At 48.2% G+C, this 70976-nt stretch overlaps 2 protein-coding genes across 2 annotated transcripts; both read left to right on the forward strand.

Moving 5' to 3' along the window:
- The first annotated feature begins 7735 nt into the window (after window positions 1–7735).
- Window positions 7736–40264, forward strand: polr2a (RNA polymerase II subunit A). Its single transcript, XM_087982899.1, has 29 exons — window positions 7736–8034; window positions 13974–14106; window positions 16124–16260; window positions 16625–16798; window positions 17939–18220; window positions 18835–18996; window positions 20426–20646; window positions 20915–21047; window positions 21439–21563; window positions 22105–22315; window positions 22801–23010; window positions 24018–24186; window positions 26206–26300; window positions 26404–26607; window positions 26926–27148; window positions 27747–27930; window positions 28470–28641; window positions 29390–29495; window positions 30459–30664; window positions 31767–31991; window positions 32436–32682; window positions 32864–32964; window positions 33366–33473; window positions 34597–34779; window positions 35517–35720; window positions 36459–36645; window positions 37206–37319; window positions 37436–37585; window positions 38327–40264. Exons 1-29 carry the CDS (start codon window positions 7948–7950, stop codon window positions 39439–39441), a joined length of 5868 nt encoding a protein of 1955 aa, XP_087839025.1. The 5' UTR covers window positions 7736–7947; the 3' UTR covers window positions 39442–40264.
- A 4192-nt stretch (window positions 40265–44456) lies between these two features.
- Window positions 44457–45774, forward strand: LOC122548220 (zona pellucida sperm-binding protein 3-like). Its single transcript, XM_087982836.1, has 4 exons — window positions 44457–44738; window positions 45303–45415; window positions 45513–45616; window positions 45683–45774. The coding sequence occupies exons 1-4, from the start codon at window positions 44469–44471 to the stop codon at window positions 45772–45774; spliced, it is 579 nt and encodes a 192-aa protein (XP_087838962.1). The 5' UTR covers window positions 44457–44468.
- Window positions 45775–70976: the final 25202 nt, after the last annotated feature.

Genomic DNA, 70976 nt, shown 5'->3' on the forward strand with positions numbered 1-70976 from the left:
GTGATGGCTGGTTACAGTGCTACATGTCAGCGTCACAGTGCCTTTCCTTCAGTCATTGGCTGGTTGCACCCAAGTGTTGATTTTTAATGCCACCACGTCAAGCAGGCAAGTTTCCTTTGAGCAGAGTTTGGGCATCCTCTGCCTACCTTACAACACAGAAAATCCTTGAAGTATATTTACCTTCCATTCTGCAAGTACACCCAAGCCAGCAGTGCCCTTTACTGGGTGAGTTTGTCCATACTTGGGGGCATTTGCTATCGAGGGACTGCAGCCTTGGATTTTTTGACCTTCCACAAAATGCCCGAACGCAAACAGTCACCTTCCTTTCTCATGATCTCCAACGCATCCAGGATTCAGCCACAAGAGGCACTTAGAACAAAGGCCTAATCAGACACAGCTCAGTCCCATGAGCAAGCTTGATCTTATTACATGCGTGATTTGGAGAGTCAGGAAAAGGTGGTAGCTTTTCCCTGTGGACCTATCCTGTAGACTTCAAACATCTGTGGCTGAGATTTCAGAAACAACTTCTGAAAACCGCTGATTTCATCATCAGCCAGCAACAACAGAAATCAAAAATACTGCCAATAGGCTGTCATCTCAAAAACCATTTTCTTCTACATTAAATAAGCTTGCAATTTCTAGCATCTTCTCTTTCGTGATTGCAGTACCTGTAATAGTTATTTTGATATTATTTCTAAAAACACAAGGTGATCTGGCTTTTTGCTAACCGAGATGGTCATTCAGCCCAAACCTGCTCTGGCATGTGTTGACATTAATTCTGATTCCGTATTCTATCTCCACATTGGCTGACTAAAATCCCAGATTTAAAATTACCAACTGAAGTGGCAAACCAATGTGTGTGGAGGAAGTGAGGACCGCAGATGCTGGAAATCAGAGTCCAGAGTGTGGTGCTGGAAAAGCACAGGTCAGGCAGCATCCCAGGAGCAGGAGATTCCTGATGAAGGGCTCTTGCCCGGAACGGCAGTGCCCCAGCTCCTTAGATGCTGCGCCTTTCTGGCACCGCACGCTCAAAACCTATACGTGCGGGAGGATACAACGCGTCAAGCACCGGTAGGACCGGACAACCCTCCGGAAGGGCCCAGGAACAATCGGAATACAGCCACACACACACAGCCACACACACACACACCCGTTCCCCCCCCCATTCCTAATCTCTATTACCATCAGAACTATTGTCTCTATCATACAAACCAAAGCAACAGAAATAAACCATTTATGAGAGGCAGTGGCATATTGCTAATGTCACTAGATACTCATCCTGGCCTGATGTTCTGTGGTCATGCAGATTGAATCTCACCACAGCAGACTGTAAAATTTGAAATCATAGAGCTATACAGTATGGAAACAGACCCTTCAGTCCATGCCAACCATAATCTCAAAATAAACTTGTCTCACTTGCCTGTCTCTCCAAATCTCTCTTATTCATGTAACTTATTCAAATGTCTTTTAAACACTAATTATACCAGCATCCATCACTTCCTCTGGAAGTTTATTCCACACATGAACTACCCTCTGTGTAAAAAAGGTTGCTCACGTCCTTTTTAAAATCTTGGGGCAGCACAGTGGCTCAGTGCTGCCTCACAGCGCGAAGGACCCGGGTTCGATTCCAGCCTCGGGTAACGGTCTGTGTGAAGTTTGCACATTCTCACTGTGTCTGCATGGGTTTCCTCCGGGTGCTCAGGTTTCCTCCCACAGTTCAAAGATGTGCAGGTTAGGTGAATTGGCCATTCCAAATTGCCCGTAATGTTAGGTGCATTAGTCAGAGGGAAATGAGTCTGGGTAAATTACACTTTGGAGGATCAGCGTGGACTTGTTGGGCCGAAGGGGCTGTTCCCACTCTGTAGGGAATCTCATCTAGTCCTCTCACCTTAAAAACATGCCTCCTGGTCTTGAATCCCCCACCATAGGGAAAAGACACCTGTCATTCAGCTTATCTTTACGCCTCATGACTTTAAAAAGGGGACCTCCATAAGGTCACCCATCAACCTCCTACACTTCAGTGAAAAAGGTGCCGATCTATCCAGCCTCTCCTGATAACAGAAACCTTCCATTCCCAGCAAAATCTTGGTAAATCTTTTCTGACCCTCTCCAGCTTGATATTATCCTTCCTACGACAGGCAACTAGAACTGGGCAGTCAATAAACAATCAGTCTAACACAGACGCGAAAACCACCTTCTACTGTTGTAAGAACCTATCTGATTCACTCCTTGGGGAAAGAAATTTACCATAACCTGGCCTATATGACTCCAGACCCACACCCAATGTGATTGATTCTTAACTGCCCTCTGGGCAATAAGGGACGGAAAAGAATTTCCGGCCTAGCCCATCTGATCTGATTGTGGTTTCAACTCAAATTCCCATCAACCCCCAAGGGCATGCAATTTCCTTGTTGATCAATAAGCTAACTAGCTCCACCTTAAAAATATTCAATTATTCCAGTTTCATTACTGTCGGGAAAAGAGAATTACAAAGAGTCATGAACCCCAGAGGAAATAAATTCTCCTTACCTCCATCTCAAGTGGAATCCCTCTTATTTGTAAACCCTGTTCTTGGTTCTGTCACTTTCACAACATCCTTTCAGCATCCGTATTCCCTCGGGATCTTCCATGTTTCATTAAGGTAGCCTCCCATTCTTCTAAACTCTCATGGATGCACTCGTAAGATCATCTGCTCTCCCAGCTATCTATTAAGTGATCCTTCTCCGGACGGCTTTCACACCATTGATATCCTTATTTAAACAAAGGAAACCAAAACCGTACACAGTGCCTCACTGATGCATTGTACAATGAAAGAAAGCCTGGAACAAAAACAGAAATTGCTGGAAAAGCTCAGCACGTCTGCGTTTCGGGTTAAGTGACCCTTCTTCAGAAGTTCTGTTTCTGATTTACCACATTCTCAGTTCTTACGGTTTTTAATAAAAGAAGGCCATTTGCACTTACATCCTTGCAACAAATGCCATCACTCCATTGGTTTTCCTAACCACTTTAACCTATGTACTAACCTTATGACACTGGCTCCAGGAGACCTAGATCCCTCTGTCCAGAGATCTTACTCTATCTCCGTTTGATTAATATGCTGTTGCTCTATTCATCCTGACAAAGTGGATACATTTTCCAAACATCATTTTCCATGTGACAATGTCTTTCATAAGCCTTTTCAGACACTATGTCCTCTTGAAAACTCACTTTACCTAATGTTGTGCCAGCAGCAAATTTAGGAAAAATACACTAGACGCCTTCATCCAAATTATTAATACCAATTGTGGAATGTCAAGGCCCCAGCACTGATTCCTGTAGCACTCTACTTGTAACAACCTACCAAGCCAAAACAGACCTATTTGTAACTAATCAATTTCCCTACAGCTAACCAATCATCCACCAATACTAACGTGTTACTCCCTACACCGTGAGCTGTTAGTTTACACAGTAACCTTTGATGTAGCACCTTATCAAATTTGGAGATGCCGGTGTTGGAGTGGGGTGTACAAAGTTAAAAATCACACAACACCAGGTTATAGTCCAACAGGTTTAATTGGAAGCACTAGCTTTCGGAGCGCCGCTCCTTCATCAGGTAGTTGTGGAGTACATAATTGTAAGACACAGAATTTATAGCAAATAAGTTCTGTGCCTTACAATTATGTACTCCACAACTACCTGATGAAGGAGTGGCGCTCCGAAAGCTAGTGCTTCCAATTAAACCTGTTGGACTGTAACCTGGTGTTGTGTGATTTTTAACTTTATACACCTTATCAAATGCCTCCAGGAAAACTAAGTAGAGCACTTGCTGGCTGCTTCCTCAAAAGACTCAAATAAGTTATTCAATTATGAACTCCCTTTCACCAAGACCATGTCTCTGTCTGAGTTCAATGCCTCATTGATAGCACATGAAAACACCTATCCTGCTGACCAAACATTGCAAATTTGGATAAACATATCAGAAGACATGCTTCCAATTCTCTAGTACCTTTCATGACTGCAGAACAACCCATAGCATTATACAGCCACTGATGTAGCTTTTCAAGTGTTGTCATTATCATAACACAAGATATCCAGCACCCAATGTTTGCATAGTAAACACCCACAAACATGATAATAGAATGACTACAGCCTGGAAACAGGCCATTTGGCCCAACAAGTCCATACCAAGCCCGCAAAGAGTATTCGACCCAGACCCATTCCCCTACTGCGTTACTCGACATTTCCCCTAATTGCCCGTGCTAAATTGCCCATAGCGTTAGGTGCATTAGTCAGAGAAAATGGGTCTGGATGGGTTTCTCTTCAGAGGGTCGGTGTGGACTTGTTGGGCCGAAGGGCCTGTTTCCACACTGTAGGGAATCTAACTAATCTAATGTCCCTAACCTATACATCCAAGAACACTGGGTAATTTAGCATGGCCAATCCTCCTAACCAGCACATCTTTGGACTGTGCGATGAAACTGGAGCACCCAGAGGAAACTCACGCAGACACGGGGAGAATGTGCAAACTCCACACAGACAGTTGCCTGAGGCTGGAATCGAACCCAGGTCCCTAGCGCTGTGAGGCAGCAGTGCTAACCATTGAGCCACCATGCTGCCACCACCCCCCCCATGACATGACATGACATCTATTTTTTTGAGATATTAGTTGGGAGATAAGTACTGACCTCAGGGAGAACCCCCACATTCTTCTTTAATGGAATCTTTAATCATCACGAAACTACCTTAGTTTGAGATCTCACCTGAAAGAGGCATTTCTGGCACTGCGGAAATCCCTCAGCACTGAACAGCCAAGTCAAGGATGTTGCCAGGGCTGGAGGATCTGAGCTATAGGGAGAGGCTGAACAGGCTGGGGCTGTTTTCCCTGGAGCGTCGGAGGCTGAGGGGTGACCTTATAGAGGTTTACAAAATTATAAGGGGCATGGATAGGATAAATAGACAAAGTCTTTTCCCTGGGGTCGGGGAGTCCAGAACTAGAGGGCATACGTTTAGGGTGAGAGGGGAAAGATATAAAAGAGACCTAAGGGGCAACATTTTCACGCAGAGGGTAGTACATACATGGAATGAGCTGCCAGAGGAAGTGGTGGAGGCTGGTACAATTGCAACATTTAAGAGGCATTTGGATGGGTATATGAATAGGAAGGGTTTGAAGGGATATGGGCCAGGTGCTGGCAGGTGGGACTAGATTGGGTTGGGATATCTGGTCGGCATGGACGGGTTGGACCGAAGGGTCTGTTTCCATGCTGTACATCTCTATGACTCTGAGTGTGTGGCGCTAGAAAAGCACAGCTGGTCAGGCAGCTCCGAGGAGCAGGAGAATCAACGTTTTGTGCAAAAGCTCTTCAACCAAGGATTTTTTCCCCAGACTAGGGGAGCCCAAAACTAGAGGACTTAGGTTTAAGGTGAAAGATTTAAAAAGGACCTACGGTACAACATTTTCACGCAGAAGATGGTGCATGGAAGAAGGGCCTGTGCCCGAAACGTCGAATCTCCTGTTCCCTGGATGCTGCCTGACCTGCTGTGCTGTTCCAGCAATAAAGTTTCAACTTTGATCTCCAGCATCTGCAGACCTCACTTTCTCCGCGTACATGGAATGAACTGCCAAAGGAAACGGCAGAGGTTGGTACATTTAATAGCATCCGATGGGCACATGAATATGAAGGATTTAGAGGGATACTGGCAAATGGGACTAGATTAATTCAGGATAACTGCTCAGTGAGTTGGACAGAAGGGTCTGTTTCAATGTTGTACTTCTCTATAATTCTAGTCACAATGATGTGGATGTGCTGGTGTTGGACTGGGGTGGACAAAGTTAAAAATCACACAACAGCACTGCGAAAGCCCATACCCCCAAATAAACCTGCTGGACTATAACCTGTTGTTGTGTGATTTTTAACTCTCATAATAATGGCATCTTTAACATGAACAAGAAGGCGGGCAAGACCTTGGTTTGAGATCTCACCTGAAAGTGGCATCTCTGGCACTCCCTCACCACTGAAGTGTTACCCAGGGCTAAACTTCAGGCCAACGGCTCCCCAAACATCCTGGAATGGCGATACAAGAGGGATTCTAACAACACAGCCATCCTAATTCAGTCTCCCTGAAATATTTCAACAAAAATAGACATTGCTGGAAAACTTCTGCAGGTCTGGCAGCATCTGCGGAGACAAATCAGAGTTAATGCTGCGGATCGAATGAACCTTCCTCAGAAATATTGGCCATGCCCTACATCTCTGGTACTACACTCTGTTCAAAAAGATGTCAAAAAAAAAGAAACATATAGAGCAGCACAGGAAAGATTACTGTAACAGGAAGCGACTGAAAGTGCCAACTCGTAGTGGTCTTAAACTGTTCAACCATAGAGAGAGAAAAAGAACATATTCACTGCCTTAGTTTTGTAAAAAACATGGGAACTTACCCTGTAGGACAAGTTACACCAGAGTGTTAAGTGCGGGCATGGCAAATTCTCAAAACTCGCTAAGCAAATTATTTTTATTTTTAGAAGTAACCTTGGTAGGTTTGAAGCCTCAGGAAAATTTGGTCCCCCACCCTCAAGAAATACTTTAAAAAGATGGGCAATGATCCTTCTTTTTCAGATAAACGTGGGTCAAAAAGATTTGAAGCAAAGAGATTGTTAAGAAGTGTTTTTGTTTTGACAAAAACCCCCAAGATACAGTAGTTTGAACACGAAAGGGAAAAAAGTATTACGACATACTTGGCCTGGAGAGATTTGTCTAATTTTTTGGGTTAATTAGATGGCGATGGGGGTGGTTTTTGTTGAAAGATTTCAGGAAATGAGTGACGAAATGGATCTTATTCTTTTAAAAAATTAAGTTTGTGAAATTAAAAGGGCGGGGGAGGGTGTTGGTGGAAAGACCAAGTTCATTGTTGTTCAGGAGCTGTCTCTGAAATCACTCGCCTCCATTTTCTCGCTAAACGCACAGATCAGGAACATTTCCACAAAATGTCTCTCCTTTTGTTAAAAGGAATCCGAAACTAACTCCAGACAAGACAGAAAAACAAACAAAACGCAGCCGCTTGCGAGGTGGCGATAAATCCGTTGCCCACACCAAACCCCCTCCCCCCCGATAACCCCTCCAAGAGTCCGGCCTCGGGTCCAGGCTTCCAGCGGGGTTTCCTAGCGGCGCCTCGGCGCCTCAGCGACGCTCCGCCCCGGGGCGCCTCTTACGACAGGCCGAGGCTTCGTTGAGGTACCGGATTTTTTTTCCGACGACGACAGCGATTTGGGGAGGGAAGGTACTGCGTAGAAAACAAAAGTCGACTTTGGGTGGGGAGGCGGGATTGGGGTAGCGGAAAGGTAGGGTCGGCCGTTCTGGGAATCGGGTAAACCGAGTGAGATAGAGGCGACGGCAAACGCGGCCTAGGCCTCAGGCTCCATAAACGCATCCAAGCAGCTCGAGCCACCAAGCGCTCGCTTTCTCTCTCTTTCGCACACTACCCGGGTCCGCCAAAAAAAACCACTTCGGCCGCGATCGGGTATTTCCGTCAGGCCTCCCCCACCCCCAGCGTGAAAAGGGGGCGGGTTCCCGATGATTAATAGGATACGAGCGGCTAGACCAATCGCCGCTGTACCGGCCGCCTCATTTCCATACGCCGGCGTTCGAGCCCGTGCAGTGCCGGCGATGGCGACCCCGTAGCCGACTGAAATCTATATAAAGCGGCGCACAAGCGCTAGAGCTTTCAGATGCGCTTTGAGCGCACCCGGAGCAGGAGGGAAAAAAGGGAGGGGGACAAACCTCAGGTGGGGGCGGGCTAGTTACTTCGAAGGCTGGCCCACGGTTGGGAGGGCTTACCGGTGCGGTTGTGACCGCTTCGTCTGTGAAAGTAGGGGTTTTTAAACAGTTTTCGCTTTTAAAGAAAAATTACGCTTTTATATCCCTCTCTCTCCACCCCTGACGAGACGCCGCTTGACTGCTGGGAGTTTGAACCATGCAAGGACCTCCTTCCGGAGATAGCGCATGCCCACTGCGCACCATCAAAAGGGTCCAGTTTGGTATCCTCAGTCCAGATGAGATGGTATGTGCTGGGTTTGATTTCTACTTTGCCAAAGGTGAAGAGAGGGTTTTTTTTTTGTTTGCTATTGCCTTTTTCTTTTAAAACTCAAATTGCACCCAATTGTATTAATTTTTCGGTTTTAATTTGTGTTCTGCTACCCTTTATTAAGCTAGGTGGGAAGTCTTGTCTGTTACTTATCATATTTCCTTTCAGTATGTATGTCAGACCAAGGATTTGCTTGCATTTTACATATCTATATTTAAGACTTGTAACAGTGTGTTATAATTTGTGTAAATTCTTCAAATGAGTTACTCTTGGGGTAACTGATGTATAAAGTGTATTTTTACACTGAATGCTTTCTCTCTGCCCCCAGCCCTGTTCCTTTTAAAACTTTTCTTTACACCACTCAGATTTACATGTGGCATGGTTTTGGACTGTTGCCAGTTCAGTGTTGACTTTATCTGGAGAAAGTGGAGCCTTGTACGCTTCACCCATCCAGTTGTATAATCCCCCTTTCATAACTGATTTAAAGGGATGTTGTCTTGGACCAGTGCATGTTCTTTCATTGAGTCGGCAAATTATTGCCTTGACCATGGAGTTCAGTTGTTGCACTGCAGAAGATTTTTTGTTTTAAATTTAAAAATATTAAGTTGCATTTTTGGGCCACTTTTTAAAAAACAAAACACTTTCCCAGTTTTGTGATCAACTTGCAAGCTCTTAAACTGATTCTACTAGGACATGATATGAAATTTTTAACCCTTTATTTCTTCAGATGCATCTGACCTGAATATTTTAGCACTTTCCATTTCACTTGAGTTTGTGATATGAAAGTGTTCACTGAGCTTTTCCATTTTAGTATCAATTAAAATGGTGCAAAGTACTGATTTCCCCAACTTGTACGGTGGCACAGTGGTTAGCACTGTTGCCTCACAGCACTAGAGACCTGGGTTCAATTCCCGCCTCAGGCGACTGTGTGGAGTTTGCACATTCTCCTCATGTCTGCGTGGGTTTCCTCCGGGTGCTCCAGTTTCCTCCCACAGTCCAAAGATGTGCAGGTCAGGGTGAATTGGCCATGCTAAATTGTCCATAGTGTAAGGTAAGGGGTAAATGTAGGGGTCTGGGTGGGTTGTGCTTCGGCGGGTCAGTGTGGACTTGTTGGGCCGAAGGGCCTGTTTCCACACTGTAAAGTAATCTAATCTAATACCCTGCAAAGCCATTGAGGCACAGATTCTTGAAGTCAAGTAGGCTGCCTTTGCTGTCAGATTGTAATGTGCTCACACATTTGAGGTTTGCTATTTGAACTGGGGCTAATTGATCTGGCTGCAGATGATTCCATTTGGGCTACTGTTCTCAACCTCTCTGTTCCTCATTCTGTAATGCATCAGACTTAAACTGTAAACCATGAGGAGAAAGTGAGGGCTGCAGATGCTGGAGATCAGAGCTGAAAATGTGTTGCTGGAAAAGTGCAGCAGGTCAGGCAGCATCCAGGGAACAGGAGAATGCCTGGATGCTGCCTGACCTGCTGTGCTTTTCCAGCAACACATTTTCAGCTTTAAACTGTAAACCAGCCCAAGTTGATGTTGCCATCTCAATGTGAAAAACTGGATGTAGATGGTACCCCCATCCTGATTTAACCAGGATTGTAAAGATGCTTCTTGGTAAAGTTGTAGACAGGGACTAGATTATTTTTAGACTTGCTGCAAACCTTTGTGCCTTTACCTGCATGGGGTAGCACAGTGGCTTGGTGCTGAGCACTTCTGCCTCCCAGTGCCAGGGAGCCAAATTTGATGCCGGCCTTGGGCAACTGTGTGGAGTTTTTATTCCCCCTTTGCCTGTGTGGGTTGCCTGTTGCTTTGGTTTCCTGCCACAAACCAAAGGGGTGCAGGTTAGGTGAATTGACTGTGCTAAATTGTCCCATAGTGTCCAGGCATGTGTAGGTTAAGTAAAACTAAGAAAATGCTGGAAAATCTCAGCAGGTCTGGCAGCATCTGTAAGGAGAGAAAAAAGAGCTGACGTTTTGAGTCTAACTGACCCTTTGTCAGAGCATTGATAAAGGGTCAGTTAGACTTGAAACGTCAGCTCTTTTTTCTCCTTACAGATGCTGCCAGACCTGCTGAGATTATCCAGCATTTTCTTTTTGGTTTCAGATTCCAGCATCTGCAGTAATTTGCTTTTATCATGTGTAGGTTAGGTGCCTAAATCAGGGTAAATATAGGATAATATGGTAGGGGAATGGATCTGGGTGGGTTACTCAGAGGGTTGGTGTGGACTTGTTAGGGCTGAAGGGCCTGTTTGCACACTGTAGGGATTCTTGCATTGTATTTGTTCTTTCAAGGATTATGGAAACCTGACTGGTAGGTGCCAACATGATCTAATTGAGTATTGGAGCAAACTTGAGCCTGAATTGTATAAAGTGCTCTTCCAGTTGGATAATCTCTAACATTTTCTTTGAAGTTGCTTGGAATGTTGAAAGTGTTGAGTAAAGTGCTTTGTTTCTCCATCCTGACCTTTCATCCCCTTTAATGGCCACAAATGGGGTCCTATTGCAACATCCAATCTTCTACAGGGTGATCTAATCTTCCACCTTGGACCTTCCACTGCTGCCCGTGAGTCCGAAATGGTGTTTCGACAGCAATCAGAAGACTGGAAATGTTTGTGCTGCTTTTAAGCAGGGATGCTATGGAATGTTATCCTCAGCTATATATTGACCGTATATGATGAAAGACTGGTTCATGCATTAACATACATAAATGCCCCTTCAGAAATGCTCTTAATTACTCCTGGCATCATGGACCTCCATCTATCTGTGCTATCCCTGAGGCTTTACTGACACCAGGAAAGCCTGCAATTATCATAGAATTGTACTGCTCAGTTCCATTGGTGAGGCACAAGCCAGGCCCAAGCTCTGAAATCCAGGCAACTACTCTGGATTAATGTATATTTTCTGCTGGAGGTATTTTGGAATGTTGGTTGAGACTGATGTTGGGTGTGAAGTGCTGTAAATGTACAAAGATTTGCTCTCCATGGGGTATATTTAATGATTTTTGTATTCTTGAGTCTGATAAATAAAGTGGAAATTAATAATTGAACTGTCGCAATTGTTTTATATTCTGCCCCATTCTTACCTGCCCTCAGCATTACTAGTTTCAAAACCATGCCCTTCTATGGTTATCACTGGATAGAATCAATTAAGGTAGACAACACTGCTTCCCTCACTGCAGCTAGCTTTCCATGCTCAGTGCAATAGTCCAGGCTAACTTGCATACTGTACTTCACAATCCAGCCTTCTGAATGTGCTGATTGGCTCCCCATCAATATATTTCCATAATGTACTTTACTACAGCAATAGTTCCAAGAGTGAAAGTTCAGTATCGCAAGAGCACATTGTAAACCCCTCAAGCCCAAATTAGCCAGAAAGTTCCAGAGCTCAGACAGCTAAGGATGAAATTGGAGGCTGGATTTCCTGCAAACCCTGGCTCCAAGCTAGGTTTGCAGTCTGGTTATTTAGTAGTAAATGCTTTTTGTGCAGTCTGAGATATTACCAGTTGCACATTAAACTTCACAGCACAGATGACTGTTCAGTCTGTCAGCTTGTCTCTTCGACAATTCCTTGTTTCCCACTCTGTTCCCCACAGCCCTGCAAAATGTTCCTGTGAAGTAAAAATCCCGTTCTACAGTTAATCTGCTTTGATCTCTCTATACAGTGGTGAAATGTTTTAAAGATAGATACCTGTTTGTAATTAGGTCTACAGGTATGTTAAAGCAAGCCCAACTTACCTTTGAGTTCATGATCTTCCCTGAACACAACTTTTACAAGAATGCCTTTTTTGTTTGAAGTGGGCAGGTATTCATTCCATCCAATTAGTTTCATGTTTTTAGATCCCTGCCCTGTGATTCATAGCTCACTCCTTGTTCTTTGGGTCAGACCTGTTGAGAATGCAGAGTTATACCTAATCGCTGTCCCAGTGGTCTACATTGAGTGGTTAGAACTGGGATTGAACAGAAGCATAAGGGAGATGGAGTAGAGGTGCTCAAATCATGAGTGGCTTTGATAGAGTAAACATGGAGAAATGGTAACCGCAGTTGGTAGGGTTGGGAGCTGGAGGGGTGCTGCTTTTACCAGCCCTCATGGAGGCAGGATGTTTTCATGCAACATGATTCAGCACATGCTACCTGAAGGGGTGTTCAAAACTGCTTCAGTGGAAATTTGCTGAAGGAAATTGGGTCAACTTGAACATGAATTGAGCAGGGTAGTTTCAAGAGCCAGTACAGGCATAATGGGCTAATTGGCAGCACCTATTCTATAGATTGTACTTAGTATTACTGGGGTTTCTGACCTAACCCCACAAGGGCCTACTGACACAAAGTCCAATGTGCTGTCTGGAGTTGGCTTCTGTGAAATGGATCGGTGACTGAGTAATGGCTCCTGAGTTCTCTGGAGGTGACAGTTCCTACATCCCAGAGAAAACAATCCTGCAGAACCCACTTTGGTACCTTGTAGCATTTAATAAGTTAACTGAACTGTTGATCCACTTGTTGCTGTTAAGGGGCCTGTGAGTGGTTTCCTTGCACCTTCCATTTGTTTCACTCAGCCTCTACATCTTCTCTCCCCATCACCACCACACCAAAAAAAGCTGTCTGAGATTGTACACTGAATCTCCCAAGAGTAGAAGGGACTGGGGTTGCAACCTTTATGCTTGATCTAACTTTATATGGCATGCAGCCAGCACTGGTCATCTTGCCCCAGGAGATCTCTCTGCCTTGGAGGCTTATGTCCCATGCCATTGCTACAGAATGGTTTATAGCTAAAGGCTGCTTTGAGCCTATTTGTCCTGAGCAGGCAATTTGTGGACCCCTAGAGGGCAAGAATCATGATCTTGTGCCATTGCAGTTCTGAGATTTGAAAATGTGTTGGGACGTCTCACTAGCTCTAACCCTGTCCAGATACATGTGATTGGTTCTTTGAGCACTGTCTCACAGTAACCTCTTAAAACATCAACTGGCCAAGCAGGATGAGATCAGAAAAGTGGATAGCCTTTTTCAATCTGATCCTAGTTGGCGATTGAGGCCATTCTTTGAAATGCAGAGATGGGCATAGGAAGGTGAAAGCCCGAGGTAGGAGTGGTGGTATGGCCAGTTGGGCAATGGCCTAAAGGAGCCAAGGATTTTAAAAAGTGGCTACACCTGGGAGCAGTAGTTACAAGCTGAGTCCAGAAGAGGTGCTGCTTAGTATGTGATGGTCACTTGGTACAGAGAAAAATGAGAATTTGGATTTTGTCAGTCTGTACTCTGTTCACCTGAGCCCTATCGTCTCCCTCTAAAACAGCTTGTTGAGTTCTCTGATTTTCCATGAAGACCCATGTAATTGGGGTGGTTTGCGCTGCCAATCTAATGATCGTTGTGCACACTTCTGGTTCTTCTGATATTTACAAGAGTCCTTGTGTCTGGTTCCAAAGCACTGACCAAGAGGCTATTCAGTCTGGAAGCTATTGGAATGTAAGAATAGTTTGCTACACAGCAAGATACCACGCAAATGAACAAAACGACCCCTTTGACCTTGCTACTGCTAATAAAGTCAGGAATTAAGGCAAGTTTCTTTACTCAGATTACTTTCCCTTTTTGAGCAATTCCCACCTCTGACCAAGTCTTTTGGCCATCTTCCCTAACATCCCCATACTGGGGTTGGTATCAATTTTTGTTCATCATTAGTTGTGTAAAGAACCTTGGAATGTTATGATGAAAATGCTACATAAATACAAGCTAATGTAGAAGTCTAATGGCGCTAGTTTATACTTCTGGGGATGAGAGAAACCAGGGAGAAAGGGAAACTATACTGGGAGGGTGACATAGAGTGTGGGGTGGAGGGAGTGCATGAAGGCTTGCATGGACCAACTGCGAGAAACTGGCGCGTGTGCTGCAGACCAGGTAAAGAATTCCTTTGTTTTACTGCCTTTCCCCAGAAACGAATGTCTGTTACTGAAGGAGGGATCAAGTACTCTGAGACCACCGAGGGAGGCCGGCCCAAACTGGGTGGCCTGATGGACCCTCGCCAAGGTGTCATCGAGCGCACGGGACGATGCCAGACCTGTGCAGGTGTGTGCTTTCCCCTAGAAACTTACCTCCCAGTGCTTAAAGCAAGGTCTGTCAACACTCCCTGTACTTCCTGCATCCTTGTTTGGCTATTTCTGTCACATCTCTATCATCTGTGCAATAGTCCCTTTTGTGTTGTCCTTCTCTTAATCAGATTTTTGCATGTTCTTGGAAACAGTTGTGATACTGTGATGATACTGGGTTTGTGGATCATAAGACCAAGTCAAACTCCTGAAAGGTGGAGAATTTAAAGTTAATGCAGTCAATTTTAGAATAAAAATGCTCAAGAATAGTGGAACTACCAGATGTTATAAAATTCTGCATTGTAGATCTCTAAGGCCTAAAGGAAAGAAGTTCCTGTCTTGGGAGGGAGATGTAGGGTTGGTAGCTAATATTCCTATCTCTAGTCAGTGTTATCTTGTTTGTGATGACGTCCAGTTACACTGTTTACATTAGAAGTGACAATTCTGGAGCGTTTCCTGTTTTTGTGGGGAGTTGGAGTGTGCACACTTGCTGAAACAGGACTACCTGATCCAGGTCTACACTGTTTCATTCCAATTATAGGGAGAGGCTGGGCCTTTTTACCCTGGAGTGTCAGAGGCTGTGGTTGATAGAGGTTTATGAAATCAGGAGGGGTGTGGATAAGGTGAATAGCCAAGGTCTTTTCTCCAGGCTAGGGATGCCCAAAACTAGAGGGTGTAGTTTAAGCTGAGAAGAGAGGTTTTAAAAGGGACCTGAATAGTATTTTCAGTGTGTATGGAATAACTACCAGAGTATGTAGTGGAAGCGAGTACAACTAGAATATTCAAAGCTGTTTGGGCAGGTATGTGGATAGGAAAGGTTTAGGGATAATCTCATGACTGTGGTTGAATTGAGCTGTATGGTATGGTTTCTGCACTGACTTTGCCCAATACTCCCAATAGAGCCAATCTATAATAAGCTGCTAACAGTAGCCCAGGATGTTGTACAGCGTTACCAGATTAAAGTCTGGCACCTGACCAAACTAGAGCTGTTCCAGCAGGTTACCAATACCTGCTTGTTGATCTTTTGAAGGAGGATAGAGAGAGAGACCTTAAGGGATGAGTTCCAGAGCTTGGGGGCCAGACAGCTGGAAGCAAGGCCACTGGTGGAACGAGGGAAATTGAGGGGAAGCGACAGAGGCCAGAATTGGAAGAGCTCAGCTTTTAAGGTTGTAATTAGAAAGGCAAGAATTTATAACCAGAAGCCAGGATGGGTGAGTGACACCAGCTGTGTAATTCAGTCTATTCTAGTCGTCTTACACTCCCCATTTCTCCAGGGTGTTGTAATTAAACACATAGCTTTCAAATGGTATCAAAAGGAATTTCTCTATTTTGATATTTGTCAGACTATCTCCGGTTTCTGCTCTCTCGATTACCCTCAGATATCTCAAACCCCCAAATATTCTGGTTGTTCTCCACCAGCTGAGTTGGGGAATGAGGGGAAATTCACAGTTTGAACTTTCAACCACATTTCCTGCATTTCTCTCTCTGGCTGGGTTTCTAAGGTTTGAAATTATCGTCATTTCTAGCATCAAATTTGTACAGCACCTGTCCACTGGAAGCCACCAGTGGTTTTGTGTAGAGTCTGAGTCATTGACACTCTGAACCATTTGTTCATTGTGGTTCCCCCTCTTTGGTGTGGAGGTGGTTTCTGGGTGGGGATTGGTGAGGGGGCTGGTTTAAGGTGGATTTGGGTAGGCCCTGTTGGGGAAACCTCCAGCTCTACCTCAGTAACGTCCTCTGGCCTTCTCAGTTTATGGAGGGATTTAGTGGGTGGGAGTGTTAATGAAATGCCTCTCAGAAAACAGGACATCGTTTTAAAGCCATTCATTGTGGAATTGACTGGCCCCCTGTGTTTGTGGTTTCTTTAACCATACCTGGTTGTGTTTCTGGGTGGCCCTCGTGTTCAGGAGTAAGGAATCCTGGCTGATTATTGCCTGAGAGGATCAGACAAGATCCATGTTCTCTGGTGTATCTGACAGTCTGTCTCCACTTTGCAGGTAACATGACTGAATGTCCAGGTCACTTTGGACACATCGAACTGGCAAAGCCTGTCTTTCATGTTGGCTTTCTTACAAAGACGATGAAAGTTCTCCGATGTGTCTGTTTCTTCTGTTCCAAGTTGCTGGTAGATTCTGTAAGTAGCATTTTCTTTGCATCATGTTTCCAGTCTCATGAGCTGGCTTCCTGCTAGTATTTCTGTTCCGAGTGTGCCTCCTGCCATCCTATCGGACTGTCCCATTCCTCCCTCCCCTGTGTTAACCAGCTTCCCTTCAATGCATCTATTACTGTAGAGTCTGTTGAGGGCGTGCAATGGTGCATTTCCTCATCCTGTGGGACTGTTGCTGCTCTGTACCTCCCTGAGGGTGAGAACCGTCTGTATCACTTGGTGAGAAAACTGGCAGGAGGACAATGTTTGGGTTGCTTAACCTGTGCTTCAGGTGAAGATACATGCGTGAGAGTGGTTGGTCTAATCATGAGATTTGTCTTTTTGTCACTAGAATAATCCCAAAATCAAAGACATCCTGATGAAGTCGAAAGGGCAGCCCCGGAAACGTCTGACTCATGTCTATGAGCTGTGTAAAGGGAAGAACATCTGTGAAGGTGGCGAGGAGATGGACAACAAGTTTGGAGTGGAGCAGCAGGAGGGTGAGGAAGATCTCACCAAGGAGAAGGTAATCACCTCTGCATTCCTACAAGGCCATTCGTACACTGAGGGTATAAAGTCAGATGTACAGCACAGGAACAGACCTCGAGGTCCAACCAGTCCATGCCGAGCAGATATCCTAAATTAATCTAGTCCCATTTGTTTGCATTTGGCCCATATCCCTCCAAACCCTTCCTATTCTTATACCCAAACAGCATTTAAAAGGCACCTGGAATTGTACCAGCCTCCACTTCCTCTGGTAGCTCATTGCACACACACACCACTCTCCATGAAAATATTGCCTCCTACGTTCTTTCGTTTTTCCCCATTCATCTTTAAATATATACCCTCTAGTTTTGAGCTCCCCTACCCTGGGGAAAGACCTAGGGTGAATAGCTAATCTGTGCCCCTCATTGAGCTTCTATATGGTCACGTGTCAGTTTTCAGTGCTCCAGGGAAACAGCCGCAGCCCATCAGACTTTCCTCATTGTTCAAACCCTCCAGCCTCTCTGGGTTATCAGTGTTTGTTTATGGTCCTACCCCATTAGGCCACTGTTGGAATATTGTGTTCAATTCTGGTCTCCTTCCTATCGGAAAGATGTTGTGAAACTTGAAAGGGTTCAGAAAAGATTTACAAGGATGTGCCAGGGTTGGAGGATTTGAGCTGCAGGGAGAGGCTGAACAGACTGGGGCTGTTTTCCCTGGAGCGTCGGAGGCTGAGGGGTGACCTTATAGAGGTTTATAAAATTGAGGGGCATGGATAGGATAAATAGGCAAAATCCTTTTCCTGGGGTCGGGGAGTCCAGAACTAGAGGGCATATGTTTAAGGTGAGAGGGGAAAGATATAAAAGAGACCTAAGGGGCAACGTTTTCACACAGAGGGTGGTACGTGTATGGAATGACCTGCCAGAGGAAGTGGCGGAGGCTGGTACAATACAGCATTTAAAAGGCATTTGGATGGGAAGGGTTTGGAGGGATATGGGCTGGGTGCTGGCAGGTGGGACGAGATTGGGTTGGGATATCTGGTCGGCATGGACAGGTTGGACCGAAGGGTCTGTTTCCATGCTGTACATCCTCTGACTCAATGACTCTATATCAACTTGGCCAAGTCTTTATTAGTAGAATGTGCTGTAAGTGCGATGAGTTGTGTGGTTTGTCTCTGCTACAGGGTCATGGAGGCTGTGGTCGCTACCAGCCTCGCATCCGGAGGGTGGGTCTGGAGCTCTACGCAGAGTGGAAACACGTAAATGAAGACTCTCAGGAGAAGAAGATCCTGCTGAACCCCGAGAGGGTGTATGAGATCTTCAAGCGGATAACAGATGAGGAGTGTGTGATCCTGGGCATGGATCCTAAGTACGCCAAGCCAGAGTGGATGATTCTGACAGTCCTTCCTGTCCCGCCACTCTCTGTGCGTCCAGCTGTTGTCATGCAAGGCTCCGCCCGGAACCAGGTACTGTCCTCGATGGGGGTTGCCATCAGAACACTGGGCACTTCATGGAAAAGCAGAATATAATGGGTAGTGCAGAGACTGGAGGGTGGGCAATGGGGAGAAGTGAGGAGGCACAGACTAGGGAATGAGGGAGACATGAGGGACAGGCCTCAGGATTGGGGTTGTGGTTGAGTGGAAGTCCGGGCGGGGAGAGGAGGAGAATGATTGATTGATTTTTGTACAGGGATGAGTGGTAAGGCATGGAGCCAGAGTAGGCAGCATCAAGCATAGAACAAGAGGTGGGCGTGTGGTTCCAGAGTAGCCATTTGCCAGTTTGTCCTCCTGAATGGTATCCAAGGTGAACATCCATTTAGATGGCTGGGGTCTGTATCCAGTCAGCTTTGGATCACTGAGCAGTGGTATATACACATGGCTGGTCGTTTGTGTGGGGAATCACAAGATAGCTGTCTCCCAGCGGGACTCTGTCACATGGAAAATGAGAGACCGTTGGGGGGTCAGCAAGAAAGGGAGCATGAGCAGGATTGGGTAAGCCCAGTGTTTCCAGCTGCTGTTTGCCAGTCAGGGCTGGCTTGCTTAGTGACGACTTAGAAATCTAACCTGGGGTTTTCTTTCAGGATGACCTGACCCACAAACTGGCTGACATTGTGAAAATTAACAACCAACTGCGTAGGAATGAGCAGAATGGAGCTGCAGCTCATGTCATTGCTGAGGATGTCAAACTCCTGCAGTTTCACGTGGCCACCATGGTTGATAATGAGTTACCTGGACTGCCGAGGGTAAGTGTCCCTGCCGAGGTGGTAAGTGTGGCTGGGCAGTGTCCCTACCGAGGGTGTAAGAGGGCCTGTGTCCCTGCTGTAGACGGATGGAAGAAGGGAAAAGCAGAGATTGCTTCATCTGTATTCCCACCTGTAGGAGTGGATGGCAGTCATGAGTTCCAGCTGTGTCACATTAAACTTGTAAGGACAGTGGTGAGGCCTGTTCTGGAGTCGTGTGCAGTTCTGGTCACCCAGTTATAGGAAGGAGATTATTAAACTCTAGTGTTCAGCAAGAGATTTACCAAGATGTTGCTGGGACTGGACGGTTTGAGTTGAGAGGGTAGATAGATTGGGACTTCCTTCACTGGAGTGGGGGAGGTTGAGAGGTAACCTTAGAGCTTTATAAAATCATGAGAGCTATAGATAAGGTAAATGGCAGGTTTCTTTTCCCTTGGGTGGGGGTTTCAAGACTAGGGAGTATATTTTTAAGGTGAAGGGAGAAAGATTTTAAAGACAAGGAGCAAATGTTTACGCTGGTTCATGTGCGGAATGAACTTTCCGGGAAGTGGTGGGTGTGGGTACATCTTTGGAAAGACATTTGGATAAGTGCATGAATAAGAAATGTTGGGAGGAATATGGCCAGGAGCGGGCAGGGGGGAACTCGCTTAGTTCGGGTTTATGCTCGGCATGGATTGGTTGGACTAAAGGGTCTGTTTCTGTGCTGGATGACTCTTGATTCCTAACCAGTAAGTGTTGTGGGGAGCAGGGGAGAAGCTGAAAGTGTTCATCTTTGGGAGTGATGGTCTTAAAGACCTGAGAATATCAGCTTATCCCACTGACCAGAGCTAATGTCCATGTTGGATCTACCAGGATCAGCATCAGAATCCAGGTCTTCACCCTGGAGTCTGTCTGAGCATGTGCTGCCCTGTGAAAGTTGCCACTGTTTGAGGCTTTAAAGCAGGGTCATGTGTGGCATGAAAGATCCCACCGCTGTGATAGAAATGAGAGCTTATTCCTCAATTGATGTCACTATGCTGGATTATCTTTTCAAATCCTTTGAGATGTGGGCACTGCTGGCTGGGCCCAGCAATTATTGTCTGTCCCTAATTGCCCCTTGGGACAGTAGTGGACTGTCTCCTTGAATCACTACAGTTTTGATTACTTGATGTTTGTGGAACCTTAGTGCCCAAAAATCTACCCAAAAAAGCTACAGGGCTGACAGCTGTGGATTATTTGTGCTTCAGGCTGTGGGGAGTTGAGACAGGTGCTGTACAAGGGACCAAGCTTTCACTCTGGTGCTCATGAGGTAACATCTGTCCTGTGTTTCAAACCAGCAGCAGTTTGAAGTCTTACCATCCAGTCGTGAGAGCAAGTACACGGTTTGCTGAGTCAGTGATGCCATTCCCGTGCTGTGGACTTCTGCTGATTCTGGATTTGTTTTAAATCTCAGGCAATGCAAAAGTCAGGCCGCCCACTGAAGTCCCTCAAACAGAGGCTGAAGGGGAAGGAAGGGCGTGTCCGTGGGAACCTGATGGGCAAACGTGTGGATTTCTCAGCCCGAACTGTCATCACGCCTGATCCCAACCTCTCCATCGATCAGGTCGGTGTGCCACGATCCATCGCTGCCAACATGACCTTCCCAGAAATCGTCACGCCATTCAACATCGACAGGTTGGTGCATCTCGCCTGCACTGCAGTGGCTGCCTGCTTTTATTCCCTGTGGAAAGGTGTTGGATAGGGAGTATCCCCTCTCTGATCAAAGTGTCTCTTAAATGCCTTGACTATGTTGGGCAGTTAACACATTGATAATGATGCTCGTTGAAAGTTCACTGTTGTTTAACCCTGCAAGGCCTGGGTCATTACTCAGCACCGTTGAGGGGTCTCTGCTCTGTGCTGTACAGCAGCTTGACTGTTGGTTTGTGATGCTGATTTCTTACAGACTCCAGGAGTTGGTGAGGAGAGGTAACAACCAATATCCAGGCGCCAAGTACATTATCCGAGACAACGGTGATCGAATCGATTTGCGATTTCATCCCAAACCCAGCGACCTTCATCTGCAAATTGGCTACAGGGTCAGTGGAAAATGCTTGTTTAAGAGGTGCCTGTAGCTGGGGTTTAACCTGACCAGGAGTGTCACTGCTATTGCAGAACTGGAGCACAATCCCGATCTCAAATGTGCTCTTGGTGCTGTGGGCGCAAAAGGTGCTACAGAAATGTACGTCCTTCCCCCTGCATGTTTAGAGCTCTCGATATTGCTTAACTTGGCCTTTAGGAAGGATACCTGTCCTGTCAGCTCAGTCCAGAGTAAACGATCCTGTTCCTCGGGCGTTTGTACTTGGAAGCTGCAGCCCAGACCAGGCTGAGCTTGCTGTACTGTGTGGGAGAGCAGGATGTTTCGTCTCATTGAAAGCTGTCTTGTGCTGTGCGTGCACCTGCCACTTACAGTATGTCCGTGCATTCTAGGTGGAAAGGCACATGTGCGACGGTGATATTGTCATCTTCAACCGACAGCCCACCCTGCACAAAATGTCCATGATGGGGCACAAAGTGCGGATCCTGCCCTGGTCAACTTTTCGTCTCAATCTCAGGTGAGTGTCTGTATGTTTCTGTCAATGTTAGCCCTGTATATGTGGCTGTGTACTCAACCCCTCAGCCTTCTGCTATTACCCTCAATCGTGCAAGTTCTTTGCAATTGGCTAGTTGATCAGTGTCTTTGGAAGGGGGGATTGACTGCATGTGACATCTGTATTTGTCTGGAGTATCACGGGTGCTTTAGCTGACTGAGATTACCCTCTATCGAATTGATGGCCATGGGAACCGAGTCTGCTTTATATCCTTATTGTGATGACTTCTCACTCAGCTCATTGTTGCTGATATAGAATATTTCTGACTCCGGATTGATGCATCAATGAGGCACTGAGTTAAGAACTAAAGCAAAAACCAGGTATAGTGTGCAACGTCTGTGCAGTAAAAGGACCAGGTGATAGTAAAACATGACTGGCTTGGATAATCCAGCCAGGCCTCAATGTACAGACTGCTGTACCCTTGCGGTCTCTGGCAGTATATTGTTCCGTAGGGTTAGCAGTGTTTTTAAAGGAGTAACAGCAGCTTTTCTTTGTCTCTGTACAGTGTGACCACTCCGTACAATGCTGATTTTGATGGTGATGAAATGAATCTTCACTTGCCCCAGTCCCTGGAAACCCGAGCTGAGATCCAGGAGCTGGCCATGGTGCCCAGGATGATCGTCACCCCTCAGTCCAACAGACCCGTTATGGGCATTGTGCAGGACACACTGACAGCTGTCCGCAAGTTCACCAAGCGGGATGTCTTCATGGACCGGGTAAGACCTGCAGTTTGTTTTCAAATAGACTGTTAAAGTTCTGGGTTCTAAATTATCCTTTGGATGACATCTCCCTCCATACAGTGTCAGCTTTGAGCTGAGTGAACCAATTGCAGTCAGGACTGAGAATCAAAGATGGTCATTCTCATTGGCAGCAAAGTCCCAGGCTGGTTCCCGATGCTTCCGTGGGGTTTTACTGAGGTGGACTCAGCAGCAGCTTAGTAGGGGAAGCCATCTCTCGACAAGCTTTCGAATCTGTGGGGAGTTTCCCGGCACAGGGAACACCCATTACTCCAGTGGTTCGGAACAGTGACTATGCAGGGCGGCTGTAATGCACTTCATGGTAGAATAGCCATTCAATGTTGGTATCTTCAGGCTGAGTCAATATCTGGAACACACTCTCCCTTGGGGTGTAAGTGGTAATGCCATTGATGTTTGATTACAGGAAACCTCTGACTTATCTTTTTTGTTCCTCCTCACCTCAGGGTGAAGTCATGAATCTTTTGATGCATCTCTCGACCTGGGATGGGAAAGTTCCCCAGCCCTCCATCCTGAAACCGAGACCACTGTGGACTGGTAAGCAGATCTTCACCCTGGTCATCCCAGGCCACATCAACTGTATCCGGACACACAGCACCCACCCAGATGAAGAGGACAATGGCCCTTATAAACACATCTCACCGGGTGATACAAAGGTCAGTCCCAGCTGCTTTCTCTGCCTGAGCCCCCAGTTAGTTTATGCCCCAAATTGTGCAGTTTTCAGACTTCATTAATAATCTGATTGGAAGATTTCTGGACCAATCAAATACTGCACAGGAGCTGAGGATGTTGGTAGTGTAGTATTTCCAGTAGCTGACATGGCTGTCCGTTCCCCACTTGGCATTCCCCTCACCCCATCAGCATAACCTTGTCCAACTTCCTTTTTTGGTTTTGTTTTAAAATGTCTCAACATTCTCATTGCCCTGAATGGGAGCAGCTTCCACATTGTGATCACTGTCTCTGGGTGAAGAAGCTTATATTGAGTTTGATTTGATGGCCTGTAGTTTTGGTTACTAAGTGGAGACTTGTCTCCGTCTACCCTATCAACACCCCCCTGCCCCTGCATACCAAAAACATAGGGAGCATCTCCCATAGAGTTGCAGGAGCCCTAGCCTGTTTCTGAAGTAAATTACCCTGTACCCTAGTCATTCCCCTCCATGTTTATTGCCTCTATACCCTTGCTGTATGATGGAAACTGGAGCTTTGCACTGTACGCCATGTATGGAGTGTAATCACCACTGGAACCGTCATTGTCACTGTCTCTTGGTTCTTGTTGGGATAATGTTAACGCTAGGGCAGAGTGAGAGTGGCAACGGAGGTAGAGAAATATAGGTGAGATTGCAACATATCCAAGCACATTCTTTGTATTTTTGTAAGATTAAATTAGTTCCAGATCTGAGTAACACATTATTAAATATCTGAATCTTAGTGGCCTCCTCCAGCTGGGTTGGACAAAGCAAAGCCATTCTGGGCCCCTGAAGTGTTAACACATCAGGTAGTCTTGAGTTTGTTCCCTGGTACGGTAGAGCAGAGACTGTGCCTAATGATGCACTGAAGAGGAAAGCAGCTTCAGTAAATACAAGGCAGGATTGCCTCCCTGTGGATTTGACTGACAAGCTGCCTCTGGTTGTTTCCTCTCTTTAACCCCCTCCCCCTCATTCAGGTGATTGTGGAGAATGGAGAGCTGATCATGGGTATCCTGTGCAAGAAATCACTGGGCACATCAGCTGGCTCCCTGGTACACATCACATTCCTGGAGATGGGCCATGACATCACCCGGCTGTTCTACAGCAACATCCAGACAGTCATCAACAACTGGCTATTGATTGAAGGTAACAGCTCACTGCACACTGGAGAAACAAGCTTGCCAACATAGCTCAGCATTCAGCTCTGTCATTCTTCTGGCCTCTGTGCAGATTTCAAATTGCTTTTTGTTCTGAGCCACCTTGTACAAAAATCTGTCCCTGAGATCCATCCTGATCTCTTCAACCTGTAACCAATCGGATACACTCAGACTGAGCTTATCGCCTACAAAAGTCAAGTCAGGTGATCAGTTGGTCACTGGGGGGAGGGTCCCAGAGTCCTTTCAAAAGAGGAAGCAGGGCAATGTTTGAACAAAGGATCGACAAACACCAATGTACAGGGAAGTGGTTTTAAGAGCCCTTGCCCTTTGAGATAGCACAAGAGACTGATAGGCCAAATGGCCTCTGCACTGTAAACACCTGTTTCCAATTTGTCCTGATACTGCTAGCTGCCCACTCCAGGATGACCATTCCGAGAGCTTGTCCCGAGGTGGGTGGGTTTAAACTAAGTCTCCATTCTCGCCAAGGTGCTAACTGTGGTCTGATCCGAGCTCATTGGTCTGCGGATTTCCATGGGTGCTAATCAAATGATTGCCTGGCTTTCTCAGTGCCCCGTCTCATGGTACTTTTTTTGTCTGGCTTCTGCGTGTGAGGTGTTCCAGGGGTAGGGTAGGGTTGGAATGAGAGCTGTTTCAGGAAGCTGAGTGGGATGGAGTGAGGGGAGGAGCACTGAGTTAAAGGGACACCAGGGACAGCGGAAGCAGATTCACAGAGCAATTAACAAAGTACATGGACAGGGAGGGCCATGGCAAAGAGACTTTAAGGGTTGGTCTTTGGCATTCTCCTCCCCAGATTGCAGTGAAGGCCAGATCATCGTTTTGAATATATTCTGATCCTTGACCAAAAGGGTTACTGGGGAGCAGACAGTTGACATGAAGCTATAATCCGTTCCATCTTTAGTGAGTACCATAAGCAGGCATGGGGTCTCCTCCAGCTCCTGTTCAGTTTCCTGTGGAAGACTGATGGACCAAACGGCAGCCTTCTGTGTTGTTTGGTGAACCCTCCTTCCCTCACATGGCTGTGTTTTAATCATACCGGTGTAGATTCATATAGGAGGTACAGTAATACTGGAGTAAGTTACTGTGCTGCTCGACAGAATCCTATCCTGTGATCAGCGAAGCTGTTACTCCGACAACTTGGAAAGTTCACCTGTTGTTAGGGCTGAGGTGGGAGGGGGAGCCAGGGTTGTCGCTTGAATCTTATCAGTCACTGTCTTTCTCCTCTTTATCTGTCTCTCTCCACGGTCAAATGATCCGTTCTGTGGTGCTCAGGCCTGATCAGTATATAATGTAGAAATGAGTGTCGAAGGTGAACATTCAGACCAGTGTGCTGCACTAGTCAGTGCGATCATGGTTGGCTTTATCATCAATGCCTCTGCCATCTGTCAAGCCAATCCCTTGAAACTAAACATTTCCTCTATAAAGTGTAACACTGTGGATGCTGAAGTTTGGATCTAAGAAAACATGCTGGTGAAACCCAGCAGTTTGGGGGGCAGTGTCTTTGGAGAGGGAAACAGTTATTGTGGAGTCCAGTGACACTCTCGTCCTGAAGTCATGTTAAACTTGAAACATAAACACTGTTTCTCTCAGTCTGGATGCTGCCTGACCTACTGAGTTTCTCCAACATTTTATATTCATTTGTCTTTGAATATTCCTGCCACTAAAGAGTCCAGAGCTTTAAACGAAATCTCGTTGTCTCCATCCTAAATGATCAACAACTTCATCTTTTCTAAAAAAGTGTTCTTTGGAAGTAATTAGCCTTACTCTTGCCTACATTATATTGGACTTGTAATACTCGTGTAGCCGTGTGCAGGAATGAGTGATGTGGAGATGGGATCCTCCTGAGATACATTTTGTCATCTTGCCAGGGTTGCAGCTTTATAATCAGCAGGGGCACTGGCTGAGTGGCTCATGCCTGGCAATCACCATCTTCCCAAGCTTTACAGCAATCTCTTATTTGAGTCCTATATCTTGTTTTCCCTTGTGACAGGCCACACTATTGGTATTGGAGACTCCATTGCTGATGCTAAAACCTACCAGGACATTCAGAACACTATCAAAAAGGCCAAACAGGATGTGATTGAGGTGAGTTTGCTGCCGTAATGCTTTGATTAGAAGGGAGCAGCCCTCTTCATGCTGGGATCTTTGTTTCTAGGCTCACTTGGCATTCTCCACCTTGTCATTGTAGGTCATCGAGAAAGCTCACAACAACGAGTTGGAACCCACTCCTGGTAACACCTTGAGGCAAACCTTCGAGAACCAGGTCAACCGAATCTTGAACGATGCCCGTGATAAGACCGGTTCCTCTGCTCAGAAATCTCTCTCTGAATACAATAACTTCAAATCCATGGTGGTGGCTGGCTCTAAGGGATCGAAGATTAACATTTCACAGGTAAGTTTGGGAATTGGATGTCCCATACCCTGTGTTGGTTACTTAGTGAACACTCTAGTAGAGAATTAGAGTTCTAGTGTGCTACCAACCTGGCGGTCATTACAATAAAGCTCCCTCTACTCTGTCAAACTCAAATTCTCTTAGCCTGTCTCCATTGAACACTCGCAAAACACAGCACTGGGTCAGCTATGCAGTAAAGCTGTTTCTACTTAGTTTAAACTGAAAGTAAAGCTCCCTCTGCACTGTCCCCATCAAACACTCCCAGGACAGGGACACATCGGGATGTGATAGAGTAACAGATCTCCTTTCTGCTTCCAGGTTATTGCTGTCGTCGGGCAGCAGAACGTGGAGGGGAAGCGAATTCCCTTTGGTTTCAAGCACCGTACACTGCCGCACTTTATCAAAGATGACTATGGTCCTGAGAGCAGAGGCTTTGTGGAGAACTCTTACCTCGCTGGGCTGACCCCCACTGAGTTCTTCTTCCATGCTATGGGAGGCAGAGAGGGTCTGATCGATACTGCTGTCAAGACTGCTGAAACTGGTAATGAACAGTTTAACCACTTCACTCTTCCTGTCAGTGTGTGGAAACTTTCTCAGTCAGTCTACCATTCCCAAACTAATGAGGTAGAATTTCACAAATCCTCCATTCCTGGAATTAAAACACTTGGTGTCCTGTTGCATCTGCCACTACTGTGGGATTTTTCTGTGACCCCTCCCTAGCTGGTGAAATGTAGGAGAGGCAGTGGGTAACTTAAGCACCGCCCTATCCCACAGTGAGTGTATAATTCCGCTTTTGTTGGGGTGAGGGATGCAAATCTTTCCCCTGTTCTTCGGATTGGAGCTGGAGGGTTTTGGTTTACTAGAGGGTGAAGATTGTCTCCAGAGATGGCAGCTACTTGGACAGTGCAGCACTCCCTCCTGTACAGATTAATCAGTCAGAGGGGCAGATGGCCCCACAGTAACAACACTTCAAGAACCACCAGGCAGGGCTGGAGAGAGCTCTTGGGTGTGAGATTATCAAGTACTACATTAAACTCCTTTTACTGGCAAATGTACTTCGTCTTTTGAGGCTGGTGATTGATGCTGCTGTTGCCTGATAATTTTATAATGGAGGGTTCTCCTCTTCCCCTGCCCCTCAGGTTATATCCAGAGAAGGTTGATCAAGTCCATGGAATCGGTGATGGTAAAATATGACGCAACGGTTCGCAACTCCATCAACCAAGTGATCCAGCTACGTTATGGAGAGGATGGGCTGGCAGGGGAGAGTGTGGAGTTCCAGAACTTGGCATCAGTGAAACCATCCCACAAAAACTTCGAGAAGAAGTGAGTGTCCTCTGCCCCCTTACTAGGTTCACGGGCATTTCAACCTCAGTGTTTAATGTTGGAAACAGGCAATGATAAAATGAACAGGGGGCTCAGCAGGTCTCTGAAATGGCAGGAAAGAAACCTCATGTTTCAGGTGATGACCATTCCAAAACGAACAACGATGCAGTACTGGGCCCGCTGTGGTTAGGGGGTCTCTCACAGGGACACTGTGCCATACTGGGCCTGCTGTGGTTAGGGGGTCTCTCACTGGGACACTGCTGTACTGGGCCCGCTGTGGTTAGGGGGTCTCTCACTGGGACACTGTGCAGTACTGGGCCTGCTGTGGTTGGGGTCTCACTGGGACAGTATAGTCTTGGCTGCTGAAGATGACCAGTTTTGTTCAGTTAGATTGATACACTGCGGAAGGTGTGAGTGGTTTCCATTCCTTTGGATCCGGACAATGCTGGTGAGAGGTTTGAGGGGTTAACCCAGTGGAGGAAGGATGTGACAGGTTTTGGGGAATTTCTGACCCTATGACTGATTTGATCTTCCTGCAGGTTCAAACTGGAGTACACTAATGAGCGAAGTCTACGCAGGACCTTACAGGAAGACATTGTGAAGGAGATCCTCAGCAATGCTGCCATCCAGAATGACCTGGAGGTGGAGTTTGAGAAGATGAAGGAAGACCGAGAGGTTCTGAGGGCTGTGTTCCCCACTGGAGACAGCAAGGTAGGAGAGATAGGCTTGTTGGGAGTTTCAGGGAGATGCAGTGTTTGTTTCTAACACATCTTGGAGCCCACTAAACAGCAACTAATCCATCCCCCCCTTGTGTTGGCAGGGGAGTTCCCTCCACCCATTGACTCCATGGGCAGTAAGGTTGCCATCTCTCCTGTATGCTACATTCTCCCCACTCACTTTGTGCTGACTCCCTGGGCAGTGCCGGAGGGGAGGGGGTGCTCCTTGTCAGTAATGCTTTCCCACAGTCTGATACCCTTCCCTGCCATGTCTTGCCAGTTGATGCCAATCTTCTGTCCACCTGGGGGATGTCTGTGCCCCGAGGTTCTAGGTGGTGACTGTTTTTGCTATCCATGCCATGTCATGTAAAGTTTTGTCAATCACCTTGCTGTCCTTGAGACCTATTAACCAACACTGCACTTCTGCATTCTGTTCTCTCACTGGGACAATCTGTAAGGTATGGTTTGTCTGGTTAGTGAACATGTGACAATATTAAATCAAATTGGTGCGTTCTGAATAATTGGTGCTGGAGGTTTTGTGGTGCATTTAGTGTCCCAACTTGGGACCAGGAAGCCTGGATTCACATCCCATCTGCTCTGGGGGTGTGAACATTCCTGAACAGCTTGGTTGGATATTTGAGGATATTTTATGGAAATTGCATTCTTACCCCGGTCCGGTCCAGTCTGAGACTGGTGATTGGGTGCAGGATTGCTTCTTGCTAACTATCTTTCCCTGCCTTCAGGTGGTGCTGCCCTGTAACCTCTTGCGTATGATCTGGAACGCGCAAAAAATCTTCCACATTAACACCCGGACAGTGACTGATCTGCATCCGATCCGTGTGATTGAAGGTCAGTAATGAAGGTCAGATTGAAGGTCCTGTTGGGAGCTTAGTGTGAGAATTGTGCAGCACAAAGAGGGTTGTTCAGCTCTGAGATTGGCTGGTGTTACTGAATGATCCGGTTTTGCCCATGTGCGCACAGCCCCCTCCCCCACAAGAAAATCACGTTTAATTCTAATGAAAATGGAAAGGACATTGGAACTCTGCAAAGATCCATTGGAGTGCAGGCAGCTGAAACTATGGCTGAGTGGGGGAGTGAGAATTGAAGGAATACAGAAAACTGGGCATTAGCAGAGCTTAAAGATGGGGAACAGCAGGAGGGCCTGAAGATGTTACAACACTGGGCTCGAGTGTTAAATTCTGCTCTTAGTTCTCCTATTTAGAAGAATCTTTTGAGATGTGGGTGTTTCTGGGAAAGGCCAGCATTTGTTGGTCCTTCATTGCTCCTGAACTGAGCTGTATAGCCAGGCTGTTTTTGTAGCCACATTTGCAGTGGCTCTGGAGTCATGGGTAGGCCAGACTGGGCAAGGTTGGCAGATTTCCTTCCCCAAAGGACATTAGTGAACCAGATTGATTTTTAAGACAATTGACAGTAACATGGCTGCCATTAAGCTTTCTCAATGTGACAGAGTTCAGATTTCACCAGTTACAGCTGTGGGATTTGAACTTGTCCTCAGAGTATCGGTCTGGAGGCGAGGCTGTTGGACCAGTGACATTGACTAAACTAGCACCTCCCCCATTGAAGGAAACATTTGCATTTTTGTGAGGAGAGGCACTGAATTCCTTTACTAAGAGCCTGCTCTACTACGAGGGGCTGCTTCACTTTCCTATATGGTGGTTAGTCTGGAATAGGCTGCGTCAGGCCCTGCTGGAGGTTCCATTAAGACTAGGAGAGAAACGCCAGCACAGTCAGACTAGGCCAAACAGCCTCTAACCATTGTGTGGTTTGATAGTGAGAATGCTGTCTTTGCAGGGGTGAAGGAGCTGAGTAAGAAGCTGATCATTGTGAACGGCGATGACCCACTGAGTCGTCAGGCTCAGGAGAATGCCACGCTGCTGTTTAACATCCACCTGCGCTCCACCCTGTGCAGCCGGCGGATGACCGAGGAGTTCCGACTCAGCGGAGAGGCCTTCGAGTGGCTGCTGGGGGAGATCGAAGCCAAGTTCAATCAGTCTATCGTACGTATTTGGCTGGGTGGAAAGGAGACTGCTGACTGCAGACTTTAACAGGGAGAGATGGCCCACTCTGAACCAGTTCTCCAATCTATTCAGTTGTGGCTGACCAGTGTATGTTTAACTCCATTGCCCCGCCTTGAAACTGGGCTCCTTGCCTAGTACTCCATTCTGGAATGGCTGGGCCCTCGTCCTGGGTCTGTGACCCTCCTCTGCTGAAACCTCCCATCAGTGTCTCACCTGCCAGCTTCTGTCTGAACCTCGTATGTTTCAATATGATCACTCCTTATTCCTCTACACACACCAGACAATTGAAGGGCATCTCTACTCAATTCTCCTGCTATCCTGGGAATCAGCCTAAACTCAGTGCTGGGTCTGCTCACTGACAGTGTGGGGATCCTGCTGCTCTCTAATTCAACTTTGTCACAGTTGATGGCCAGTAGCAGGCACTGTCTCCAGAGAATCCAGATCCACCTTGTATAGGAGGCTGAGGGTTGACCTTTAGAGGTGTATAAAAATGAAGGGGCATGGATACAGTGAATAGCCAAGGTCTTTTTTCCCCCAGGGTAGGGGAGTTCAAAACCAGAGCGTAGGTTTACAGAGAGGGGAAAGATTTTAAAAATCCCGAGGGGCAATTTTTTCAGGGTGGCTCGCATGTGGAATGAGTGAGGTGGGGGGGGTGCATGTGGCAATAAATTCAAATGTTATAGAAGTACATGAAAAGAAAAGGTTTGGAGGGATGTAAGGGCCAGAAGCAGGCAGGTGGGACTAGTGTAGTTTGGGATTATGATCAGTCTGGAGTAATTGGACCCAAGGGTCTGTCTCCATGCAGTATGACTGTGTCTTGTGATGTCCACTGCAGTCAAATGACTGGTCGTTGCCAAAAATGTCAGGTGAATAAGGTCTAGCTGAGTGATCTACTGGGCCTAGTCTGTGGAAGCAGCTAGCAGTTGGTGTACTAGGATAGGCTGGGTTACCCATCTCAGGAGAGATGGTATCTGTTCAACTACTGTTTGTGAAGCTATGGAGTTGAAGTCTGTGCTTGAAACCTTGCTAACTACTTTTTCCCCCTCCCTTTCTTCCCCCTCCCTCCGGTTCTGCTATGTAGGCACACCCTGGTGAGATGGTGGGTGCTTTGGCTGCCCAGTCGCTGGGAGAGCCTGCCACACAGATGACCCTGAACACCTTCCACTATGCCGGAGTGTCAGCCAAGAATGTCACGCTGGGTGTCCCTCGTCTGAAGGAGCTGATCAACATCTCAAAGAAGCCTAAGACCCCCTCCCTTACTGTCTTCCTGCTGGGCCAGTCTGCCCGGGATGCAGAACGTGCCAAGGTATGTGATCAAGCCTCTTTCCCTAGGAGCAAGGGCGTTACTGTTTTAGACTGAGATGAGGTGATGCTGAACTTGTATATGGCACTGCTTTGACCCCAGCTGGAGTAGTGTGTGCAGTTGTTGGTGTCTTAGAGAAGGATAGTTAATTGCTATTGTTTAGGTATGTAGTTTGCCTATGGGAGCTGGTCGGGTGTAAATGGGCTTCTGCCTGTATTACAACAGTGACTGCTGAAGTACCGAGGTTGTAAAAACACCTTGGGATTTGGGAAAGGTGCTGCAGAATCACCTCAAACTGTGTGCGCACTTGTCCCTGTTACCTGAACATTGTGTTCAGTCTCGACTCTGCGTGAAGCAGAATACCCAGGCAGCGCTGTCCCAATGTGAGGTGGTATCCCCAGGTCAGGAAACTTGCTGTGCTATGATGCCTGCTACCTGTTCTTCCAGGATATTCTCTGTCGATTGGAGCACACCACCCTGAGGAAGGTCACTGCCAATACTGCCATCTATTATGACCCTGACCCCCAGAACACTGTGGTGTCAGAGGACCAGGAATGGGTCAATGTCTACTATGAAATGCCAGACTTTGATGTGACCAGGATCTCCCCCTGGCTCCTCCGTATCGAGCTTGACCGCAAGCACATGACTGACCGAAAGCTGACCATGGAGCAGATCGCAGAAAAAATCAACGCTGGTGAGAAACTTGGCAGTTATACTCTCCCTTCGGCCTGTCTGAAGTGATAATAGATGTGGGTTTCCTACTCAGCAGTGTGAAATGTGGCCAGTTGTGTTGTCAAAATCTATCAATATAATGTCAGTCTCTAGCTCTGTGCCATCTCACAATATAACCTCATGTGATACATTCTACCCAACAGGTTTTGGTGATGATTTAAACTGCATCTTTAATGATGACAACGCAGAGAAACTGGTTCTCCGAATCCGGATCATGAACAGTGACGAGAATAAATTTCAAGAGGTGAGTTTAGATGTGGGACCCTGGGAGTGCTGCACCAGTAATGAGGGGGACAGTGTAGAGGGAGCTTTGTACCTTAACCCTGTACTGTCCCTGTTCTGGGAATGTAAGGGGAGCTTTACTCTAACCCTGTGCTGTCCCTGACCTGGGAGGGTTTAGGAGAAAGTGAAGACGACAGATGCTGGAGATCAGAGTCTCGTGTGCCGCTGGAAAAGTGCAGCAGGTCAGGCAGCATCTGAGGAGCAGGAGAATGCTGCTTGGCCTGCTGTGCTTTTCCAACAGTGTGCACACGATTGTGAGGGTTTAGGCAGTTGGGAGCCTTAATGAAGCAGGAAGGATTGCCTTTTCTGTCCTGTGTAATGTTTTTGCCTGAAGTGACTGTAACGCTGCCTGTTTGGTTGCAGCAAGAGGAGGAGGTGGTCGATAAGATGGATGACGATGTATTCCTTCGCTGTATTGAGTCGAACATGCTGACTGACATGACACTACAGGGGATAGAGCAGATCAGCAAGGTGAGTCCCCAGATAATCAAGGTGGTAACAGCCAGCAATTGGCCTGACCCCTGGTATCTGGATTGGAATGCTACATTCAGGTGGATGAAGCAATGCAGTACGAATCATTGAAACCAGGAGCAGAGATAGGCCATTGGGCCTTTTCAGCCTGCTCTCCCATTTAGAAGGATCATGTTAATCGTCTAAATTACCCCATTTTCAATCTCTCCCCTGTGCCCCTTGATTCTCAGGATTTAAGAATTATACCTTTTCTTCCAAAGCAGAGGTTCTCCGGATAGTGGTGCATGTCACTTCCATTCACTAAGGCCTTTCGGTGAAATACTGGCACTAACTCGTCAAATCGGAAATCCTAAAATGGATAGGAGAGACGGAATGGAGTTAAATAAAGTACTCCATGCTGGTGTGAATCCGATGGGCTGAGTGGCAACCTGCACCAGAACAATCTAGTGGTTCATTGGCAAACGAAATGCTGGCCATTCTGAAAATCTGATACATGCCAGTTTGTCTTGAATTGAAAAGTGGGGGAGTTGGTACAAGCCAGTGACTATCTGACTAATCCCATGAGGAACGAGGAGAAACCATTTCATCCAGAGAGCGAGTAAATGTGGAATTCACTTCCCCAGGTAAAGGCTGAGGCAGTGACCCCCAATACCCTCAACAGGCTGTTGGATCAACATTGGAGGGAGGATAGAGACCAGGCATGCTGTGGGAAGGGTGACAGCTCATGTGAAATGCCATCATGGAACAGATGGGCCAAATGGCCTGTTTGGGTGCTGTAGACCCAATGATTGAAAGTTAGTGCACTCTTCCTAAACTGGGACAATGGCAAAATATCCTTCTTAAACAGAAAATTGCAAAAATTTGGATTCTGGCTTTATTAACATGGTTTTTCCCTCATACCTCCTTACTCTGTATTTACTACAGCTTTAGGACATTGTCCTGCTCTGAATTACTGTACCAGGCTGCTCGTTGCCTCCTGTGACAACCATAAACTTACCCCTGGTGTCTGTAGTCTACCCTAGGCATTCTTGAGTAGAAATGATAGCTCCCTGTAATCTGCCTGGTTTGTTGCTTGAATTTAACACACTCTCCCCATCTGTGCTGTGGTCTCTGCCCACTCCAGGTGTACATGCATCTCCCTCAGACTGACAACAAGAAGAAAATCATCATCACTGAGGATGGGGAATTTAAGGCTCTGCAGGAGTGGATTCTGGAGACAGATGGAGTCAGCCTGATGAGGGTGCTGAGTGAGAAGGATGTGGATCCAGTCCGTACAACGTCTAACGACATTGTGGAGATCTTCACGGTAACTCCAGGATTCTGCTCCCTGTCATCCTGGGGTGGAGCTTGATTAACTATGGTCAGCAATGTCATGGTTTCTGTTCCTGGTAATGCCTTGACCCCACCTCTGTAATCTCCACACCTCACTGAGATGCCCGGATTACAGCTTTCCTTTAATTCCAGCCTCTTGCACAAACTCTGTTTTAACCAAAGGGTGGACCTTTTTCAAAATCTGGCTCTGAGTCAGAGCTGTACAGCACGGAAACAGACCCTTTGGTCTAACTTGTTCATGCTGACCAGATATCCTAACCTAATATAGTCCCATATGCCAGCACCCGGCCCATATGCCTCTAACCCTCCTATTCCTATTCCCATCCCGATGCCTTTTAAATGCTGTAATTGTCCCAACCTCCTCCCACTTCCTCTGGCAGCTCATTCCATACACATACCACCCTTCCTGTAAAAAAAAAAAGATGCAACTTAGGTACCTCTTTATAACGTTCCCCTTTCACCCTAAACCTATGCCCTCTAGTTCTGGACTCCCCCACCCCAGGGAAAAGACAGTGTCTATTTACCCAATCCACGCCAGTGTTTTACCGTCCCAGGGTGGCTTTGTGAGATTGTCATTAAGTACTCACCGAGGGGCTGTGGGACATTGAATCGTAAAAGGGGCTCCTTAAAAGTCTTGATTTTCAGTGTCTGTGATCTTTTGACTGTTACTATAATTTGAGGGTGGATTTTGATGGAATCTTCTTGTTTCAGGTCCTGGGGATTGAAGCAGTGCGGAAAGCCTTGGAGCGGGAGCTGTATCACGTCATCTCCTTCGATGGCTCCTACGTTAACTACCGCCACTTGTCACTGCTGTGCGACACCATGACGTGTCGGGGCCACTTGATGGCCATCACCCGTCACGGGGTGAACCGGCAGGATACCGGGCCGCTGATGAAGTGTTCCTTTGAGGAAACTGTAAGTGTGCACGAGAAGCATTCTCTGCATGGTGCAGTCAAACAAGCCAAGCTGGGGTTTGCTACACGGGTTAAATGTGCTTAGGAAGTAGAGGGAAGCTGTCATTGAGTCCGGGCTGTAGTACTGGGGGAGAATTGACACTGAAGTGACATAGATGTGAGTCATGTGATCATGGTGGGAGGGGTATGCTGGGAAGCCAGGCTGTCTCCGACTTGGCCTTCCTCTCACTTTTATACCTTCCCCACCCAAGATGGCTATAACAATCCCGTTTTGGAGACGAGTAGGGAGCTCTGCACAAATGGGGCGTTGTTTCCTTCAGAATACCAGCTGGGGTCTTTCCATGAGGTTTTCATAGAGTATGAGAAGGTTTTGAATTTGAGGGAAGGTGTTCCTAAGACCCCTCCCTCCCCATAGCAAGATGCTACCCAGCACTGAGCAGAATCCCAGGTGAGAGTCTAGATTAGTGGTGCTGGAAAAGCACAGCAGGTCAGGCAGCATCCGAGGAGCAGGAAAATCAACCTTTTGGGCAAAAGCCCTTTATCAATCCTCACTTTTGCCTAGAATCCCAGGTGATACTGATCCTGGTCTGGGAAGGTTTTGGGAAAAGACAGTGGATTACAGCTCCAATAGCAAGCTGAAGAAATGAGGGGGTCTACTGGTGTATTCTCCTGGCCTGCTGCTCACTCACTGTTCCTCCTTCTCATCACTAACCCTTTGTCTCTGTCTGTCTGTCACCAGGTGGATGTTTTAATGGAGGCCTCAGCTCACGGGGAGATGGACCCAATGAAGGGGGTGTCTGAGAACATCATGCTGGGTCAGCTTGCCCCAGCAGGAACTGGCTCATTTGACCTGCTGCTAGATGCTGAGAAATGTAAATACGGCATGGAGATCCCAACCAACATCGGAGGCCTGGGAGTTGGAGGCCGTGAGTTTTCCCCTTTTTGTTTTTCTCAATTGCCAAGTTCACATACAACAAACGATGCCATTGAATTCAGTCACCTGGCTGAGGAACTTTGCGAGGAGGGTCCACAGGCTGGTGCTATAATCTGAGAGCAGAGGCATTCGAGCTGAGTGTGAAGGGGTGCGGAGGTGGAGGGAAGGGAAGGTTGGTTTTTGTTTGGGTCCTGGGAATTCCATTTGGAAAAGCCATTTGATCTCTCACTCTCTGGGCACTGACACTCAACAGATAAATTGTGTAGAACACAAGCCTCCAGGCAATGCTACGTGTGGTCAGATATATTTATATAAAGAGAGAGGAGCAGGGTTTGGGAAGGGGGGCATTCTACTGGGCACTGGTGGAGCACTGGCAGTTGAACAATGTACAAGAGGCTGGAACAGGAGGTGGTTTGAGATTGGCATGGGTGGGAAAGATCGGAGGGATTTGGAAACATGAATTTCAAAGTGAAGGCCTGGAGCTAATGGAAGCCAATAGCATTGATCTGGTCTCTGATCTGAATAACAAATGTTTTTGTCTTTAATTTCCAGCTACTGGGATGTTCTTTGGTTCTGCCCCCAGCCCAATGGGAGGGATGTCACCAGCTATGACTCCGTGGAACCAAGGGGCAACTCCTGCTTATGGAGCCTGGTCCCCGAGTGTGGGTAAGTTTCTCCCGGAGTAGCCAGCAGCTGCACAGATGCTGAATACTACCTTCACTGTGACTTTACCATTTGAAAAGATTAATTTTTTTTTTCCTGTCCCGTTCTTTCTATTATAGGCAGTGGAATGACCCCAGGAGCTGCCGGCTTCTCTCCCAGCGCAGCATCCGATGCCAGCGGCTTCAGTCCCGGATACTCTCCGGCATGGTCCCCCACACCTGGGTCTCCTGGATCCCCTGGGCCATCCAGTCCCTACATCCCATCTCCAGGTCAGTGATGGATCACCCTCAGTAATCTGCCCAATCCTGGGAACAGACTTTGATCGAGTCAGCAAACAGCAGATAGGGTTCCAGACCATTTGGCCTGACTGGTCAATGCTGTATACAAGGTTGAGGACTGCAGATAGGATAGGATTGGAGTCATTTGAATTAAACTATTAACTGTTTGTTCTGGTTGTAATAATGAAATCCTTCTGTCTACCTTTCTGTGGGTTGGTTGGGCCCATCCTTAGTTTGGAAGAATGATTAGTGATCTTTTTGAAAGCTAGAAGGTGAAGGGACTGGACAGGTTGAAATGCTGAATCCTGCCCTGTGGCATTGACTGAAGGGACTGGACAGGGTGAAAATTGAACATTGAGACCAGGAGGTGGAAAACACCACCTCCTGGGTCTGTGAAGCTCTGTCTTCCTTCACTGAGGTAAAGGGAGATGTTTGACTAACAGCAGGGACTGGGTCCAGTTGAGACCACAGTCAGGTTAGTAGTGATCTTATCCTGTAATGTAACTGGTTCAAACAGCAGAATAGCTGTCTCCTGTTGCCTTTCCAACTTGTTCTGAAGTTTGAGAATCTCCCAAGTCCTGGCTCGTTCTAGTTTCTAAAGGGTAAAAGTACCACCCTGTTTGGTCTTTCCCAGTCGCTGTGTCATCTGTTTGGTTAACGTCCATGATTTAGGTTTTCAGTTTGTCTGCACAGTGACTGACTTGCTCTCTCTCTGGTTTTACCCTTTTCTAGGTGGAGCAATGTCTCCAAGTTACTCACCAACCTCTCCTGCCTATGAGCCAAGGTCTCCTGGTGGTTATACCCCTCAGAGCCCCAGCTACTCACCCACCTCCCCCTCATACAGTCCCACCTCCCCCTCCTACTCACCCACCAGCCCCAATTACAGTCCCACCAGCCCCAGCTACAGCCCCACCAGCCCCAGTTATAGCCCTACGTCCCCCAGTTACAGTCCCACCAGTCCATCGTACTCACCCACCTCTCCCTCATACTCTCCCACTAGCCCCAGCTACTCCCCCACTTCCCCTAGTTACTCACCAACTAGTCCCAGTTACAGCCCGACATCACCCAGTTACTCACCAACCAGTCCCTCCTACTCTCCCACCTCACCGTCTTACTCCCCCACTTCTCCGTCTTACTCCCCCACCTCCCCGTCTTACTCCCCTACATCTCCTAGTTATTCCCCCACCTCTCCCAACTATACCCCCACCTCTCCCAACTACAGCCCCACCAGTCCTAGTTACAGCCCCACGTCCCCCAGTTATACCCCCACCTCTCCCAACTACAGTCCCACCTCACCCAGTTACAGTCCCACGTCTCCCAGTTACAGCCCCACCTCACCCAGTTACTCCCCATCCAGCCCTCGCTACACCCCTCAGTCACCAACCTACACTCCCAGCTCTCCCAGTTACAGCCCCAGCTCTCCCAGTTACTCTCCGACCAGCCCCAAGTACTCCCCCACCAGCCCTTCCTACAGCCCCAGCTCTCCTGAGTACACACCTACATCTCCCAAATACAGCCCCACCAGCCCAAAATACAGCCCCACCAGCCCCAAATATTCCCCGACCTCCCCCACCTACTCTCCCACCACACCAAAATACTCCCCCACCAGCCCGACCTACTCTCCTACCTCCCCAGTCTATACACCCACCTCACCAAAGTACTCCCCCACCTCGCCCACTTACTCTCCCACCTCCCCGAAATATTCACCAACCTCTCCTACCTACTCACCCACCAGCCCCAAGGGCTCGACCTACTCTCCCACTTCCCCGGGCTATTCCCCCACTTCACCAACGTACAGCCTCACAAGCCCAGCCATCAGCCCAGAGGACAGCGACGAGGAGAACTGAGCGAGGACCTGGCCCTTCTACAGCCTGTCTGTGCAGTCAGCACCTGTCTGCACTACTTACTATGGAGGCTCTCGCCTGGTTTCAACTGGACTTGGACTTGCTGATGTTTCACAACGCTATTGGGGGAATGAAGGAGCAGTGCAATTCTGGAACGCTTTTTAAAAATAAATGCAAGATACGGAAGAAGGAAAAATCTAAACTGTATAATTTTGAATATATACTTTTTGTTTTGACCTTTGAGTTCTGGGTGCAGTCCCTGGGCTGCAGTGAGAATTTTAGACACTGTTTTGCCGTCCCCCTGCACCTGGACCAGTGTGAATTTCCATTCGTGTGTTCTGTGGGGAATAAATGCTCCTTGCCATTTTTGGTCAGACATTCCCTGGGTAACCAAGGCTCTGTTCAGCTCCTAATGGTTTCTTTATACATGGATGTAAAAATGCTTTAAGGATGGTGACCGGAGAGTGTGTAACCCCATTTGAGGGGAGCCCATGCCCTGGGTTACACTCGAGGGTTGTGCATCAGTGATGAATGAATCGGGTGGTCATGTGAAATAATGACCATTTCCTTCTCTTCTCTCCAGCTCCTGTTCAGTGGAGAATGGGCCCTTGTTTTTTGAGGGTTGGGTGGGGTACTGGGCATTTCTTAAACAGACTTATTCTGATGTGACTCTTGTGACTTAACTGTAAAAACAGGATATGAAAGGTGTTTAAAAAAAGGGGCAGCATTTACCTGCCTGATTTATGTACAGAACATTTACTAGTCTTTTCCTGTTTTCTCTTTGGAAATGTTGGAAATATACTTAAATAAAGTTTTACTAATTTTTGTGGAGCGTGGGCTCTGTTCTTACATTTGAAAAAATTGCTTTTGTGCTCTTCAAATATCCTCCTGACTGTCCAACAACCTACCTTTGTTTGTGATGGAATCACCACTGCATAGCCCTCACTACAAACATCCTGGGGGCTTTCCATTGACCAGGAATTGAACTGGATCAGTCATATAAACACTGGCTACAAGAGCAGATCAGAGGCTGGGAATCCTGTAGGAAGTAACTCACCACCTGACTCCCTTTTATGCTGAGACAGTGACATCTGGTCCAAGACACTACTGCCAGGGGAAAATTCCTGACTCCCCAAAGCCTGTCCTACCATTGAAAAGGCACAAGTCAGGAGGGTGAGGGAATACTCCCCACTTGCCGTGGAGGGGGGCAGCTCCAACAACTCAAAGCTTGACACCATCCAGGGACAAAGCCCCCACCTGATAAGCCCCACATCCATAAACACCCCCTTGCTCCCTCCCCCACCAACGCTCAGTAGCAGAAGTGTGTACCATCTACAAAATGCACTGCAGAAACTCACCAAAGATCCTCAGGCAGCACCTTCCAAACCCATGGCCACTTCCATCTAGAAGGACAAGGGGCAGCAGATACATGGCAACTCCACCCCCTGCAAGTTCCCCTCCGAGCCCCTCACCATCCTGACTTGGATATATATTGCTGTTCCTTCAGTGTGGCTGGGTCAGAATCCTGGGATTCCCTCCCTATGGGACATTGTGGGTCTACCCTACAGCATGTGGACTGCAGCGGGTCAAGAAGGCAGCTCACCCCCCCCCACCTTCTCAAGGGGGGCAACTAGGGACAGGGTGATAAATGCTGGTCTTGTTAAACATGCTGATGTCATAGGAATTAATATTTTAAAAAGGCACTTTGCTTCAAGGTGTGTGAAGGAAAACTGCAAATCGGAAATAAAAATAAAATGATGCAAATGGTCAGTAGGTCAAGCAGCTTCTGGTTTGAACAATTGGTGATGGTGTGGATTCTGAGCAAACCTCTCGTGCTATGTAAGGCTTGGCTTGATTGGGTATATGCTGTCTTGCTGTTATCCAGGCTAGAACATAAGAACTAGGAGCAGGAGTAAGCTGTTCTGGCCCTTCAAGCCTGCTCCACTACTCCCATCACTTTGTGGACTCCACTCCACTCACCCACATTTTCACCATATCCCTTAATTTATTTTTCAAAAAGGTATCTACCTTGGCTTTAAAAGCAATTGCTGAAGTAGTGTCAGCTACTTCCCTGGGTAAGGAATTCCATAGATTAACAACTCTCTGGGTGAAGAAGTTCCTTCTCAGTTCAGTGCTAAACCTGTTTCCTTTAATCTTAAGGCCACACCCTCTTGTCCTAATTCCACCAACCAGCAGAAACATCCTATCTATTTCTATTTTATCAATTCCCTTCATAATTTTGTGTTTCTACAAGATCCACCTCATCCTTCTAAATTCCAAATAATAAAATCCAATATACTCAGTCTCTCCTCATAAGGCAACCCCCTCAATTCTGGAATCAATCTAGTGAATCTCCTCTGCACCCCCTCCAGTGCCAGTACATCATTTCTTAAGGAGACCAAATCTGCATGCAGTACTCCAGATGTGGTCACACCAGCACCTTGTACACCTGTAACATAACCTCTCTGCTTTTAAACCCAATCCCTTTAGCAATGAAGGATAAGATTCCATTTGCCTTCCTAATTACTTGTACCTACAGACCAACCTTCTGCAATACATACACCAAGACACCCAGGTCCCTCTGCAAATCAACCTGCTTCAACAAGTTGCAAGTTAGGGCTATTAGCTAGATAGAAAGACCTCGAGGGGAGTGGCACATTGGCAATGTCATTGAACCTGTATTCTGAAAGCTCAGGCTAATATTCTGGGAATGTGAATTCAAGGCCTGCCAAATCAGATGGTGAAATTGGATTTGGCAAATTAAAACCTGTCCAATGTTGACTACGTAATCACTGTTGAAAATATGTTGCTGGAAAAGCGCAGCAGGTCAGGCAGCATCCAAGGAGCAGAAGAATCGACGTTTCGGGCATAAGCCCTTCTTCAGGAATCCCGAAACATCGATTCTCCTGCTCCTTGGATGCTGCCTGACCTGCTGCGCTTTTCCAGCAACACATTTTCAGCTCTGATCTCCAGCATCTGTAGCCCTCACTTTCTCCTCCTACATAATCACTGTCCATTGACATTAAGTCACACAATTGTGACATTGCAGCAGGAGGCCAATCTCCTACCTTTCCCCCTTCTACCCATCTCTGTGCCATTTCTATCCAAATAACCATCTACTGCCCCTGTCAACTGCCTCAGTTGAACCTGACTTCTATCTGGTTCTCTAAGGAGGGAAATCTGCTGTTCTTACCCAGTCTGGCCTACATGTGACTTCAAACCCACAACCCAATGTGGATGCCTCTGGATTCATACAACTCCTATACAAATGGGACAAGATTTAGGATATCTGGTCAGGGTGAGTGAGTGGGATGAAAAGGTCTATTTCCATGCTGTAAAGCTCGATGGCTCTAGAACTGAATGGAATCCGTCTGTACTGATGTACATATCAATTTCCACATATTGTCCATTGCAGTCTTCCCCAGAATTTCACGTTATACGCCTCATGCTGTTTCTGTAACAGTTTTACAAATTATCAAATCCACTTGACTTTGACAAAACCGTGAACCAGTAAATAATAGCAAATGAACTTAAATTTAATCCAGCTGACACTATCAGAATAATTATTGGCCATGCAAATCGTCCACTAAACTATCCCATGACTGTTTTCATAGCTTTGGATCATCTGAGCCACATGACAGTAAAAATTCGACAGAGACAGATTAGTAACAGGAAGAGGCCATTCAGTCCCTCAAGCCTGCTCCACTGTTCAATAAGATCGTGGCGGCCCTGTTTGTGTTCCGAATCCCACATTGCCAGCAGTTCCATCGTCCCCACTGATTCTGTGAAACGTGTCGAGCAATGAGAACGTACAAGTGATACCTTTATAATCATCACAAACGATAAACCATTAGTTATACATGCACAATGTTAACTCAGAGCAACACACAATTTTCATTTTCCAAATGTGAATGTTGGTGGGAGTGGGGAGTCAAGGCTGAAAATGTGACTCAGGCACACCAAGCTGAGAGAACAAGCCTTTGGCCCGTCTGCTCTGTGCTGTTCCTGCTCCCTGATGTATTTAACCACTTCCCCTGGCCACTTCAATGTATTGACACTATTCCCCTCAACCACTCCCTGAGGGAGGGAGTCCCACATTCCTCCCACTCTCTGGGGCAAAGCATTTCTCCATGTGATAGTAGAAGGAAGTAGCATAAAGTCCCTGCAGTATGGAAGCAGGTCATTCGACCCATCAGGTTACACCAACCCTCCAAAGAGCATCCCACGTAGACCCAACCCCCCACCCTATCCCCAAAACCTTGCATTTCCCTGGACTGTAGGAGGAAACTGGAGCATGCGGAGGAAACCCACACAGACACGGGGAGAGTGTGCAAACTCCACACAGTCACCTGAGGGTGGAATCAAACCCAGGTCCCTGGCACTGCAGTGCCAGCCACTGAGTCAACATGACATCCCTAACCACAGAGTGATGAAGAAATCTTGAAATCTTGGGAGGTGGAAGAGTCTCCAAATTTCCTCCTTAACAGTTTTTGTTTGAATATACTTTTGAATTAAGATCAGAGTGGTGCTGGAAAAGCACAGCAGGTCAGGCAGCATCGGAGGAGCAGGAAAATCAACGTTTTGGGCAAAAGCCCTTCATCAGCAGTCCTCACTTTCGCCTATATTTTTGAATTAACCTGTTCAGATTTGGAGCAAGAGGGACTGGCTCAGAGGCAGGGACACTACCACTGCACGATAATAGCCCGTAATTTCATCCTTAGATTCTCAGGGATTCCTCGTCGGAGGTAATAAAGGGCCTATTGGAATGAGTTAGGATTTCCAAATCTCAATCAATTAATGCTGTGATTGACCAGGTAATGCCTGGGTATTTTGTGGGAGGGAGTAAACTGCATTGAGCCTAAACGACGAATAACGGGAGGGCTACAGATGCTCCATATAAACGGACCATTCGGCCCCCTCCCTTCATCCTATCAGTAGGCTTTCCAATGATGTGGTTTCTGTGTAGACTCACTGTGTTCCTAGGGCTGCTTTTAGTCCTGCCAACCCATACCGCGAATGGTAGGAGAGGTATGAGGCCACGGGGAGATAGACTGGCCTCGGCTGGCCGTTCGGCCCTGACGCTCCATACTAGCGCCGCCACAGGAGTGAAGCCCCGGGTTACCGTACGGTGCGAGGAGGGCTCCATGTCGGTAGCTGTGCCCTTGGATTTGTTCGGAACGGGTTACCTGGTCAATGCCAAGCACCTGATACTAGGTAACTGCAGTTTCAGCCGAGTGGAGCCCCGGAATGGGACGCTGCTGTTCCGTACACCACTGCATCAGTGTGGCGCCAGGAGGACGGTAAGTGGCTAGCTTTGGTTTCTTCCGAGAAGGGGGCTGAGGAAACGCCCTTAACTAAATCGACACTAAGTTGATTCTATATATCTATCTATCTCTTGATAAGATTGTCTATCGGTTCTAGCCCCCTTGCCCGTGGGTGGGGTGGGGAAGGGTGAGATCACTCACTCTAAACTGCCAACGAATAAAGGTCCACTCTCCTCATCAACACTTCCCATCCTCATACAATGCTGCAGAACCCCTCCCTTTTCCCATTAGTTGGAGAACTTTGTACAAGCTCAAAGTTGTGACTTCCTCTAGCGCTGAGTTTGACACTCCTCCTCCTTTTATCTGTTGTGGATCACTCCCTACAAACCCTCCATCGTACTCCCCTCCAGAATCCACTCTGATTTTTATAGTCTCTAGCTTTCTCCTCCTCTTGGGAGAACCACAATAGAATTGGAATGGATTCTAATTCTACTTATGTAGAATATATTTTTTCAGGATTTCCTAATGTTTTATTCCCTCTACAGTTAGAATCACTAAGTGGGTGATCTTTACTAAATGGTACTGTTTCTGTCCCTGTAGTTGGATGTGGATGATCTTATTTACAAGACCAGCCTGCATTACCTGCCCCCAGTGAAGCAGATTATTGTTCGTACCAATCCAGTCACTATTCCCATTGAGTGTCATTATCCCAGGTAGGTCTGTGTTTTCCCCCTCTTTCCTAGTTCTCCTGTTACCTGACTGTTTATGAACCTCCCACTGTCTATCTGATTTTTTTCCTTTTTTTTTTAGGAAGGGGAATGTCAGTGGTGAAGCTATTGAACCAACCTGGGTGCCATTCAGCTCTACTCATGTTGGACACAACTCCCTGAAATTCTTCCTTGCCCTCATGACTGGTAGGTGTAGGGAGTGTGAAAGGTGGTAACCAATTGGGTCCCTTGAACTGATTTCACCTTTTTAAGGTGATCCTCCAATGTTGTGTGCACTTGCTGAAATGGGGGCAGTAGAGAGACCAGGACTTCTAGACTGCTCTCCAATCGAACTACATGACTGACCTCTTACTCCTGACCATCCCCTCTTTAATGTCTGAATTCATCAACCTTGGTCCTGAATGATCATGCCCCAGTGTCTCCACCACCCTCTATCTTCAACTATAAAAGGTCTCCTTTTAATCGGAGACGGTGTCCCCTGGTTCTTGAACCCCATAAAATGGGGAGAGATTCTTACTGTACCTATCTTGTATGCTGTTTTTTTCAATGAGCTAATCCATTCTGGAAAAAATCCAAGAATACAGACCCACTCCCCTTGTTAATATCCTTGCCCATTCTCATAATGTTCCAGAATTTCCCACATCTCTCCATCTCTTGGTAGAGAATCTACATCATAGAGATGTACAGCATGGAAACAGACCCTTCAGTCCAACTCGCCCATGCTGCCCAGATATCCCAACCCAATCTAGTCCCACCTGCCAGCACCTGGCCCATATCCCTCCAAACCCTTCCTATTCATATACCCATCCAAATGCTGCTTGGCAATTGTACCAGCCTCCACCACTTCCTCTGGCAGCTCATTCCATACATGCCCCACCCTCTTGTGGAAAAAGTTGCCCCTTGGGTCTCTCCTATCTTCCCCTCTCTCCCTAAACCTATGCCCTCTAGTTCTGGACTTCTGACCCCAGGGAAAAAACCTTGTCTATTTATCCTATCCATGTCCCTCATGATTTTATAAACCTCTATAAGGTCACCCCTCATCCTCCAACACTCCAGGGAAAACAGCCCCAGCCTGTTCAGCACTTCCCTATAGCTCCAATTCTCCAACCCTGGCAACATCCTTGTAAATCTTTTCTGAACCCTTTCAAGTTTCACAACATCTTTCTGATAGGAAGGAGACCAGAATTGCATGTAATATTCCAACAGTGGCCTAACCAATGTCCTGTACAGCTGCAATATGACCTCCCAACTCCTGTACTCCATACTCCTCTCTGGGATCTGAATGGATCTTAAGGTCAGCCAGAGTTCATAGTAAGGGGAGGGAAGGAAAGACATTTTTTTCCCCTTCTTTTCAATCTCCCATCATGGGACAATCTAATTGTTAGAGATTGAGACTCTTTATGCCAAGAATCAATCCCTAGTGACTGATAATAAGAGCTGATATTAGTAATTCTGCTTGTGGAGACTCACCTTTTTCCATCTTGCAGAGAACTGGGCAGAGAAACGAGATTCAAATATCTACTACCTGGGTGATGAGATTCACATTGAGGCCTCTGTTGTGACTCTGAACCATGTACCACTGAAACTCTTTATTGATCGCTGTGTGGCCACTGTGGGGTCTGAATGGAGCTCCAACTCCAGTTACACCATCATTGACCACAATGGGTATGTGTAGAGCCTGGAATGCTGGTGGAATCCTTGTCTGTCTTTTTCCCCCTAACCATCCATTCCCTCCCTCCTTTTTCAGATGCCTCCTGGACAGCAAAGCTGGTTCCTCAACCTCTTCTTTTGTCAATCCAAGAGTGAAGCCAGACACAATCCGCTTTGTCCTGGATGCCTTCCGCTTTTACAGGATTCCCAGCAGCTTGGTATGGACAGCAATGAGATTCAGGGAAGGCTAGTTTGGGGTGCAATAGTGTTGAGTCTCTTGTATCCTGGGTCCTACACAGTCCAATCTCCTTGACTCTCTGCTTCCTGATTCTCATTGGAACAGCTGGTCTATACCTGTGGAGGCCTCGAACTGTAATAGATTTGGGAATCCATCTCTTGCTCCTTGCACACTCAACTGCAAGACACCAATGACTCCAAGAAGTCTGGTCAACCCAAGACCCTGGATTATGGCTGTGGCTAACTGTTCCCTCACACCAGGGACCTGGGTGTGATTCTAGCCTTGGATGGTCATCTGTGGGGAGCTTTTGTTTTCATTTCTGCTGGTGCTCTGGCATCATCGCCCAGTCCAGGGATGTGCAGTTAAGGTGACAGACCATGCTATATTGCCCATAGTGTCCAGGGATGTGTAGGCCAGGATTAGCTTTGGTAAAATATGCATTTATGGCATAGTCCGTGTTTAGCATGAAAACTGACCCTTTGGTCCAACATGTCCATGCTGACTAGATATCCTAACTTAGTCTCATTTGGCCCAAATCCCCTCAACCCTGCCTTTTCATATACCCATCCCAGATGCCTTTTAAATGCTGTAATTGTACCAGTCTCCACCACTTCCTCTGGCAGCTCCTTCCATACAAGCACTACCCTCAAGTTGCCCCTTGGCTCCCATATATCTTCCCCTCTCTCCTATGCCCTCTAGTTCTGGACTTCTTTCCCCCCACCCTGGGGAATAGACCTTCTCTCCTAACCTTATCCATGCCCCCCTGATTTTGTAAACATCTAAAAAGGTGACCCCTCAGCATCTGGTGCTCCAGGTCTGGGTGGGATTCTCTCCAGGGAATTGGTACAGACTTGATAAGCCAAACCACCTTCTCAGGATTCTGCTTCTAGTCGTGACTATTCCAGTATTTGGAAATACTGGTGATCTCTCCTAATAAGTGGGAGAACAACTTAACATCCCTGTGGTGGTTTGGGTGGGCAGCTCCCCTCACTGGGACCATTAGACCCAGGTATAACATGCTGCTCTAACATATGTACCTTTTTTAATCTTCCAGATTTACATTACTTGTCACCTGCGAGTTTCTGCACTCCAGCAGCAGCCAAACCCTCTGAACAAGGCTTGCTGGTTTCACAGGGCCAGCCGAACGTGAGTAACCATTTCACGAGTTTATTCTGCTGTAGTGTGGATGTACTAACTTTGTTTCTGTCTTTTTAGCTGGTCCCTGGTCACTGACAGCTGGGCCTCTCCAGTAGGAGAGAGTGCTGGCCAATCCATCTGTCACTGTTGTGACACTCTCAGATGTGGATCACCATCCAGGGCCATAAGAAGAAAATCACGGGAAGCAGGTACAGTGGGTAATCTCTCTCTCTCTGATTTACCAGGTTTGGGTTAAGGAAAGGCTGGGACTTCGTGTAGGAGGCTGAGGTGACCTTCCCTTGATAAGATCATGAGGGATATACATGGGATGAGATAACTACCACTAACCCTAAGACTAGGGGGGCAGACTAAGGTGAGAAGAGAGATCTTAAAGATGGGAGGGAGGAGAGTGGTTTGTGTCAAAGGAACTTTGAGGAAATGGTGGATGGGGGTACACTTACAATACTTAAAGACACTTTAGATATTTCTGTGAATAGAAAAAGTTTGGAGGGCAATCGGTGACAGCAGGCAGGTGGGACTAGTTTAGTTTGGGATTATGGTTGACATGGACTTAGGCTGAAAACAGACCCTGTCTTCCAATGACTGTACAAACAGAAGTATGACACTTTGTCCATTGAGTGGCAGAGTGGGCTGATCACACCTGATCAGCTCCTGCAGTTCCCCTTTTTCTGCCACTGATTAAAAAATCTGAGTGAAGGGAATATTTTTGGCTTGCCAAGTGTTCCATTTGGCAGTGAAGGATTGTTACAAACTGGCATCTCAGCAATACCTAGCCACAAAAGGCTCTGGCTCCATCAGTCTCTGACCTTCAGCCCTCCATCTTCTGAGCCACTTATCCCACTTGCCATCTGTCTCTTTGCTTCCCCAGAATTCTCACAAGCAACAGGGGAAGTTGATTCAATGCTTGGACCCTTGGTCATTGTGGATCCCAACAGTTTTGGTGCTGCCAAGTCTGGATCTTCAGTGGGAGACTTTGCTGAACAGCACCAAGCTGTCTCTGGTAAGAACACTTTTTGTGAATTATCACTAAACAGCACTTGGTTCCAGTAACTTAGTTTTGAGGTTGCATCTTACCAGTGTCTAAACCCTCATGATCTAGAGTTTAACTCTGTATTAAATTGCTCTGTTAAAGGTACCTCACCACAAAACACAGCTGCTGGGACTGATAGTGCTACTACCTGAGCTAAAGTCTAGGTTCACCTCTTACCCTGGCGATGTACTAATGTCTCAACAATTCAATTAAGCACTTGCAAAGCAATGGATTAGTCCCCACCTAATTCTATAAAATTCTCATCCTCCTTCAAACACTGACCTCTCGGTCTCTAACCACCTTCAGCCCCACAATCTAATTGCCAAACATCCTTTAACTGACACACCACTGAATTTTCAACATTAGCCTTGAACTCAGCCTTCTGAAAACACTTACCTTTTTTCTGTTGTTCATCACCTTAACCTACCTAAGAGGGGTTCAGTCAGCATCATAGTCCTGTCACTCTTTTTCCTTGTACTCTTATTGCACTCTAAGCTGGAGTCTGATGCTCTTTATTACAAAAATTCTCTGGCCTACTGAACACTTGTCTGTGCCACACTGTTTTCCTGTAGCACCTATCCCATCTGGGGTCATGAATCTGTGCCTCACTTTGTAACCCATTTACAATGTTGGATGTGTGTTTCTGATTTGAGCTGATCAAGTTTGATGTTTGTCACCTACAGGGAACTGTCAATGCCAAGCTGGTAACGTTTAATGTTTTTCCCTTACAGATGGACACTTTCTGGTCAGTCTTGTTCTGCTGGGTGCTTTAATGATCCCAGTAGCTGGATTTACAGTGGCTACCTACAGGAGATGTGTTTGAGTCCAGTTATGTTGACCTTTTGTCAAAGCTGATTAAATGCCATTTAACAATTAAAACAAATTAGACTACTTTGTTCATTTACACAACAGCACAGGAATAAGCTCTTCATCCCATGTTATATCAACAATGATCCACTAAAATAATCCCATCTGCCTGTACATGCTCTAGATCTCTAATCCCTGCCTGTTCATGTCTAAATGCTTCTTAAACATGTTAATCACTATCCCAGTAGTATACTTCACTTTAAAGTCAAACCTTCCCTTCCCATCTCTAACCTTTCCCCAGATTTGACTTTTCCAACCTAGAAGGGAATGCACTTACTATCCACCTTTATCTATTCCCTTATCAGGCCACCCCTCCAGCCTCTCTTCCAGCAAAGAATCCAAGTTTGTCCAACATCGAGCACATTAGCTTAAATCTGGCAGATCCTAGTAAATCTTTGCACTCCAGTCTCCATCCTGCAGTGTGGTAACCAATACTACTGCACAACATTCCCAATGTAACCTGACTAAAGATTCTTTTAATGCTGTTGCAACATGACTTGCCAGCTTGTTCCCCATGCCCTGACTGATGAAGCCAAGCATACCAAGGCCTTGACTACCTTCATCCACTTATGACCACATGCAGGGAGTTATGGAGTGGCAGTACGTTTGAGATGAGGGAACCAGGTTAAACACTTACCAGATCCATACACCTGGCTTCAGCTGAAGAGCATCTGTTCAGGATATTGTGCTTTTTCTGGAGCAGATGTGACTTGAGTCCAGACCTCCTGCCCCAAAGTTAGGGACATTGTCACTGTCTCAGCAGCCTGAGCACCTTTTTCTAATTCTAGAGTAACACTGCTTACCTTGAACTTTTTTATTTTTAATTGTTAGCTTCCCTCCTATTGGCTCTACAGTCCTGAGTGATCAGGCTTTAATCCCCTTCTTGCACAGCCAAAGTTTGGAAAACATTAATCCAGTCTTCAATAGCACCAGGACCAAGGATATTTGATCTTCCCTTTGTCTCTAATTTTGTGGGCTGTGAACTTCAAACTGGAAAGAAACACTACTTTGGGTTATTAGGATTGTGGTGGACTTCAAATTTCAGTCAAACTCTGAAAGAAGACCACTGGACAGCTATCCCACCTGAGCTGGGTCAAAGGCCATTTAAACCCCTGACACTCAGCTTTTCAGCTGGAAGCAGTGAAATGTGCTTGGCATAGTGACAGCTGCTTAAGTGATTACTTCCCCTACCCCCACCACCCCCAGAGCAAGGGGTCACAATAGTTTTGGATGACCAGAAACTTGTCTCATTATCAGGAGAAATGTTGCTCCATTGCTGAGGAGGGGAAAGTACTTTGAGAACTTTGCCATGCCCTTCAAGAACTGTCAGGCAGCTGAAAGGAAACCCCCTTTTACCAGTAACCCAGGCTGGTGCCAGAATTGTGCTCCACTGACTTCTGCTCTCTTTTGTTTTTCCCTCCCCCCCCCCCCCCCCCCCACACACACACACACACACACACACACACACACACACACACACACCATATCTTGTTTCTGTTAATTGTGTGGACTTGCTAAAATACAATTGGTTTTAAAAAGTGCTATTACAATAAAGTTTTCTTGATTACAGAAATTAGTTTTTTTTTCCCCCAAACCTGGGTTTACTAGCCACATGAACTGGGGCTTTTTGATGACTGTGTGCAGCAGTGCACTGCACAGAACTGCATCTGCCTTACTTTCAGGCTAGGAAATGCAAACTGGTAAGTTTGAGTGAGGAAGAGACCATCTAATCCAAGATGTCACATGTACCTCTCTCTCCTTTATTTCTCAAATTACTTTTGCCCACACGATTGCATTTAATGTGGGTGGGGGAGCTCCACTCTAGTGAGATTTCCCAGTTTAAATCAGTCTTTGGGAGGGGAGGATGTTAAAACTTGCTCCCATGGGGAGTGGTTAAGAGGTGAATTGATCCTGTCCAAAAGATGGAGATGGATGAACGTGCAGGAAAAAAGCTCTGTGTTGGAAGTAGCTGGGACACAGTAGTCCCAGGTTAAAGTTCTTCTGCCCCAGGGTGCTCCTAAATTTCAAATATGAAGTATCTGTGGAGATGAAAAGACTTAGTAACTGTAATCTGAGGTTCAAACCACAGCTTGCTCCTAACTCTCCAAGCTACTGTGATTCAGTGATGTAATGCCTGATTTGACTAGGTCCAACCAGTCTGCGCTGACCATGTTCCCAAACTAAACTAGTACCAACTGCCTGTACTTGGCCTGTATCTGCCCAAACCCCTCCCATCCACTCACTTCACCAAATGTCTTTTGAATCTTGTAACTGTACCCACATCTGCCACTTCCTCTGGAAGGCCATTCCCCAAACAAACCAGTGTTTTTTTTAAAAAAGTCCCTCCACAGCTACCTGGATTACACCTCTTCCTCCCACCCTACCCTCCTGCGAAAATGCCATCCCGTATTCCCAATTCCTCTGTCCCTGCCGTATCTGCTCCCAGGAGGACCAGTTCCACCACAGAACACACCAGATGGCCTCCTTCTTTAGAGATTGCAATTTCCCTTCTCACGTGGTTGAAGATGCCCTCCAACGCATCTCATCTGTGACCCCCACTCTGCCCTCCAACCGTAACAAGGACAGAACCCCCCCCTGGTGCTCAACTTCCACCCCACCAACCTCCGCATAAACCATATCATCCGCCACCTCCAAACGGACCCCACCACCAGGGATATATTTCCCTCCCCACCCCTTTCCACCTTCCGCAAAGACCATTCCCTCTGTGACTACCTAGTCAGGTCCATGCCCCCCCCGCATCCCCAACAACCCACCTTCCCCTGCCACCCCAGGAATTGCAAAACCTGTGCCCACACCTTTCTCGCCCACCAGTGGGTTTGGAAACTGCTGCTGAGGAACATTGGGCACGTTACTGCAGTACAACACCTTCTTGGAGGAAGTGAATGCCTAAAACGATTGAACATAGTGCCAGTCAAGTGGACTGCTTTGTCTGGAAGATTTGAACTTCTGATGTTGTTTCAACTCTATCGTCCAGCAGAGTGTCATAATGCCAACTGATGTTAATATTGGACATGTTGGATCCGAGACTGAAATTGAGCTTGATAAATTTCTGATTTTTAACCAAGTGATCAATCACTAAAACATAAGCACACGTTGCAGATTTAGTTTCCATAAAACAGAAATCCACTGTGCAAAAGGAATGAAGGATAAACTGAACTATTTACATACAATGCACATTTAAAGATTTTGAAACACATGGTACCATATTATCCCATTAAAACCCCAAAATACTTTTACTCACACTATAGAGATTTCCCTTCGCAATCACATCCATTGGACTGAATGTAATTGTGACTTCAATGCCTGTGTTTTGAGAGTCTGCTAGCCTATTCCTTGGAGCCTTTGTCCAACTGGGCTTAAACTTTCTCAGTTTCAAATAACACTCTTGACATTATAACCAAACACTTTGGGTCTGAAACTTGTACAAAAACTCTTTACTCACCCGGAAGTATCTGTTCTTCGGGAAATCTGCATGGAAACAAGTAATACCTAAAAGTTAAATATTAAACCTCTTCACATAAATAGAAAATCCATATACACTCAATTCAAATCTCCAAACTCAGAAATAATGCTTAAATACAGATAAATCTCACACCCTACACCCCGCAGATAGACAACCTTCCATCATTCTCATGATTTATGTCTTGTAGATGGTAGACAGGCATTCAGGAGTCACCAAGTGAATCATGTGATCCACAGTATTTATGTGCCTTGTCAAAAATATACTTTATTCATAAAATATCTTTATATAAGTACAGACATTAACAAATGCCACTTAGCATTTCATGGAAGTAAACATTCTCACCCCCTCTCCCCTTCCTCTTCCCCCGTACACATCTCCACCTTCACCTGCCCCTTTTCCATACTGTCCCCCCCAACTGCCCCAACCCTCAATCAACCCACCTCTCAACCTCCTCATTCCCCCTCCACCCTCTTCTGCATTCCCTCCTCATTCATCCTTCCTCATATTCCCCCTCCTCTCTCATTTCCCCATACCTTAATTTCCCCCTTGCCTCATTCTTCCCTCTCCTCATTCCCCCACTGCTCCCCCACTCCCTCATTCTCCCACTGTTACCTCACTCCCCCATTCCCTCAATCCCACATTCCTCTCTGCTCCCTCAGTCCCTCCATTCCTCCCCACTCCCTCACTTATCCCCATTCCTCCCAGCTCCATCACACACCACATTCCTCTCTGCTCCCTCAGTCCCCCCATTCCTCCCCACTCCTCCTGCTCCCCCATTCCTCCCCACTCCCTCACTCCCCTACTGCTCCCTCAATCCCCCCACTCCCTGATTCCCCACTTACGCACTCATTCCCACTCTCATTCCCCCTCATCTCGCCTTCACTCCCCCGTCTCTCATTTCCCTCACTCCCTCATCCCCTCCACTCCCTCATTCCCCCACCTCCTTAGTCCCTCATTCCCCCTCATCTCGCTTTCACTCCCCCATCTCTCATTTCCCTCACTCCTTCATCCCCTCCAGTCCCTCATTCCCCCCACCTCCTTTGTCCCTCATTCCCCCTCATCTCGCTTTCACTCCCCCATCTCTCATTTCCCTCACTCCCTCATCCCCTCCACTCCCTCATTCCCCCCACCTCCTTAGTCCCTCATTCCCCCTCATCTCGCCTTCACTCCCCCGTCTCTCATTTCCCTCACTCCCTCATCCCCTCCACTCTCTCATTCCCCCCCAATTTCTCCCCGTCCATTCTACCCCCGCCATTTCTATCTGCTATCCCCCAATCCTCACATTTCTTACCCTCTACCTCCATATTTCTCCCTCTCATTTCTCACCCCTCCTACATTTCTCCCTCCCCCATTTCCTCCCCCCCACATATCTGTCTCCCCTCACTTCACCACCCACCCCCACAGTTCTCACTCCCCACATTAACCCTCGCCACATTTCTCCCCCAACCCTTAATGTTTCTCCACCCCAACTTCTGTCCTTCCATTTCTCTCTCTCCCCCACCACACTAATTTCTCCCTCCCTTCCCCGATTTCCCCTGGCCCACCCAATTTCTCCCCCCCCCCTTATTTCCCCATCCCGATTTCACCCTATCCCACTGATTTCTCCTCTCCAATTTCTCCCCCCTTATGATTTCTCCCCCACCACAATTTCTCCCCACTCTGGTTTCTCTCAACCTGATTTCTCCCCCAGATTTATCCACCCCCAAGATTACTCCCCCGCCCCCGCCTGATTTCTTCCCACCCCGATTTCTCCCCCACATTTCCCCTATTGTTCCCCCACCCCAATTTCGCCCCCTGATTTTTCCCATCCTCCCCGATTTCTTCCTCAGCCCCCTGATTAATCCCCCCAGATTATTCTCCCAGAATATTCCCCAATTTATCCCTGCCATGATTGACCTAGTCCGATTTCTCCCGCACCCTACTCACGATTTGTCCTCCCCTCCCCCCCTGCCCCCTCCCCCCACGGTTTCTACCCCCAGGATTTCTCCTGCCCAATTTCTCTCCCCCCTTATTTCTCACCCTCATTTAGAGTCAGAGTCATAGAGATGTACAGCATGGAAACAGACCCTTCGGCCCAACCTGTCCATGCCAACCAGATATCCCGACCCAATCTAGTCCCACCTGCCAGCACCCGGCCCATATCCCTCCAAACCCTTCCTATTCATATACCCATCCAAGTGCCTCTTAAATGTTGCAATTGTACCAGCCTCCACCACTTCCTCTGGCAGCTCATTCCATACACGTACCACCCTCTGGGTGAAAAAGTTGCCCCTTAGGTCTCTTTCATATCTTTCCCCTCTCACCCTAAACCTATGCCCTCTAGTTCTGGACTCCCCAACCCCAGGGAAAAGACTTTGCCTATTTATCCTATCCATGTCCCTCATAATTTTGTAAACCTCTATAAGGTCACCCCTCAGCCTCCGACGCTCCAGGGAAAACAGCCCCAGCCTGTTCAGCTTCTCCCTGTAGCTCAGATCCTCCAACCCTGGCAACATCCTTGTAAATCTTTTCTGAACCCTTTCAAGTTTCACAACATCTTTCCAATAGGATGGAGACCAGAATTGCACACAATATTCCATGTCCTGTACAGCCGCAACGTGACCTCCCACTACTGTACTCAACACTCTCTCTCTGATTTCTCTCTCACTCCATTTCTCCCACCGTCATTTCTCCTCACCCTGAATTGTCCCCGCCCCGATTTATCCCAATTTCTGCCCTCCTCCCCCACACTCCCAATTTCTCACCCCTTGATTTCTCCCCCACTGACGATTTCTACCCCCTGCCCATGATTTCTCCCCTAACCACTCCTGTTTTCAACTCTGATCCCCCTCATTTCTACCCTGATTTGTATCCCATGATTTCTCGCCCCCTGATTTCTCCCCACCTGATTTCTCCCCAATGTTTCCCTACCTCCCCTATTTCTCTCCCCAGATTACTCCCCCTCCCCAATTTCTCCCCATCATGATTTCTCTCCCTCACTTGATTTCTCCCACCATTGCTCCCCACCCCACTCACGATTTCTCCCCCCTCCTATTTCTCCACCCCAATTTCTCTCTCCCCTCATTTCTGAGGCCCCCCCATTTCTCTCCCCCATTTCTCCCCCACCCCCACTTCTTCCCCCATTCCTCCCCCACCCCCACTTCTTCCCCCTTTCCTCCCCTACCCTCCATTTCTTCATTCCCATTTTTCCCCATCCCTCATTTCTTCCCCCTATTTATACCCCACCCCACCCCATTTCTCTACACCCCCAACTTCCCCACATTTCTCCCCTGCACCCTACCCAGACATTGTTCCCAACCCCAGCTCACCCCCACAATTCTCACCCGCCCCTCCCCCATATTTCTCTTTCCCCCACCACCACATTTCTCTCCCTTCCACATTTCTCTCTCTCCCCACACCCCACATTTCTCTCCCCCAATACATTTCTCTGTCTCCCCCCATTTCTCTGTCTCTTCCTCCCCCCAATTTCTCTGTCTCGCCCACCCCCCAATTCTTTGTCTCCCCCACCCCCCATTTCTCATTGTCTCCACTCCCCATTTCCCTCTGTCTCTGCCCACCCTCCCATTTCTGTCTCCGCCCACCCTCCCCATTTCTCTCTGTCCCCTCCCATTTCTCTGTTTGCCCCATTTCTCTGTTCCCCTCCATTTCTCTGTTCCCTCCATTTCTCTGTTCCCCCCATTTCTCTGTCCCCTCCCATTTCTCTGTCCCCTCCTGGAAGTCCTGGAAACAGCCAATATCAGAACAATCTTTTTGCAAAACCAGTCGGGTTGAGTAGATCACATTGCTTTGTCCAAGTTAGCCTTGTCTAGAGAGGGGCGGCACGGTGGCACAGTGGTTAGCACTGCTGCCTCACAGCGCCAGAGACCTGGGTTCAATTCCCGCCTCAGGCAACTGTCTGTGTGGAGTTTGCACATTCTCCCCGTGTCTGCGTGGGTTTCCTCTGGGTGCTCCGGTTTCCTCCCACAGTCCAAAGATGTGCAGGTCAGGTGAATTGGCCATGCTAAATTGCCCGTAGTGTTAGGTAAGGGGTAAATGTAGGGGTATGGGTGGGTTGTGCTTTGGCGGGACGGTGTGGATTTGTTGGGCCGAAGGGCCTGTTTCCACACTGTAAGTAATCTATATTCATTTCTCTGTTCCCCCCATTTCTCTGTCCCTCCCATTTCTCTCTTCCCCTCCATTTCTATGTTCCCACCCCATTTCTATGTTCCCACCCCATTTCTCTGTTTCCCCTATTTCTCTGTTCCCCCCAATTTCTCTGTTCAACCACATTTCTCTGTTTCCCCCATTTCTCTGTCACCCCCATTTCTCTGTTCCCCCATTTCTCTGTTCCCCCATTTCTCTGTTCCCCCATTTCTCTGTTCCCCCCATTTCTCTGTCCCCTCCATTTCTCTTTTCCCCTCCATTTCTATGTTCCTACCCCATTTCTATGTTCCCACCCCATTTCTATGTTCCCACCCCATTTCTCTGTTTCCCCTATTTCTCTGTCCCCTCCCATTTCTCTGTTCACCCACATTTCTCTGTCCCCTCCCATTTCTCTGTTCACCCACATTTCTCTGTTCCGCCCCATTTCTCTGTTTCCCCCATTTCTCTGTCACCCCCATTTCTCTGTTCTCCCTATTTCTCTGTTCCCCCCATTTCTCTTTTCCCCTCCATTTCTCTGTTCCCCTCCATTTCTCTGTCTCCCCCCATATCTCTGTCCCCACATTTCTCTGTCTCCACATTTCTCTGTCTCCCCCCATTTCTCTGTCCCCCCATTTCTCTGTCCCCCCATTTCTCTGTCTCCCCCCATTTCTCTGTCTCCCCCCATTTCTCTGTCCCCCCATTTCTCTGTTTCCCCCATTTCTCTGTTCCTCACCATATCTCTGTCCCCACATTTCTCTGTCTCCCCCCATTGCTCTGTTCCCCTCCATTTCTCTGCCCCCCATTTCTCTGTTTGCCCCCATTTCTCTGTTTCCCCCATTTCTCTGTTTCCCCCATTTCTGTTTCCCCCATTTCTCTGTCCCCTCCCATTTCTCTGTCTCCTCCCATTTCTCTGTTCCCCCCATTTCTCTGTTCCCCCCATATCTCTGTCCCCACATTTCTCTGTCTCCCCACATTTCTCTGTTCCTCCCATTTCTCTCTCCCCCCATTTCTCTGTTTCCCCCCATTTCTCTGCTCCCCCCATTTCTCTGTCCCCCCATTTTTCTGTTTCCCCCCATTTCTCTGTTTCCCCCCATTTCTCTGCCCCCCCATTTCTCTGCCCCCCATTTCTCTGTCTCCCCCCATTTCTCTGTCTCCCCCCATTTCTCTGTCTCCCCCCATTTCTCTGTCCCCCCATTTCTCTGTTTCCCCCATTTCTCTGTTCCTCACCATATCTCTGTCCCCACATTTCTCTGTCTCCCCCCATTGCTCTGTTCCCCTCCATTTCTCTGCTCCCCTCCATTTCTCTGCCCCCCATTTCTCTGTTTGCCCCCATTTCTCTGTTTCCCCCATTTCTCTGTTTCCCCCATTTCTGTTTCCCCCATTTCTCTGTCCCCTCCCATTTCTCTGTCTCCTCCCATTTCTCTGTTCCCCCCATTTCTTTGTTTCCCCATTTCTCTGTCCCCCCATTTCTCTGTTCACCCCCATTTCAATGTTCCACTCCCCATTTCTCTGTCTCCTCCCATTTCTCTCTTCCCCTCCATTTCTATGTTCCCACCCCATTTCTCTGTTTCCCCTATTTCTCTGTCCCCTCCCATTTCTCTGCCCCTCCCATTTCTCTGCCCCTCCCATTTCTCTGTTTCCCCCATTTCTCTGTTCCCCCCCATTTCTCTGTTCCCCCCATTTCTCTGTTCCCCCCATTTCTCTGTTCCCCCCATATCTCTGTCCCCACATTTCTCTGTCTCCCCACATTTCTCTGTTCCTCCCATTTCTCTCTCCCCCCATTTCTCTGTTTCCCCCCATTTCTCTGCTCCCCCCCCATTTCTCTGTCCCCCCATTTTTCTGTTTCCCCCCATTTCTCTGCCCCCCCATTTCTCTGCCCCCCCATTTCTCTGCCCCCCATTTCTCTGTCTCCCCCCATTTCTCTGTCTCCCCCCATTTCTCTGTCTCCCCCCATTTCTCTGTCTCCCCCATTTCTCTGTCCCCCCCATTTCTCTGTTTCCCCCCATTTCTCTGTTCCCCTCCATTTCTCTGTCCACCACATTTCTCTGTCTCCCCCCCATTTCTCTTTTCCCCTCCCATTTCTCTGTCCCCTCCCATTTCTCTGTTTCCCCCCATTTCTCTGTCTCCCCCATTTCTCTGTCTCCCCCATTTCTCTGTTTCCTCCCCCATTTCTCTGTTCCCCCCATTTCTCTGTTCCCTCCATTTCTCTGTCTCCCCCCATTTCTCTGTTTCCCCCCATTTCTCTGTTTCCCCCCATTTCTCTGTCCCCTCCCATTTCTCTGTTCCCCCCATTTCTCTGTCTCCCCCATTTCTCTGTCTCCCCCATTTCTCTGTTTCCCCCCCATTTCTCTGTCATCCCATTTCTCTGTCTCCCCTCCATTTCTGTTTCCCCCCGTTTCTCTGCCCCCCTCCCATTTCTCTGTTCCATTTCTCTGTCCCCCCCCCATATCTCTGTTTCCTCCATTTCTCTGTCTCCCCCATTTCTCTGTTTCCCCCATTTCTCTTTTCCCCTCCATTTCTCTGTGCCCCCATTTCTCTGTCTCCCCCCATTTCTTTGTTTCCCCCCATTTCTCTGTTCCCCTCCATTTCTCTGTCCCCCACATTTCTCTTTTCACCTCCATTTCTGTTTCCCCCCATTTCTCTGTCTCCCCCCATTTTTCTGTCTCCCCCATTTCTCTGTCCCCTCCCATTTATCTGTTTCCCCCCATTTCTCTGTCTCCCCCATTTCTGTTTCCCCCATTTCTGTTTCCCCCATTTCTGTTTCCCCCCATTTCTCTGTCTCCCCCCTTTTCTCTGTTCCCCTCCATTTCTCTGTCCCCCCATTTCCCTGTCACCCCAATTTCTGTTCCCTTTTCTGTCTCCCCCCTTTTCTCTGTCTCCCCCCTTTTCTCTGTCTCCCCCATTTCTCTGTCCCCTCCCATTTCTCCGTTCCCCCCGTTTCTCTGTTTCCCCACATTTCCCTGTTCCCCCCATTTCTCTGTCCTCTCGCATTTCTCTGTCTCCCCCATTTCTCTGTTCCCCCCATTTCTTTGTTCCGCCACATTTCCCTGTCCCACCCCCCCATTTCTCTGTCCCACCCCCCCATTTCTCTGTCCCCCCATTTGTCTGTTCCTCCCATTTCTCTGTGTGCCCCCATTTTTCTGTTACCCCATTTCTCTGTCTCCCCCACATTTCTCTCCCTCTCCCATTTTTCTGTTCCCCCCATTTCTCTGTCCCCTCGCATTTCTCTGTCTCCCCCCATTTCTCTGCTCCCCCCCCCATTTCTCTGTCTGCCCCCCATTTCCCTGTTCCCCCCATTTCTGTCTCTCCCCATTTTTCTGCCCCCCTCCATTTCTCTGTCCTCCCCCCATTTCTCAGTTTCCCCCCATTTCTCAGTTTCCCCCCATTTCTCTGTTCCAACCCCATTTCTCTGCCCCCCCATTTCTCTGTCTCCCCCGCTTTTCTGTCCTCCCCCTTCTCTGCCCCCCATTTCTCTGTCCCTCCCGCCCCATTTCTTTGTCCCCCTCCCCTTCCCCCCTCACTCTCCCTCCCCTCCCCCCTCCCCCCTCCCCTTCCCCCCACCCCCTCCATTTCTCTGCCCCCCTCCATTTCTCTGCCCCCTCCCCCTCCATTTCTCTGCCCCCCTTTTCTCTGTCCCCCCATTTCTCTGTCCTCCCCATTTCTCTGCCCCGCAATTTCTCTGTCCCCCATTTCTCTATTCCCCCATTTCTCTGTTCCCCTCATTTCTCTGTCTCCCCCCAGTTCACTGTCTCCCCCATTTCTGTACCCCCATTACTATGTTTCCCCCATTTCTCTGTTCCCCCCATTTTTGTTCCCCCCATTTCTCTGTTCCTCCCATTTCTCTGTTCCCCCCATTTTTCTCCTCCCCCCATTTCTCTGTCCTCCCATTTCTATGTCCCCCCCCATTTCTCTGTTTTCCCCCATTTCTCTGGTTCCCCCCCCATTTCTCTCTTCCCCTTATTTCTCTGTTTCCCCCCTTTTCTCTGTCCCTCTGTCCCCCCATTTCTCTTTCGCCCCATTTCTCTTTCCCCCCATTCCTCGGTCCCCCCCATATTTCTCTGTGTTCCCCCCCCCAATTTCTTGGTGTTCACACCTCATTTCTCGGTGACCCCCCCATTTCTCGGTGACCCCCCATATTTCTCGGCGCCCCCCCCAATTCTCGGTTCCCCCATATTTCTCTGTGTCACTCCACCATTTCTCGGTTCCCCCCCATTTCTCGGTGCCGCCCAATTTCTTGGTGTTCACCCCTCATTTCTTGGTGACCCCCCCATTTCTTGGTGCCCCCCCCATATTTCTCGGTGTCCCCCCATTTTTCGGTTCCCCCATATTTGTTGGTGTCACCCCCCCATTTCTCGGTTCCCCCTCATTTCTTGGTGTTCCCACCCCCCATTTCTCTGTCCCTCCATTTCTCGGTGTCCCTCCATTTCTCGGTGTCCCCCTCATTTCTCAGTGCCCCCCCCATATTTCTCGGTGTCACTCCCCCATTTCTCTGTGTTCCCACCCCCCATTTCTCGGTGTTCCCACCCCCCATTTCTCTTTCCCCCCATTTCTTGGTTCCCCCATATTTCTCGGTGTCCCCCCATTTCTCGGTGTTCCCCCATATATTTCTCGGTGTCCCCCCATTTCTCGGTGTTCCCACCCCCCATTTCTCAGTTTCCTCCATTTCTTGGTTCCCCCATATTTCTCAGTGTCCCCCTCATTTCTCAGTGTCCCCCCATATTTCTCGGTGTCACTCCCCCATTTCTCTGTGTTCCCATCCCCCATTTCTCAGTGATCCCACCCCCCATTTCTCTGTCCCCCCATTTCTCGGTGTCCCCCCCATTTCTCGGTGTTCCCACCCCCCCATTTCTCTTTCCCCCCATTTCTTGGTTACCCCATATTTCTCGGTGTCCCCCCATTTCTCGGTGTTCCCCCATATATTTCTCGGTGTCCCCCCCATTTCTCGGTGTTCCCACCCCCCCATTTCTCTTTCCCCCCATTTCTTGGTTCCCCCATATTTCTCGGTGTCCCCCCATTTCTCGGTGTTCCCCCATATATTTCTCGGTGTCCCCCCATTTCTCGGTGTTCCCACCCCCCATTTCTCAGTTTCCTCCATTTCTCAGTGTTCCCCCCATATTTCTCGGTATTCCCACCCCCCATTTCTCAGTTTCCTCCATTTCTCAGTGTTCCCCCCATATTTCTCGGTGTCACTCCCCCATTTCTCTGTGTTCCCATCCCCCATTTCTCGGTGTTCCCACCCCCCATTTCTCTTTCCCCCCATTTCTTGGTTCCCCCATATTTCTCGGTGTCCCCCCATTTCTCGGTGTTCCCCCATATATTTCTCGGTGTCCCCCCATTTCTCGGTGTTCCCACCCCCCATTTCTCAGTTTCCTCCATTTCTCAGTGTTCCCCCCATATTTCTCGGTGTTCCCACCCCCCATTTCTCAGTTTCCCCCATTTCTCGGTGTTCCCCCATATATTTCTCGGTGTCCCCCTATTTCTCGGTGTTCCCACCCCCCATTTCTCAGTTTCCTCCATTTCTCAGTGTTCCCCCCATATTTCTCGGTGTTCCCACCCCCCATTTCTCAGTTTCCTCCATTTCTCAGTGTTCCCCCCATATTTCTCGGTGTTCCCACCCCCCATTTCTCAGTTTCCTCCATTTCTCCGTGTTCCCCCCATATTTCTCGGTGTTCCCACCCCCCATTTCTCAGTTTCCTCCATTTCTCAGTGTTCCCCCCATATTTCTCGGTGTTCCCACCCCCCATTTCCCGGTGTTCCTCCACATATTTCTCGGTGTCCCCCCATTTCTCAGTGTTCCCCCATATATTTCTCGGTGTCCCCCCATTTCTCGGTGTTCCCACCCCCCATTTCTCAGTTTCCTCCATTTCTCAGTGCCCCCCCCATATTTCTCGGTGTCACTCCCCCATTTCTCTGTGTTCCCATCCCCCATTTCTCAGTGTTCCCACCCCCCATTTCTCTGTCCCCCCATTTCTCGGTGTCCCCCCCATTTCTCGGTGTTCCCACCCCCCCATTTCTCTTTCCCCCATTTCTTGGTTCCCCCATATTTCTCGGTGTCCCCCCATTTCTCGGTGTTCCCCCATATATTTCCTGGTGTCCCCCCATTTCTCGGTGTTCCCACCCCCCATTTCTCAGTTTCCTCCATTTCTCAGTGTTCCCCCCATATTTCTCGGTGTTCCCACCCCCCATTTCTCAGTTTCCCCCATTTCTCGGTGTTCCCCCATATATTTCTCGGTGTCCCCCCATTTCTCGGTGTTCCCACCCCCCATTTCTCAGTTTCCTCCATTTCTCAGTGTTCCCCCCATATTTCTCGGTGTTCCCACTCCCCATTTCTCAGTTTCCTCCATTTCTCAGTGTTCCCCCCATATTTCTCGGTGTTCCCACCCCCCATTTCCGGGTGTTCCTCCACATATTTCTCGGTGTCCCCCCATTTCTCGGTGTTCCCCCATATATTTCTCGGTGTCCCCCCATTTCTCGGTGTTCCCACCCCCCATTTCTCAGTTTCCTCCATTTCTCAGTGTTCCCCCCATATTTCTCGGTGATCCCACCCCCCATTTCTCAGTTTCCTCCATTTCTCAGTGTTCCCCCATATTTCTCGGTGTTCCCACCCCCCATTTCTCAGTTTCCTCCATTTCTCAGTGTTCCCCCCATATTTCTCGGTGTTCCCACCCCCCATTTCTCAGTTTCCCCCATTTCCCGGTGTTCCTCCACATATTTCTCGGTGTCCCCCCATATTTCTCGGTGTCCCCCCAGTTTCTCAGTGTTCCCACCCCCCCCATTTCTCAGTTTCCCCCATTTCCCGGTGTTCCCCCCATATTTCTCGGTGTCCCCCCAATATCTCGGTGTTCCCAACCCCCATTTCTCTTTCCCCCCATTTCTTGGTTCCCCCATATATTTCTCGGTGTCCCCCCATATTTCTTGGTGTCCCCCCAATTTCTCGGTGTTCCCATCCCCCATTTCTCAGTTTCCCCCATTTCTCGGTGTTCCCCCATATATTTCTCAGTGTCCCCCCATTTCTCGGTGTTCCCACCCCCCATTTCTCAGTTTCCTCCATTTCTCAGTGTTCCCCCCATATTTCTCGGTGTTCCCACCCCCCATTTCTCAGTTTCCTCCATTTCTCAGTGTTCCCCCCATATTTCTCGGTGTTCCCACCCCCCATTTCTCAGTTTCCCCCATTTCCCGGTGTTCCTCCACATATTTCTCGGTGTCCCCCCATTTCTCGGTGTTCCCCCCATATTTCTCGGTGTCCCCCCAATTTCTCGGTGTTCCCACCCCCCCATTTCTCAGTTTCCCCCATTTCTCGGTGTTCCCCCCATATTTCTCGGTGTCCCCCCAATTTCTCGGTGTTCCCACCCTCCCATTTCTCTTTCCCCCCATTTCTTGGTTCCCCCATATAATTCTCGGTGTCCCCCCATATTTCTCGGTGTCCCCCCAATTTCTCGGTGTTCCCACCCCCCCATTTCTCAGTTTCCCCCATTTCTCGGTGTTCCCCCATATATTTCTCGGTGTCCCCCTATTTCTCGGTGTTCCCACCCCCCATTTCTCAGTTTCCTCCATTTCTCAGTGTTCCCCCCATATTTCTCGGTGTTCCCACTCCCCATTTCTCAGTTTCCCCCATTTCCCGGTGTTCCTCCACATATTTCTCGGTGTCCCCCCATTTCTCGGTGTTCCCCCCATATTTCTCGGTGTCCCCCCAATTTCTCGGTGTTCCCACCCCCCCCATTTCTCAGTTTCCCCCATTTCTCGGTGTTCCCCCCATATTTCTCAGTGTCCCCCCAATTTCTCGGTGTTCCCACCCTCCCATTTCTCTTTCCCCCCATTTCTTGGTTCCCCCATATAATTCTCGGTGTCCCCCCATATTTCTCGGTGTCCCCCCAATTTCTCGGTGTTCCCACCCCCCCATTTCTCAGTTTCCCCCATTTCTCGGTGTTCCCCCATATATTTCTCGGTGTCCCCCTATTTCTCGGTGTTCCCACCCCCCATTTCTCAGTTTCCTCCATTTCTCAGTGTTCCCCCCATATTTCTCGGTGTTCCCACCCCCCATTTCTCAGTTTCCTCCATTTCTCAGTGTTCCCCCCATATTTCTCGGTGTTCCCACCCCCCATTTCTCAGTTTCCTCCATTTCTCAGTGCCCCCCCATATTTCTCGGTGTCACTCCCCCATTTCTCTGTGTTCCCATCCCCCATTTCTCAGTGTTCCCACCCCCCATTTCTCTGTCCCCCCATTTCTCGGTGTCCCCCCCATTTCTCGGTGTTCCCACCCCCCCATTTCTCTTTCCCCCCATTTCTTGGTTCCCCCATATTTCTCGGTGTCCCCCCATTTCTCGGTGTTCCCCCATATATTTCCTGGTGTCCCCCCATTTCATGGTGTTCCCACCCCCCATTTCTCACTTTCCTCCATTTCTCAGTGTTCCCCCCATTTCTCGGTGTTCCCACCCCCCATTTCTCAGTTTCCTCCATTTCTCAGTGTTCCCCCCATATTTCTCGGTGTTCCCACCCCCCATTTCTCAGTTTCCCCCATTTCTCGGTGTTCCCCCATATATTTCTCGGTGTCCCCCCATTTCTCGGTGTTCTCACCCCCCATTTCTCAGTTTCCTCCATTTCTCAGTGTTCCCCCCATATTTCTCGGTGTTCCCACCCCCCATTTCTCAGTTTCCTCCATTTCTCAGTGTTCCCCCCATATTTCTCGGTGTTCCCACCCCCCATTTCCGGGTGTTCCTCCACATATTTCTCGGTGTCCCCCCATTTCTCGGTGTTCCCCCATATATTTCTCGGTGTCCCCCCATTTCTCGGTGTTCCCACCCCCCATTTCTCAGTTTCCTCCATTTCTCAGTGTTCCCCCCATATTTCTCGGTGTTCCCACCCCCCATTTCTCAGTTTCCTCCATTTCTCAGTGTTCCCCCATATTTCTCGGTGTTCCCACCCCCCATTTCTCAGTTTCCTCCATTTCTCAGTGTTCCCCCCATATTTCTCGGTGTTCCCACCCCCCATTTCTCAGTTTCCCCCATTTCCCGGTGTTCCTCCACATATTTCTCGGTGTCCCCCCATATTTCTCGGTGTCCCCCCAATTTCTCGGTGTTCCCACCCCCCCATTTCTCAGTTTCCCCCATTTCCCGGTGTTCCCCCCATATTTCTCGGTGTCCCCCCAATTTCTCGGTGTTCCCACCCTCCCATTTCTCTTTCCCCCCATTTCTTGGTTCCCCCATATAATTCTCGGTGTCCCCCCATATTTCTCGGTGTCCCCCCAATTTCTCGGTGTTGCACCCCCCCATTTCTCAGTTTCCCCCATTTCTCGGTGTTCCCCCATATATTTCTCGGTGTCCCCCCTATTTCTCGGTGTTCCCACCCCCCATTTCTCAGTTTCCCCATTTCTCGGTGTTCCCCCCATATTTCTCGGTGTCCCCCCCAATTTCTCGGTGTTCCCACCCTCCCATTTCTCTTTCCCCCCATTTCTTGGTTCCCCCATATAATTCTCGGTGTCCCCCCATATTTCTCGGTGTCCCCCCAATTTCTCGGTGTTCCCACCCTCCCATTTCTCTTTCCCCCCATTTCTTGGTTCCCCCATATAATTCTCGGTGTCCCCCCATATTTCTCGGTGTCCCCCCAATTCTCGGTGTTGCCACCCCCCCATTTCTCAGTTTCCCCCATTTCTCGGTGTTCCCCCATATATTTCTCGGTGTCCCCCTATTTCTCGGTGTTCCCACCCCCCATTTCTCAGTTTCCCCCATTTCTCAGTGTTCCCCCATATATTTCTCGGTGTCCCCCCAGTTTCTCGGTGTTGCCACCCCCCCATTTCTCAGTTTCCCCCATTTCTCGGTGTTCCCCCATATATTTCTCGGTGTCCCCCAATTTCTCGGTGTTGCCACCCCCCCATTTCTCAGTTTCCCCCATTTCTCGGTGTTCCCCCATATATTTCTCGGTGTCCCCCAATTTCTCGGTGTTCCCACCCTCCCATTTCTCTTTCCCCCCATTTCTTGGTTCCCCATATAATTCTCGGTGTCCCCCCATATTTCTCGGTGTCCCCCCAATTTCTCGGTGTCCCCCCAATTTCTCGGTGTTCCCACCCCCCCATTTCTCAGTTTCCCCCATTTCTCGGTGTTCCCCCATATATTTCTCGGTGTCCCCTATTTCTCGGTGTTCCCACCCCCCATTTCTCAGTTTCCTCCATTTCTCAGTGTTCCCCCCATATTTCTCGGTGTTCCCACTCCCCATTTCTCAGTTTCCCCCATTTCCCGGTGTTCCTCCACATATTTCTCGGTGTTCCCCCCATATTTCTCGGTGTCCCCCCAATTTCTCGGTGTTCCCACCCCCCCCATTTCTCAGTTTCCCCCATTTCTCGGTGTTCCCCCCCATATTTCTCAGTGTCCCCCCAATTTCTCGGTGTTCCCACCCTCCCATTTCTCTTTCCCCCCATTTCTTGGTTCCCCCATATAATTCTCGGTGTCCCCCCATATTTCTCGGTGTCCCCCCAATTTCTCGGTGTTCCCACCCCCCCATTTCTCAGTTTCCCCCATTTCTCGGTGTTCCCCCATATATTTCTCGGTGTCCCCCTATTTCTCGGTGTTCCCACCCCCCATTTCTCAGTTTCCTCCATTTCTCAGTGTTCCCCCCATATTTCTCGGTGTTCCCACCCCCCATTTCTCAGTTTCCTCCATTTCTCAGTGTTCCCCCCATATTTCTCGGTGTTCCCACCCCCCATTTCTCAGTTTTCCTCCATTTCTCAGTGCCCCCCCATATTTCTCGGTGTCACTCCCCCATTTCTCTGTGTTCCCATCCCCCATTTCTCAGTGTTCCCACCCCCCATTTCTCTGTCCCCCCATTTCTCGGTGTCCCCCCCATTTCTCGGTGTTCCCACCCCCCCATTTCTCTTTCCCCCCATTTCTTGGTTCCCCCATATTTCTCGGTGTCCCCCCATTTCTCGGTGTTCCCCCATATATTTCCTGGTGTCCCCCCATTTCATGGTGTTCCCACCCCCCATTTCTCACTTTCCTCCATTTCTCAGTGTTCCCCCCATTTCTCGGTGTTCCCACCCCCCATTTCTCAGTTTCCTCCATTTCTCAGTGTTCCCCCCATATTTCTCGGTGTTCCCACCCCCCATTTCTCAGTTTCCCCCATTTCTCGGTGTTCCCCCATATATTTCTCGGTGTCCCCCCATTTCTCGGTGTTCTCACCCCCCATTTCTCAGTTTCCTCCATTTCTCAGTGTTCCCCCCATATTTCTCGGTGTTCCCACCCCCCATTTCTCAGTTTCCTCCATTTCTCAGTGTTCCCCCCATATTTCTCGGTGTTCCCACCCCCCATTTCCGGGTGTTCCTCCACATATTTCTCGGTGTCCCCCCATTTCTCGGTGTTCCCCCATATATTTCTCGGTGTCCCCCCATTTCTCGGTGTTCCCACCCCCCATTTCTCAGTTTCCTCCATTTCTCAGTGTTCCCCCATATTTCTCGGTGTTCCCACCCCCCATTTCTCAGTTTCCTCCATTTCTCAGTGTTCCCCCATATTTCTCGGTGTTCCCACCCCCCATTTCTCAGTTTCCTCCATTTCTCAGTGTTCCCCCCATATTTCTCGGTGTTCCCACCCCCCATTTCTCAGTTTCCCCCATTTCCCGGTGTTCCTCCACATATTCTCGGTGTCCCCCCATATTTCTCAGGTGTCCCCCCAATTTCTCGGTGTTCCCACCCCCCCATTTCTCAGTTTCCCCATTTCCCGGTGTTCCCCCCATATTTCTCGGTGTCCCCCCAATTTCTCGGTGTTCCCACCCTCCCATTTCTCTTTCCCCCCATTTCTTGGTTCCCCATATAATTCTCGGTGTCCCCCCATATTTCTCGGTGTCCCCCCAATTTCTCGGTGTTGCCACCCCCCCATTTCTCAGTTTCCCCCATTTCTCGGTGTTCCCCCATATATTTCTCGGTGTCCCCCTATTTCTCGGTGTTCCCACCCCCCATTTCTCAGTTTCCCCCATTTCTCGGTGTTCCCCCCATATTTCTCGGTGTCCCCGCCAATTTCTCGGTGTTCCCACCCTCCCATTTCTCTTTCCCCCCATTTCTTGGTTCCCCCATATAATTCTCGGTGTCCCCCCATATTTCTCGGTGTCCCCCCAATTTCTCGGTGTTCCCACCCTCCCATTTCTCTTTCCCCCCATTCTTGGTTCCCCCATATAATTCTCGGTGTCCCCCCATATTTCTCGGTGTCCCCCCAATTTCTCGGTGTTGCCACCCCCCCATTTCTCAGTTTCCCCCATTTCTCGGTGTTCCCCCATATATTTCTCGGTGTCCCCCTATTTCTCGGTGTTCCCACCCCCCATTTCTCAGTTTCCCCCATTTCTCGGTGTTCCCCCATATATTTCTCGGTGTCCCCCCAATTTCTCGGTGTTGCCACCCCCCCATTTCTCAGTTTCCCCCATTTCTCGGTGTTCCCCCATATATTTCTCGGTGTCCCCCAATTTCTCGGTGTTGCCACCCCCCCATTTCTCAGTTTCCCCCATTTCTCGGTGTTCCCCCATATATTTCTCGGTGTCCCCCAATTTCTCGGTGTTCCCACCCTCCCATTTCTCTTTCCCCCCATTTCTTGGTTCCCCCATATAATTCTCGGTGTCCCCCCATATTTCTCGGTGTCCCCCCAATTTCTCGGTGTCCCCCCAATTTCTCGGTGTTCCCACCCCCCCATTTCTCAGTTTCCCCCATTTCTCGGTGTCCCCCCAATTTCTCGGTGTCCCCCCAATTTCTCGGTGTTCCCACCCCCCCATTTCTCAGTTTCCCCCATTTCTCGGTGTCCCGCCCCCGACCGTGATTATGGGAGTTAAGCGCGCTCTCGTTGCCGGAGATCTCGCGCGTGCCCTAGCCACGTGGACGCGCACTGCTGTCGGCGGTCTCGCGGCCGTCGTCAGACGCAATGCGGTGACGTCAGAGGGAGCGCGTCTGCGGCGGTGACGGTGGGAGAGAGCGCGACCGTGAGGCACAGACCCAGACACACAGGGAGACACAGAGAGAGAGAGACCACCGC

Source organism: Chiloscyllium plagiosum, unplaced genomic scaffold (genome assembly GCF_037043375.1).
Source record: "Chiloscyllium plagiosum isolate Xiang-an unplaced genomic scaffold, Cpla_swu_hap1 HiC_scaffold_44, whole genome shotgun sequence".
Lineage (NCBI taxonomy): Eukaryota > Metazoa > Chordata > Chondrichthyes > Orectolobiformes > Hemiscylliidae > Chiloscyllium > Chiloscyllium plagiosum.

Coding starts and splice junctions, on each gene's coding strand:
- LOC122548220 (XM_087982836.1), top strand. CDS start 44,469: ATGAGGCCACGGGGAGATAGACTGGCCTCGGCTGGCCGTTCGGCCCTG. Junction 44,739..45,302: donor AGTGTGGCGCCAGGAGGACG/GTAAGTGGCTAG, acceptor CTGTCCCTGTAG/TTGGATGTGGATGATCTTAT. Junction 45,617..45,682: donor CTTCCTTGCCCTCATGACTG/GTAGGTGTAGGG, acceptor CACCTTTTTAAG/GTGATCCTCCAATGTTGTGT.
- polr2a (XM_087982899.1), top strand. CDS start 7,948: ATGCAAGGACCTCCTTCCGGAGATAGCGCATGCCCACTGCGCACCATC. Junction 21,048..21,438: donor ATCTGCAAATTGGCTACAGG/GTCAGTGGAAAA, acceptor CGTGCATTCTAG/GTGGAAAGGCACATGTGCGA. Junction 37,320..37,435: donor AGCCTGGTCCCCGAGTGTGG/GTAAGTTTCTCC, acceptor TTTCTATTATAG/GCAGTGGAATGACCCCAGGA.